General features: G+C 38.8%; 3 protein-coding genes across 3 annotated transcripts; 1 reads left to right on the top strand and 2 right to left on the bottom strand.

Moving 5' to 3' along the window:
* Positions 1-33170: 33170 nt before the first annotated feature.
* On the bottom strand, positions 33171-33827 carry LOC112026316 (uncharacterized). Its single transcript, XM_024058997.1, has one exon. The coding sequence runs from the start codon at positions 33825-33827 to the stop codon at positions 33171-33173; it is 657 nt and encodes a 218-aa protein (XP_023914765.1).
* A 1677-nt stretch (positions 33828-35504) lies between these two features.
* On the bottom strand, positions 35505-37748 carry LOC112026305 (uncharacterized). The gene is made up of 2 exons (XM_024058987.2): positions 36551-37748; positions 35505-36412 (listed from the first exon to the last, which is right to left on the bottom strand). The coding sequence occupies exons 1-2, from the start codon at positions 37746-37748 to the stop codon at positions 35505-35507; spliced, it is 2106 nt and encodes a 701-aa protein (XP_023914755.2).
* A 10066-nt stretch (positions 37749-47814) lies between these two features.
* On the top strand, positions 47815-48803 carry LOC136066385 (uncharacterized). The gene is made up of 2 exons (XM_065770632.1): positions 47815-48258; positions 48342-48803. Exons 1-2 carry the CDS (start codon positions 47815-47817, stop codon positions 48801-48803), a joined length of 906 nt encoding a protein of 301 aa, XP_065626704.1.
* Positions 48804-60933: the final 12130 nt, after the last annotated feature.

The raw sequence follows: 60933 nt of genomic DNA, 5'->3' as shown, positions 1-60933 counted from the left end.
GAATTCAAGAAAGAAGTAGTCCGTGGATTCGGAGCCTGCGCGTGGTCGTGTCAGGAAGTTCTACTGGTGGGTAGCATTAGGAAGTCGAGCGGGGAGCTTGTAGTCTTTTTGTACGAACTTCAATTCTTTCATAGTGAATTCAGGTTAGCCTTGAGGATCGGTGGGTCAAATCCTCCCCAGGTTTTTACCGTGTGGTTTCCTGGGTGATCATATCTTGTGTTATTTATTTTCCGCTGCATTATATCTTGATATGATTGTTTGGATTGTTTTAACCTAGAATTGCTTAATTTGACTAAGTAACAACTTGGCTAATTAATCTAGGCTACGCAATCTGTGTGTGTTAAGGGGTCTAAAAACCGTTCAAAAAGAAATCATATATTCTCCACATATTCTCCCCCTTTTTGTCATGATTGAAAAAGGGTACAAGAAACTAGAAAACTTCACCCGAGAAACATAAAGATGATCAAAGGGGCACAAAGAAATCCATATAAATCCATGAATGTAATGAAACAAAATGCTATGGATGACAAGATAAAAGAAAGATACTAAACATGTGAAAGACAAATCTCTCAACAAAAAAAAAATATTAAACACATAGATCCCAAAAACACACACACACACACACTAAACAAGTCTAACCAATTTTATATTTCAAAAACAAGTCAAGATAGTTTAGTGAGCATACATTAGCACATGTAAAACCTTGTGATGGCCAAATCACATTGTACCTGCACATGTATCAAAAGTAGCAAAGAATATTGCGTGTTATGTGTGAGAAACATCGCAAGATTGCGTATGTGTATACATGTTATGACAATTTGAGATATAAGAAAATCACTTTAACTCACATCCAATCATAACTGTTTGATGGGGACTATCACCTTTGAGGTACATCCTATAACTCCTACATCTCCTAGAATACACGCTTGCAATCATATTTAAAGCATTTTTTTTTATTTTATCTTTTTGCTTTTTATTTTTATTTTTTTGCATATATTCTTTTATTTAGCATATCATGCATGGGCATATAAGAGAGAAAAAAGAAATACCCAAGATGTTAAGCATTTGACACTGCACTTTTGCTATGCTGAAGCATACGGGTGTCTTTGATACTGCACTTTTCCTATGCCGAAGCATACAGATGTCATATTATGATTGGCAGACAATAGTGATTAGATGGTTATTTATGCCTTTCTCTTAGGATTTTCTAGTCCCACTTGTCAAAAAAGAGTGATACGAGTGTTAAGTTCAAGAGATGACTTAATCTTACTCATAAAAAACAAGAGCCATAAATCTCATTTACTTAGTTCTGCATAGAGATGCTCATCTAAGTTACAAAAGATACAAAGTTTAGAAAACTTTGTTTCAATGGCCATCCAAGGTACACAAGTACCAATGTACACAAACACACTATTTTTGTATTTTTCTGATTTTTTTTTCTTTTTATTTTGAAAAATAAACAAAATAAAGACTAAACAACCAAACAAAAATAGACAAACAACATGAAAGCAAAAAGAAGAATACAAATGCATGAAGGCATGATAGAATGGTGTAGATGCATGAAAGCATGATTTCAAAAACAGATAAAAAATCAAGCAAAGAGAGTCCTACTTTAGATAGAAAGAATTAAAGCAGAGGACAAACAAAAAAAGACAATTAAATCTTAGGCTTCTTTCTCACCCACATAGCACGAGTCTTTGGCCATGAAGATGAAAATGCACGTGTCCTAGTATGTTTACTAAAGGACATAGAAGAATTAAGATTCTCCTGAAATTGAGTTAAAAAGTTTAAGATTTTTAATAACTCTTCAAACAAAGGTGTAGTTCCTTGAGAGGAAACCTATGACCGTTTGGACAATTGCTTATGAGGATACAACTTAAAGCAATTAGGACGAATGTGTCCGAAGCACCACAATGGTGACAAACATGAGGTCTAAAAAAGGATTTAGATTTCATACCTTTATTACCTTTCTCAGATTGGAGCACAAAGACAGTCCTTGTTCCAGAAGCCGTGGAAAAGGAGGGGCTGGAGGAAACAACATATCCTAAGCCAGTCTTATCAGAACTAGGCTTTTGAGCACTCAATATCTCATCAAGCTTTGTACTAGAAATCCTCTCTATTTAACCTCAAGATTCTTGACTTTTTCTTTTAATGAGGTGTTCTCCACAATAAGAGTCTCAACTAACCTTGTAGTCTCATCTTGTTTGACTAACAGATTAGTTTTTTCAGTTTTTACCTCATTAAGCTCTTTTCTACGAAGATAAGAAGTCTTTTCAAATTTTATGAATTCAATGCATAGTTTATCATAGGATTCTTGAAGGGTCATCTTCTTGGATACTTCATCATCAGAAGAATCCTCATTGTCACTAGCACTCTCCACAATCACCTTATTAGTTGTGGCAGCAAAGGCCATAACATGACTACATTCACCCCACATACTCATCAGAAGAGTCATCCTCAATATCACTCCAAGTAGCAATCAACCCTTTCTCTTTTGGCTTCTCGGTCTTTTCCTTTATAAGGTAATTTGGACACTCTATCTTCATATGACCAAAACCTTTGCACTCATGGCATTGAATAAGGGGTTTCTCATTCTTGCCATTCCTAGAGGATTTAGGTTTCCTAGGAGGTTTGCCTTTATCCTTTTTCCTAAACTGAAGAAGCTTGATAATCTCATCAGTTATGAAGGTTAGATCCTCATCCTCATCTTCACTTTCATCTTCATCTTTAGAGTCCTTAATCTCTTCCTCTATACCCTTAAGAGCCAAGTTTTTGCTCTTTCCACCTTTTCCCATTGAGCCTAATCCTATCTCATAGGTTTGAAGGTTCCCTACAAGCTCAGTTAAAGGAATTTAATTAATGTCCTTTGCTTCTTCAATGGCAGTGATCTTGGCATGGAATCTTTCAGGTAAAGACCTAAGGATTTTCCTAACAATTTTGGATTTTGCAATACATTCTCCAAGGTTGAAGGCAGAATTCACAATATCCTTGAGTTTAGCATAGAACTCATCAAAGGTCTCATCCTCCTCCATCATTATTTCTTTAAAACTACTAGTGAGTTTTTGAAACTTCACAGTCTTTACTGCCTTGGTACCTTCATAAGTGGTCTCAAGAATGGTCCATGCTTCCTTGGCAACTTTCGTGGATGATATTTTCTTGAATTCCTTATTGGTCACCCCACAAAACAAAGTGTTAGGTTCTAAGGTCTTAGGATTTTATGTATTTAGAACTCTAATTTGTAATGTTGGTAAACCATGATCAAAACATTGTATTTAGTCTTATTTAGACTTGCTCAAAGTTGGTTTAATATTGTAAAGTTGGAATCGAGTGGCTGCAGAAGTATTTGGGACTCTCGGCCTGGCTCGATCGATCGAAGAATAGACTCGATCGATCGAAAGTCGCATAGGTTGAATTTTCTGCAGAATTTCCAACTCAGCCCTACTTCATTAAATGTTTAGGGTTTTATGTTTTTACCCTTGGTATATAAATAAAACCCTAGCCACGTTTTTGAAGGTTGTCCATATTGTATTGTTGCTCATATATTGCTGTTTTGTGTGAATCTCGTGTGAGATCTTTGAGGAGCTTTCCTTTACACAAAACTTAGGGTTTTCATGGTGGAGATGATTTCAACATCTTGAAGATCATTACTGTTGCAACCATTGGAACTTAAAAGAAAAGCAAGCGGGGAGCTTGTAGCTGATTAAAGAATTCAAGAAAGAAGTAGTCCGTGGATTCGGAGCCTGCGCGTGGTCGTGTCAGGAAGTTCTACTGGTGGGTAGCATTAGGAAGTCGAGCGGGGAGCTTGTAGTCCTTTTGTACGAACTTCAATTCTTTCATAGTGAATTCAGGTTAGCCTTGAGGATCGGTGGGTCAAATCCTCCCCAGGTTTTTACCGTGTGGTTTCCTGGGTGATCATATCTTGTGTTATTTATTTTCCGCTGCATTATATTTTGATATGATTGTTTGGATTGTTTTAACCTAGAATTGCTTAATTTGACTAAGTAACAACTTGGCTAATTAATCTAGGCTACGCAATCTGTGTGTTTAAGGGGTCTAAATTCCCATCAAGTGGTATCAGAGCGTGGTAGCTCTTTTTGTTTGAGATTTTTAATCTCTGAGCTGATCCTTGACCCCTGTTGTCATGGAGCATGGACACTCTCTGTTTGTTCCTCCTCATTTTGATGGGAACAACTATGCCTATTGGAAAGTAAGGATGAAAGCATTCCTGAAATCCATTGATGAAAGGGTTTGGAATTCCGTTGAATACGGATGGGAGAAGCCCGCTACTCCTGTGAGTGAGTGGCAAACTTCTGAAAAAGAAGCAGCAAGCTTCAATAGCAAAGCTATGAATGCTATCTTTAATGCTGTTTCTATGGAGGAATTTAAGAGAATCTCTAATGTTGAGGTTGCTCATACTGCTTGGAAAATCCTCCAAACTGTGCATGAAGGCACAAAGGCAGTTAAGATAAACAAACTGCAGCAATTAACTTCTAGGTTTGAAAACATTAGGATGTCTGATGATGAATCCTTTGATGAATTTTATGCCAAACTGAATGATATTGTTAATTCTGCTTTTAATTTGGGTGAAATCTATGATCAACCTAAGATTGTTAGGAAGATTCTTAGATCTTTAACTGAAGACTTTAGACCCAAAGTGACTGCCATAACTGAAAGCAAGGATGTGGACTCCATCCCTGTTGATGAGCTTGTAGGATCTCTTCAATCCTATGAGTCTGACCTACCTAAAGTGAACAAATCCAAATCAATGGCTCTTAAGTCAGTTGATGATGTTGATGGTGGTGGATTTGATGATGAGCTCTCTGCTACAGAGATTGCCTATCTTGCCAAAAACTTTAAGAACTTTCTTAGGAATACAAATAGAAAGGCAAGAGGTACTTACACTGCTGAACCTAGAAATTTTAGGAAGAATGATCCCACTAAGGTTAACAATTTTGAAAAACCTAGAGAAAATTCTGGTCAATCTTCTAATAACTCTTTGGGTCCTCAGTGTTTTGGCTGTCAAGGGTATGGTCATGTGAAGTCTGAATGTCCTACATTCTTAAGGACTAAGGGTAAAGCTATGGCTGTAACCCTTAGTGATAATGAGGTTTCTGATGATGAGTCCGGTGGTGACGAGGATGGAAACTTCATTGCTTTCACGGCTACTGCTATAGTCAATGAAGGCATATCTGCTGAAGAGAACCCTTCTGATGGGGAACTCTCTGAAGATGCAGATCTTCAAGAGGCCTATAACAAACTTTGCAAAATTGCTGCAAAGGATGCTATGAAAGTTGATCTTGGCCTAAAGAAAATTGATTCTCTTGAGCTTGAAAAGAGAAATTTGCTTGTTAAACTGTTTGATGCAAATGAACTTTTGAATAATGTTAAATCTGAGAATATGCTTTTGCTTGATAAAGTTAGAACTTTGGAACATGATTTATCTGTTGCTAGATCTGCTAGTTCTAAACTTGATCACATGCTGAATGTTCAAAAGTATCCTTCTGATAAAACTGGGTTAGGATATGTTGAAAGCATCTTTGATACTGGACCACATTCCACTACTTTTGTTCCTTCTTCTTCTTCTGGACCTTCTGTGAGTGAGGTTGTGAGTGATACTGTCAAACCACCTGTGAGTGAGGTAGTTAAACCTGTAGAAGTTTCACCACCTAAGAAGACTAGGGTAGACTTAAGAGAATCTAAACCTAAGGAGCCTACCAAATCTAAGGACAAGATGCATGGTAAACCTGCTTGGGTTTGTCATTATTGTGGTAAGTCTGGACATATTCGTCCTAACTGTTACAAGCTTCAAGCTGATAAGAGAGCAAATAAACCAAAAGTGCCTGTGCCTCAAGCACAAGATCCTATGGCATTAATTGGTGAATTGGTAAAGGTGTTAAACCTTTATTCCAATCATGGAGTTGGGAATCACTCAAATGTGAATAAGAACTCCAATGCTCATGGTGCATCTAAAAAGTTTTGGATGCAAAAGACTCGAAATAATTGAGTCTTTCTGACATGGTCCTTGTGCTTCATTGCTCTATTCTTTTGTGACCATTGTTCTTTGTTTTTTTTTTTTTTTTTGTTCTAGGACTTGCATTGCATTACATTCATGCATTTCATTCTAGGATTTATTTGTTTTCCTTTAAATTAAATAAAAAAAAAAAAAAAAAAGGAGGAAGCAAAATTTATGTTGAACATAATGTTCTTGATTTTTGAAAAACAAGGTTGGTCAATTTATTTACACATAACATGTCTTATGTACCTTGTTTAGCTTGGATGAGCTTACTTTATTGCACTTTACTAGTTTGAGCTTTGTAGTGCATGTTGTGTGGGAAAGATGTTTATGGTGTTTATCACTTTGTCTTAATCTTGAAGTCACATGTTATTTGACTGTCGGACTTGATCCTTTTGAGAAAGGCATAAATAACCATCTCACCACTGTTCACTAGCCAATCATGAACACCTTAGTGCATATCATAAGATTCTGTGCTCGAGAAAGTGTAGCACATGCACAAAAAGAACATAAGGTGTAGCCTCAAAATAAATTAAAACTGGTGTGTACTATTAGGCTTGATGCCAATTCACTTAATTCAAACCGGTGTGTACTATTAGGCTGAATGCCATCTCATGCAAATAAGAGGCAAAAATACAAGAAACTTACATGATTGCAAGCTTTTGTTCTAGGAGATGTGGGAGTTATAGGATGTAACTCTTTAGGTGATAGTCTCTTTTGAATTCTATGTGATGAATTTTGTAGACTTTGTGATTGATTGCTATTCACATATCACCTCACATGTATCTCAAGTTTTTGCTAGTATCACACACGACACAAGTTACTCTTTGTTAAACACTGTACATGCTAGTGTGTGTTTTTGGTCTGACCAACCAAGTTTGAAAATATCTTGAGATTTATGCACAACATATTTGTTGCTTGAGAAAATATAATGGGAGGTTGATTGCAATTTGTTTAAGAATATTGGGTTCAAAATTTTGGGTTTTTGAAAAAGCATTCCATCTCATACTCATGCATTTTGTTTCTTCAATTTAATGCTTTGAGGAGTTATTTTCAAAATTCGGCTTGTGTCTTTCAAAAACTGTGATTTTTCCAAAATTTAGTGAGCCTCTGCCCATTTCGATCGATCCAACCTATTTTTCGATCAATCGAAAAAGTGCTCTCATTTGTCTTAAAATGACTGTGCTTTTCGATCGATCGAATGTAATTTTCGATCGATCGAATATCGTGGAAAAGCTTTTTAAAAGTTCAGTTCTGACTTTTTCAAAGGTTCTATTCAAACCTTTTTCAAACTTTTTCTCTCTCTCCGCGTTGGCAAGACTCCACAGTTCAGATTTTTGTCGTTTTCCTCCGTTGTTTTTGCAAAATCTCTCTTTCCTCAAGCCGGTAAGACTCTTTTGCCCTTCCTTTTGATGTTATTTTCATTATTTCATGCATAAATCCATGCATTTAAGGGTAATTTTCGGACTTTATTCTTTGTGGATTTTCGGTTGATTCAAACCTTATTTTATGAAATTGATCATTGGGTTTTTGTGGGGACACATTATATTAATGATCCTTGGTGGTTAATTTGATCAATTTTGTGTTTTGTGAAAAATTGAAAATTCTAGGGTTTGTTCTTGATCCGAATTGGGGCTTTTGTTAAATTGGATAGAATTTGATGAAATTGGCTTGTTGTGTTGGTGTAATTAAGCATTATAATCTATGTGCTGTGTTTTGTAATGCTTAATTCATCAATTTGTTGCAAAATTTTCAAGTGGTTTTTCAAATTTTGGGATTTTTGATAGAAATTCCTTGTTCAAGCCAATTTTGTCCAATTACTCTCAATTAAACTTAATTTGTCACTGCATTTAGATCATGCATCACAACATGTTATTGTTCATGCATCATATAGATTTTTGTTCTATATTATTTATTGTGCTAATTTGCAGTCTGCCCTTGGTTTTGTTTTCTCTTGTTTCTTTGTGTTTTTCTCTGTGTGTCTCTGTCCTTTCCTTAGCACTATGCCTAGGAAAACTAGAGCCCGTAGGAGTGTTCCCTCACCTTCTCCTTCACCCCCTCCATCCTTTGATAGTGAGCGGTTTCCGAGTGAGGAAAACCAAGAGATTTTTGAGAAACTGACCGTTAAGAGAAAGATTTGGGCTGAGCGTTCTGTGCTTTTAGATGAGCTTGATCCTGCCATTAGGGCAAATTTTGAGCGTCGGGGTTGGTTACCCTTGGTGGATATTTCTGATCCTCCTCCACCTTCTGCCTTGATTAGAGAGTTCTATTCGAACATCTCTATCCGCGTCTATGATTCCAACACTCTAGTTAAGAGTTGGATACGAGGCGTAGAGTACACCATTACTCCTCGGGTAGTGGCTGATGCTCTAGGGGTACCTTTGGTCCAGCATCCTGTCTATCCTTATGATGAGTCTCCCGAGATTAGCGATGTTTTGTCATACGTCACTGGTACTACTGTCCAGTGGGGTTCTGATCCTCGGATCACTTCTGCTGAGCTCTCTGGGTTGCACTATCTGTTCTTTCGGATAGCTTGTCATTCGATCTGGCCTATTTCCCATGTTCACACCATTCCTCTTGAGAGGTGTGTATTTCTGTACGCTCTTGTTACTGATGCTCCTATTAGTTTTCCCCATCTTTTTCTTCGTTCTTTGAACGAAGTTTATAGGAGTTCATCTACTGCTCATGCTCTTGTTCATCCTATTTTCATTCATAGGATTCTTCTCTATCTTGGTCTTAGTGACTTTCCTTCCTCTGAGCCCGTCCATGTGATAGGTCCTTTAGGTGCGTCTTTTCTTAGACAGAGGGCCGCTCATCTTCGAGCTGGTTCTAAACACCCTAGATCTGAGCCCTCTAGTAGCGCACCTCCTCCTTCTTCTTCTTCTGCAAGTCTTGCAGGTGAGGATATTCCTGTTCCAGTTGGTGATGATGCTGCTGCTGATGATGTTCCTTCACCTCCTTCGGCCGACTTTGATGTTCGTCGTACTTTGGAGACTGTCATGACTGTTCAGCAGGCTCATGGTCAGATTTTGGTGGACTTGCTGGATGAGATGCGTGCTCTCCGAGCTGATCTTGCGCGTCTTCATTCACCCTCACCACCTCCTTTTGATGGCGACTTGTGATTGCCCTTTGGCATTCCGTCACAAAAAGGGGGAGTGGAGTTTTGACTTGTAGTAGAGTTTTTGTTGTTAGGGGGAGATTTTTTTTTTTTTTATTAGAGGAGCTTGTGGAGTTTTTAGATTGTATCTATGTGCTTCACTTTGTATATCATTTTTGGGGATATTCATGTTAGGGGGAGTAACATTGATTGATATACATGATATTTTTTATTGATTCTTGTTGCTTTATGATTCACTGCGTATTGATTTATATTTATGACTTGTTCATTTTTATATGTCTTTATTTTGTGTTGTGTGGATCTTACAAGAATGTTATACCTGTTGTTTTACTCTTTACTGTCACACATGCGTTTATGCGTTTGTTGAGTATTTCAGGATTATACAGGTTGATTCAACTAAGCTGCTGTCTACACTTGCAACTATGGATAGTAGTTAGGCTGAATTGAATTTTATGAGCATTATCTTTGTAAAGGGCTTTTTATTTGTAAAACTTTGAGCTGTTAATTAGGGTTTTGTCACGGATTGCCAAAGGGGGAGTTTGTTAGGTTCTAAGGTCTTAGGATTTTATGTATTTAGAACTCTAATTTGTAATGTTGGCAAACCATGATCAAAACATTGTATTTAGTCTTATTTAGACTTGCTCAAAGTTGGTTTAATATTGTAAAGTTGGAATCGAGTGGCTGCAGAAGTACTTGGGACTTTCGGCCTGGCTCGATCGATCGAAGAATAGACTCGATCGATCGAAAATCGCACAGGTTGAATTTTCTGCAGAATTTCCAACTCAGCCCTACTTCATTAAACGTTTAGGGTTTTATGTTTTTACCCTAGGTATATAAATAAAACCCTAGCCACGTTTTTGAAGGTTGTCCATATTGTATTGTTGCTCATACATTGCTGTTTTGTGTGAATCTCGTGTGAGATCTTTGAGGAGCTTTCCTTTACACAAAACTTAGGGTTTTCATGGTGGAGATTATTTCAACATCTTGAAGATCATTACTGTTGCAACCATTGGAACTTAAAAGAAAAGCAAGCGGGGAGCTTGTAGCTGATTGAGGAATTCAAGAAAGAAGTAGTCCGTGGATTCGGAGCCTGCGCGTGGTCGTGTCAGGAAGTTCTACTGGTGGGTAGCATTAGGAAGTCGAGCGGGGAGCTTGTAGTCCTTTTGTATGAACTTCAATTCTTTCATAGTGAATTCAGGTTAGCCTTGAGGATCGGTGGGTCAAATCCTCCCCAGGTTTTTACCGTGTGGTTTCCTGGGTGATCATATCTTGTGTTATTTATTTTCCGCTGCATTATTATTCTTGATATGATCGTTGGATTGTTTTAACCTAGGTTTGCTTAATTTGACTAAGTAACAACTTGGCTAATTAATCTAGGCTACGCAATCTGTGTGTTTAAGGGGTCTAAAATTCCATCACAAAGCATTCAAGGCCCTACTGTTGAAATTTGCCGCTATAATTATTGCATCATCCCAATCCACTAACGCTTCCTTTGGCTTAATCCAGCCAACTTCAACAGCTTGCCATACCTGTTCACCAAGAGCCTGCAAAAAAAATTTTCATATGAACTTTCTAGTACGCATAATTAGTTCCATCAAATAAAGGAGGAATCAAAAGAGAATGTCAATGATCCATGAGAACGGGGGTCAAGGATCACACTTAGGAAATTAATCCAATCAGAGTGAACCCGCTTTGATACCACTTGTTGGGAAATTTGGACCCCAGTTGATAGAATTAACAAGCTTTAAATCCAAGTTGTTAATTACATTTATTATGAATAAAACTTGTTAAAACAAACAAACATTAATATCATGTCGAAATCATATGCAGTGGAAAAGTAAATAAGACAAGATATGATGACGCAGGAAAACCAATGAAACAAACTAGTTTCACAGTAAAAAACCTAGGGGGAAACCTTCCCGAAAAGTAATCAACTATAGTAAAGAGAAGTTTCAGATCTAGTACAAAACCTTTGTCCCTAGACTCTACAATCCCCGTAGATGAACTCACATCAGAAACCTTCTACTGCTTCTAAACTTCTGAACTCTTCAATATATGAACGCCACCCTTTGATGATGCACGAATCTCAGTACGTGACTAACCAATTGCGCGGATCCCAGTACACAACTTAATTCACCAACTAGAAGAAGATTGTTGGCTACAAAGTTCTTTACTTCATCAACAATGAAGATCAAGAAGCACTTGGTTACAAAACCCTAAGGCGCAAAGACGCAGTAGCTTCTTTCAGAGAGAATAAGGCATTGGTTACATTTTGCATATGTTCTCCTTGTATTCTCTTATGTGACGACCTCTAAAATAAGTCTTATATAGGTCTAGGGTTGTGAGAAAAGAAACCCTACACAGATACAAAAGCCTGGCCCAAAAATCAGATTTGAAAAGTTTGATTTCTCGTAACCTCGATCAATCGGGAGGTGTCGAGGAGGTGTTGAGCTTTAAACGTCGATAGATAGCTAGGTGTCGTAGAGGTGTTGAGAAGCTGTCAAGGGGACAGGAGCTTTCTCGATCGATCCACCAACTGTCGAGAAGGTGTCGAGATTGCGATAACAATCAACTGAAGAGCTCGATGGATAAGCAGCTGTCGAGAGGTGTTAAGCAGGTGTCGAGCTATCTGTCCGCAGGTGTCGAGCTATCTGTCTGCAGGTCTCAAGCTATCTGTCCAGCTTTATTGAACACCTTTTCTTCACTTATTTCTTGGTCCAATCTTCATGGCTTTAATACTAGACTTGAATAACATGTTTCTTGAAGTATTAAACACATCTTAGATCTATCCAATTACAAGTAAAGTGAGTTTTGTCAAAGGATTAGCCAACTACATAAAAGAATGACATATGTTCTTAACAAGTGAACCACATATGTCCTAACAAAAAAAAAGGGGGCTGGGCTCATGTAATGAAGAAAAGAGAAAAAGAAAGAAGAAAATGGTGGGAGGTCCAAAGAATTGGGATCCAAAGACCCATGGAAGAACAGACTTTAAAATACATGAAGCAAGGGAAAGGCCCAGCTGCCCAGGATCAATAAACCAAAAGGAGCCCAATAAGAAGAGTTGGGCCAAGATCCCCGAAGTCACCAGAGTCCGTGGATCCCTGGGACGCACAAAGTAAGATTGAAGCAGGTTCAAAAGAAGGATAAAAGACAAAGAGCATGCAGGTCTCATGCACCCAAACATGCAGTGGGATCAGAAAGTACGAAGCAAAATGCAGGAGTTGTGCCTCAAGGAACCAACAATGAGAAAACCATAAAAAAAAGAGGTAACTGGAAGGAGCTTTCAACCCAGCAGTAAAAGATTCCAACTATTTAGGGAAAATGACGAGGATGGATTGCAACCAAAAGCTGGAAAGGTGGAAGAAAGGGCCAAATAGCTGAAGATTAGCGAACGGAGGGGACCTTGAAATGGAAAACCAGCTAGGGGCTTTTCGCTTGGTCGCACCAAAAGCAAGAAGTTACGAGAAAAAAAAGGAAACGACTAGCCCCTGAGCAAACTGGCACAGCATGAACTCTGAGGGGTATAAGGGAGAAATCACTGGTACCCCGAAACCCTAGAGCTGCGCTATAAAAGGAGGGGGGGAATCCATGCTGAGGGGCATTCAGATTTCGATTCATTGATTTTTTAGTCAGGCATTCATCGCCATTTTTCTGGATTTCTAGAAAAGACATAGAGCCATAAAAAGAACTGTGTAAAGTTTAAGAAAAACAGAGGAACTGCTCTCGGTATCCCAGAGACAGCTACTATAGCACATACTCAGATTCAAAAAATTCAAACTTTGCAAGTCTTGGAAGCTTGAATAGCTATCAAAGTCTGTAATTTTTGAACTTAGTTGAACCTTGTATCATGTCTTAGTGAGCACTGTAATCATAACTAAAGAAAATTAATAAAATGTCTCTCATTGATTCGAGGATCCCAAACCTTTTTTTTACTGTATCTTTATTGCTGTGCATTTCCTTGCTGTTTAAACTGTCATTCAATATAGATATTTTCGCTTGTTAGTTTAATTGTGTTATAGGAAGCTTGCTTTGTGCACCACTTGGTTCTTAAACAGCCCTTTAGCTACGGTGAACTAAGCCTAGTCCACCAAGAACAATTATTTAGCCCAGGATCTTTGGGCCACTGTGTTAAAAAAAAAAAGGCACTCCCACAAGTACTTTATTCATTCCTTCTGTTATAAAAAAAATCGAACCATTGAAATTTAAATAATGAAAACGTCACTATTTATTTAAATTTGATTCCTTTTTAGCTATTCTATGCTTTTGGAGAGAGAGAGAGAGAGAGAGAGAGAGAACCAATCTTGAATTATCATAATTGAATTCTTGAAACTTAGCAATGGGTATTCTTTGAAATATTTTCCTAAAATTTCATTATCTTATAGGAAAACTTTTTCCTCTATCTTCTATTTTGTTACATGTTAATAATTTTTTTTATTTTGAATTATGAATAAAAGAAAAATAAAAATTTATAAAATCAATACCAAAAAGAAATTCGTCCACCATACTTTGTGGTAAAACAGTGATAAATCGTGTTTATTTTTTTAATTAGATGACCCCCTTAGGTTATCTAAAGAACTCACATGACTTAAATGAATATATAAAATGACAGTAGAAAGTGCAAGAGAATAAAAGAGAGAGAGAGAGAGAGAGAGAGAGAGAGAGAGAGAGAGAGAGAGAGAGATCCTTGAGTACTACAACTTAGCTTTTAGTTCTTTATTCATTCCTCTTGATTAAAGCAATATAGAATCCTTGAAATTGAAGTAACGAAAACTTCTCTGTTCATTTGATTTTTATTCCTTTAAGTTCTTTGTGTACTTTCATCAAAAGCAAGATAAAGGATATCAATGTTGAATTCTTGAAACTCAGCAAGTGGTATTCTTTGAAATATTTCCCTATGTTTTCAGTAATATTATTGAAAAGGGTGTGAATTCCTCATGCAAAGAAAAAAAAAAGGGTAGGATCCCATGATAACAAGAAATATGATGGAATGCGATATTGTTGGTTGTCCTTTCGATCACCTAGTTTGATTTACTTCATAAATTTTTAATCTATATATAACTTATTGTAAGGACCAAAAAATCTTCCGGCCCAAGCCCAGTTAAAATAGTGAGTTGTACAGTTTAACCTTGGTCCAAATTAATAAAATTTGTAAGAGAGGAAAATAAACAACAAGAGAGGGTCCTACCTGAGGATGAAAATAAGGAAGAAATAGCTAATGTTATAGAATAGATGAGCAAATATCTCCATACAAGTCTACCTGAGGAGGCCAATGTTATATAGAAAGTTGCACTGTTCACTCTTTTCTCTCTTACAAAAAAAAAAAAAAAAAAAAAAAGTTGATACTCGTGTCTAGATGCCCTTTCTTTGGAAATCATATTTTTATTATATATTCCCCATTCCTTCGCATCCTGACCTTCCATCTTTACCTACCAGATTGCTTTTTGTGACACTTGTCCCTTTAAACATCTGAAGAAGGTGGTAGATGGAGTTTGGTCAGCTGTGAATTACACCGTTCGGGTCACTTCTTCATCAATGCAACTGATAAATCTGTTGCCCACCATTTAATGTGGAGGCAATAGGCTACTCCCAATTGGAAACTTCCCCAACTCTCACTGATTCTCTCTCTTCAAACCATTCTTCCCACCTGGATCACCTTAGAGTCCTTCGTCTGATCCCCTCCTCTTCTCGAGTGAATTTCTTCTTCAGGCACGTGATACCCCCATATCAGTACTATGACTCATCAGTCCCGTCCTCGGTCCTCAGGCACCCACACTTATATTTCTACCAAAAAAAAAAAAAAAATCCAATATCCAAATATTCATAATTATTTATCACAAATCCTATCAAAAATTGATCTTGATTTCTAACAAAATAGCTAAGATTAGTAACACACTTTGGGCTTGACACCAAAAATTTTACTCCACCCATTTGGATTTATGCATTGTTGCAAGGTGGTATGATCAAAACAAGGAATATTATAAATTTTTTTATTATAAGTGTTAATACCATATTTTGTTGACTGTAAATTTCGATTGAAGTTTTAGCCTTGAATTAAAGGATTGCATGATTTAATGGTTAAGCCTTATTTTTTGTTGATTTTTATCAGTTCGATTGAGCTTAAATTGAAATATGTTGATACCATTTTCGTGACACATTTTTTTTACAAGCCTGATTCAACTAAGCCTGACTTTCTTGTGGGCTCAAATCATGTATTACATTATATTTTTTTTTTTTAAGCATGACCCAAGCCCATGCAGCATATAGGAGAAATTGAGGAAGTGTGGTTTGGAGGGTATGAGTCGGTTCCTTTCGGACCTTTTGCATGAGCCCAGCATATGTGTGCTACCAAGTGGGCAAGGGACACTGGTAGCACCTCAAGCTCATGGAGGAGATTTTGTACCTGAAATTTCCATCCCAAAACATCTTTTATTCTCTAACTGATTGTAGCCCAAAGTTTCTGCCCTAACCCATTTTTGCTTTTAAAACATAGTTGGCTCTATTGCCAACTCCAACTATTGGCCCTCATTTAGGTGAGCATTCCAATAATCTAAAATGGCGAACAAGAGGCAGCTAATTTGAGTAAACTCCTTTATTTCCAAAATTATGTAAAAAAAAAAAAAAAAAAAAAACAAAGTCATTTCCTAAGCATAAAGCAAACTACACAAAATCATGAAAATAGCACTTATGAGGTGCAAAGCCTCCCTCTCTGCCTAAAAACTAGTCATTAGCAATGGCTCAAATTCAATATAAAACTCTCCCTTCAGCTCAAAACAAAGGGGATCAGGTTTCACTTGGAGAGGAACACCTCGAGCTCAATACAAGAGTCTTTATTCAGCTAAAAAAAACCAAGAGCTACGTTTTCCCCCACAAAGCTAAAACTTGAGACCAAAAGCCCATTCAGCCAGCTAACATTTTCACAATTCTAAAGGGGGTGAAAACATCGGTACAGGGGAACCTTCCCTCTCTTTTTGACAACCTTTCTTAATTTCCTCTTCTCGCTGACTGTGGGTCGAAGTTTCGAACCTATGCACTTTTTTTTTTTTTTTTTTTTCATTTTCTTGTATTTCAGTTATGGCATTTTGATTTCTCTCTTGTTAAAGCACCATTAGCCTTTTCTTCATTATACATTTGGAATTTCGGGCTTGATTCTCTAAAATAAACATTTTTAAAAAACCCAAAGGGAGATTTAGGCTAATCTTGCATTTTTGTTCCTTACCGCAAAAACATCCCCGATATTTTGGTAACTCCACTGGGGACTCAAGCAGCTAAAACAAGAGAAGTCATGTATCCGAATATGTGAAACCAGCAAAAAGATGGTGTTTCTCACACTAACCTGTTGCTCCAAGAGAAACCGTATGATGCTTTGCTGCGCAAGAAGAGCATGGTGAAGTTAAGCTGAAAAAATTTCTATCCTTAGCTCATTGAGTTGCTAGAGATGCTCCAAATCATGTGATGAAATCGCTTTAACCTTCGGAAGCCATCCAAGAAGTGAAGGATGGAGGGAGAATCAACTTTCTTATTCAAGAGAAAAGTTTTCTTCCACTCATCTATATTATTTTTTTAGCTATCATTCTTATGGATGAATCATCCCACATCTCTTACTTTATATAATATTTGTGAACACTTTTGCTATACCTTGAAAATGCAAAAATGGTGAGCCGCAAATCCAACCGCGAAAGCAAGAAGCTCTGGCCAATAATCAATAAAGCAAAGCTCTAAACATCAATTTCAACCCAATAACCCCCAATGACAATGCTAAAAGCTCATTGTCAACATCGCCTTAGCATGTCTCCTTTATGTTGCCAGGGTTAGTGCTGAGCATATGGGGGCTGTCGCAGGTGATTGACTCATTTTAGGATGAGTATGGTTGATGCTATTTACAACCCTTCGCAACTAAATATTTTTTGCGTCACCACTAAATAAAGTCTTCGCCAAATTTCTAAAGGCCATAGTTAAGCCCACCACAAGTCACTAGATATTCCACACACCGAGGCTTCAAGTAGCAACATTCCATAAACCAAGTCTTGAAGTCATACGAGTGATATACTATTGTCAAGGCACGCTTAAGCTAAGACTCTCAAGCTTTCTCTTTGCTAATTCATCTTTTTTATATATTGCTTAAACTATTTCAATCCTTCAAAATTTTAATCAAAATATTTTCTATAAGTCATTTGTGCTAATGCTTAGACATGACTATTGTTTACTAATATAAATGATAATTACACTAGGGGACAAAACAAAAACCTTCTCGGAGCATCCGACTAAGAAGGAAAGTCGGACTCAATTCCCTCTCACCGAAGCCGTGACAAGCTCATGCATGGTAAGCCATTACAAGCTCACACATCCAAAATCATGGTTGATCCATGCACGCCAAGCCATGGCATGTTCATATATCTCAAGTCGTGACAAACGCATGCATTCCAAGCCATGCCAACGCCTTAATCATTCTTGAATTCAAGATTATTCTTGAAGAGGGAAGCATCCATGTCGCCATCCTCAAGAAAATTGCTCTTGGCATGCACCTTTAAAAAATGCTTCGCTGAAGCTTGCTTTAAACATTGATGTCAAATAGCCAAAAAATCACATGCTAACGTTAGAAATTGTTGTGCTAGGGATGCAACAACACTATATCAATGTCTCAAATGCTTAGCCCATCATTGTCCCAAAGTTAGAAGCCAGGCAAGCAAAGTATGGGGCCACTATCTGTGGTCCAATGTATCTTTGACAAAAAGGCTAATCAAAGCGTGGGAGAAAAACTACTGTGTTGGGAATGAAACAACCCTATATCGACACCTCCGATGCTTAGTCTATCGTCGTCCCAAAATTAGAAGCCAAGTTAGTAAAGTATGGAGTTGCTATCTATGGCATGACATATCTTCAACAAAGAGGAATAATGTTCTACCCTCTATATAGCAAAGGGGATAACCCTCATTTTCAAGAATTATCTTTGAGGAATATGAAGAGTACTAAGGGAGGCCACCAACAACTCTTGGTGATGGGATACCATTAGTTTGATGCAACCAAATTCGCTAAAAGTTGTTGCACTTCCAAGCGCACTCCAACCTCATACACACATATCCTGTAAGCCTTCAAGACATGAGTGTCTTAAAGCGTTCCATACTTGGGGGCTTGATCTCATCAGACCCATTCATCCACCTTGAACGGGTACATTCGGATCTTAGCCACCCCTAAGTAATTCACTAAGTAGGTGGAAGCAATTCCATTCAAGAAAAACAATGGGAATGGCCATAGCCAAACTCATCAAGAAGCATCTTATTTGTCGCTTTGACATCTCACTCATAAGCAACAACAATACATCTCCCTCATACTAATTATTGAAGGCAAGCCCTATGAAACATTAGAAAGCTGACAAACTATCATATTATCCAAGCATGGTGAGACCCCCACATGCGAAGGTGCAATGCCTTCAATAAGGTAGAGAAAGCCAATGCTTTCTCCCAATGGTAGAACTTGAGAATGAGTGAAAAAACCTATAAATTACTCTTATGGAAAAACCTCTACATGTGAGGGTGAAAATACTCTCAATAAGGTAGGGAAAGTCAAGCACATACTCTCTCAATGGTAGGTCCTACCAAATGGCTAGGAAGCCAATGAGATGTTTTATTATTGCAATACCCCTACTTACGAGGGCATAGCTAAACCCTCAACAAGGTAGGAAAGCCAATGTGTCCTCAAAGGTAAGCCCTACTGAATGATTAGGAAGCCAGCGAGATATCATATTATTTATATGTATCAAGATCCCTACTTGCGAGGCTGTAAGGCCCTCAACTAGGTAATGAAAGCCAACATTTTCTTAACGGCAAGCCTTACAAAGTGGTAGGGAAGCCAATATAATATCTTAAATTCGAGCACAGTGATCCACTACATGCGAGGACATAGCCAGCCCCAAAAGGATGAGAAAGCTGATGCATAAACCTTGTAATGCAACAAGGAAGCCAATGAACTACTACCTCATTGCCATTCGCTATATGCAAGGATAAGACTCCTCAAGAAAAATAGCAAACTTGTCATTCTGTAAGTTGTTGTATCCAAGAATGTGATATCCTTAAAATATGACAGCAATACAAGCTTTATTCAAGCCACTGTCTGTGAGAATGCAATCAACCTCAATAAAACGGTGACAAACAAGTGCATCATGTCCTACAATGTGTGTAAATGTAGCTCACATGTGGGGACTTCTTGAAATTAATGAAGCATCAACCTATACATGTTAAGTATAAGTCAACTACCAAGCGGCAAACTAAGTTTCAAAATATATGGGCTGCTGTCTATGAAACCAAATCTGCTAGTCGAAAGAGCACTGAAAAATTGGTACAAAGATAGCAAGATGTGCGCTTAGCCAAAACCTGTCAGCGAAGGCATGGCAACTAAGCAACATGTCTACTAACTTGCCCAAGCAAAGGCAAAGCCATATTCACAAGCTATCCAATCAATCACAAGTCATTCATAAGAGACTACTGCTTATAATCTATCAAAATTATGCTACTTAATCATAAGTTGCACATGACCTTTACAAGCAAGCTCTCCTCAATATACTCAAATGCGCACAGCCATACACGGGCTGTTTTCACAACAAAAACATGCTTATAGCTTATCGAAGAAAGGTACAAACTCATTCTTAAGGTACAAAATACAAATTGTTCATATCCTTGAGGTATAAATCATTCTTTTCATTCCAAAATTCAAAATTACATGTTGAGACATTATATATGTGTTTCTTTGTACAAAATACAAATTGTATCTACTAACCATGACAGCACAAGCTCAAAGTTTCAACAAATACCAGTACATAGAAGCTACTTTATGCATAAATGGGTTATCCAGAAAAGCTTAATACAAATAAAAGTGTTTTCATGGCAACAACCCCCATTGCACATTATAACCATCTCAAATTCTCAAAGATTCCAACAAATACAAAAGGAAAACAAGCAAAAAAGAAAGGGGGAGACTTAAAGAAGATCAAGACTTGCAACAATATCTAAAGCCTTCACATTCAGAAAACTTGCTTGCGATTTCTCCTTATGAATTTATTGCTACAAATTTCTATCTTTTCCCAACAATTCGGTTGCCAAGATATGCAAGTTGAACTTTCAAGCCTCACTTGAACCACGTATCGACAATGCAACAAAGGTAGTAGAGAATAAACTCTACAATTGACTCATCTTCAATCAAGTTCCTGGTGGCACTCCTTCATTCAAACAGACACTCCTCGACCAAGGAAACAATGCAAGTTATGTGTACATATGTTATCATAGATGCTCCCTTGCCAAAGAAATTGCAGTTTCATTCTTAAACAAATGGAGCTGTTGTCTACTTAAAATGTTGAGTTTGCCGACAGTTCCATAGACTGGATAGTGGCTGCAACAGGGAATCACCAACTTTGGCTCCACTAACTCATACTAATAATCAAGCTATGCAATACATGGCTTACTCTCAATGGTATTAATTCTTAGTATTTCACAATGATTAAGTAGTTATGCAAACAACTCAATAACTAATTCATTGGCATTATCGGGGGGCTAAAGGCTTAACCACTATGTGTCTTTGCAATATACATTCAAGTTTCAATCCTACACTATTTCAAGCTAGATGAATCAAGAAGCGACTACCACTCAGTGACTCCGCTCTCACTTGCGTTCATTGCAAGAACACAATATAGGGGGTTGCCAACCAATGTAGCGGCTATGTCTCATCTTTATACTATATCGACAAGTAATATCTTCGTCACATTTCATCTTAAATGCATTGTACCAGCATGGCCTATGATATTGCTTATTGCTTGTGGTTACAGCTTCATCGAATCTAATCTTGGCAAATACAATCTCACCAAGTTGACCAAACAATCTCACCAAATTGACCAAACAATCAAGCGACTTAAATATTGAAGCATCCCCAATGTGATCCAATTTGTATAGAGGTTCAAGATAGCCTCTCATTCATCATCATCTTCTCCTATGAACCTAAGTCAAATTTATAGTCAAGTATACTGCTCCTACTTCCAACACTAATGCCAACTCAATATCAGGCGTAGTCGCACTACAAATTGATTTCCATGCCCTGTGACTATCAGAATAAACGGGGAGTCAACTTTGATGTGAAATTCGTCTTCAATTACAGCAACTAATTAACCTCATGGGTCTTTATATGACAGTGGGTCTGTGATTAACCAAAGAATATCCATCCTACACAATCAACAACATAATTTATTCAGCACATAGCCAAGTATATTTGAGAGATCAACAAAAACAAATTGCATCTGGCTATATCAAGCTTGCAATGGAGAATGGATTCAACACCTAGTCGCCGCATATGGCATCATTCTCTAACAACGAAAACCTCGCCCCTCAATGAAGAATGTGTTCTTTTCTCTTCGCCATCAACATTACTTAGCAGAAATCGGTACAAACAAGTTTGGTGGCCATGGGAGCTGCTGCAAAATGCCTACACACAGTGCCATAAAAAAAAAAATAGGGTTTTGAAAAAGGCTACTTTCCACAAAGACAAAATATCAACAAGCTTTCAAGTGGCAACACCCGCGCGGCCTATATATTAGCCACATCACAAGTATGAAATACATCATTCTCCTACAACAAAACCTTACTCATTAGTGATGAAGATTCTTTTATCTTTGTCAATGGCACCACTTCACCACCATTGGTACCAAAGAATTTTCAAATGGAACCCTCTTGCTCTCCACCAATAGAGATCTTCATTTTGCCACCATCATCTGACTTCCCTTGGGTTTTAGCAACTACGGGTGGAGGATTGAGTGGGTGCCACAAGATTTGAAGATGCATGAAGGATTTAAAAAAAAAAAAAAAAAAAAAAACTCTGCTTCCTCTACCTCCACACAAAAAAAGGTTTATGTATTCTCTACATCTAGGAGGAATTCTCCCTTCTATTTCCAAAAGACGGATGTGGCATTAGAAAATAGAAAAGAAATTAAGACAGAAGAGAGCAAAGTGATGTGAGAAGCCATCGAAAAAAAAAAAAAAAAAAAAAAAAACAAACAAACAAACAAAAAACTTTATTTTATTTTATTTTTAAACACCTCATGGATAGACACAAAATTATAATTTTTCTTATTGATTTATCTGTACATCTCTATCAATTTTTAGATAAATAAAAAAAACTTAGTTGTTGTTATCTTTTGTTTAAATTACATATGATTCTTAATTAAATCGTGCATCGCACATGCATAATACGAGTGTTCATGAAAAGCAAGCTATGACATTTATTTAAGTGCTATTGTAAGGACATGGGCTAGTATTGGCCGAGTGATGTTCTCTGGTGGAACCCTTAAACATCAAGTGCCTAGGTCCACGACTGCTGAAATTATTACAAGTAGGCTTATTTGACCCAATATTTTTCCACAAAAGGCCCTAACAATCCACGATACTTTAACCTATAGGCTTCTTCAAGCTACATCATCTCAACAATAAATAAAGTGTTTGGGTAAACTAATTCCCAAACCGGCAACATCTTCGAGTAATAGAAAACATTAACTACTCACACGCATGCTGCGAGTGCCATGTGTGCTCGGGGGAGGGAGGTAATGTTGATATCTATTTTTGCGACACATTTTTTTACAAGCCCGATTCAACCAAACCCGACTTTCTTGTGGGCTCAATTTATGTATTATATTATTTTTTTATTCTTTTAAGCATGGCCCAAGCTCATGCAACATATTGGGGAAATTGAGGAAGTGTGATGTGGAGGATATGGATTGATTCCTTTCAGACCTTTTGCACAAGCCTAGCACATGCGTGTTACCAAGTGGGCAAGGGACACTGGTAGCACCTCAGGCTTATGGAGAAGGTCTTGTATCTGAAATTTCCATCCCAAGACAGCTTTTATTCTCTAGCTAACTATGGCCCAAAACAAACTACACCAAATCATGGAAATAACACTTAGGTGGTCAAAAGCCTCTCTCTCTCTCTGCCCAAAAACCAGTCATTAGCAACACCACAAATTCAATATAAAACTCTCCCCTCAACTTAAAACAAAGGGGATCAGGTTTTACTCAGAGAGGAACACCATAAGCTTAATACAAGAGTCTTTCTTCAGCTAAAAAAATCAAGAGCTACGTTTTCCCCTACAAACTTGAAACTTGAGACTAAAAGCCTATTCAGTCAGCTAACATTCTCATAATTCTGAAGTTTAGAGGTGGAAATATGGGTACAGGGGCATCTTCTCCCTTTTCCTCACAACCTTTCTTAATTTCTTCTTCTTGCTGACTATGGGTCGAAGTTTCAGGCCTGTGTACTTTTTCTGCATTTTCTTGTGTTTCAGTTATCACATTTTGATTTCTCTCTTGTTAAAACACCATTAGCCTTTTGTTTATTATACATTTGTAATTTTGGGCTTAACTCTCCAAAAATAGACATTTCTAAAGAACCCAAGGGGAGATTTGGGCTAATCTTGCATTTTTGGCCCTTGTTGCAAAAATGTCCTCAACAAAATCTAACCATGTGATTAGAATAATTTTGAAGTTACATTTAAAACCATGAAATTTCGTGTAGTGTGATTGGTCGTAGGCAAAAATCATACTTGGTTTGAATGAGATATCACTGGTCAAATGAATTACCCATGTTGCATTTTAATTGTGGAAAAAGATTGTAGGAAAAGTATATAATTTTCTATTGAATGCGTACTAAAATTTAGTGTGATTTCCATGAAAAATTAGTTCTAAATATACTATTTGGATCTCTTTATTTGAGCATTCCATCAATTTTTGAGCTTCAAATTAATTAAGGAATTTAACTAATTTTTATAAATTGTGTGTCATGTTTTGATTTGGGTCCAACTACTTTGTCATATTTGGCCTTTTTATTAGGTCATACGTGTGGTTGACTTAAAAATCAAGTTCAGTGCACTCCATTCCATGTTTTATTCCAATGCACAGGTGATTTAAGATACGTCCCAATTACTAAAATATTCCCAATGCTAGTGTGACACATAACACATCACATCCCTTTCCACACACCCCAAACCCTAGGTACCCTATACATTCATCTTTTTTTAGGAGAGAGATCAACAATCTGCCCCATTGGGAGGCAACAACAGTCAGCCGCCGGCCTTTGGAGAAACAAAACCCACAATCCTAGGCCTAGGAATCCCACCAACCCCATTTCCCATGGTCTAGACCTATTTTTTCCTCTGGGATTTTCTTACACTATGTTTGGTTATAGTTAGGGAAAGGGAAAAGAAAGGAAAAGAGGAAGGGAAGGGAAAGAGGAAGAAAAGAGAAGAGAAGTATTTCCACTTGATGTAATTGAATAAAGTAAAGATAGGAAAGAAGAAAATGTGAGAGTCATGTTTTTTTTTTTTTTTTGTTTGATTTGCAAAGGGAAAATAAAGGAAAAATGTATATTTTTACCTTTGTGCCCTTGTTAATAATAAGAAAAATATTAGAACACTTGTAATTTTTTAAAGGACAAAACTTAGGTACAGTACTTTAGGTACTGTTTCTTAGGTTTCCCTCTTAAAATTCAGCCACTTAGCTACTTAATTAAAAAATATACTTCCATCTCATGAGAAAAAATCCATATTACAAAATCTTAAAAGGAGAAACTAAGGAACAGTATCTAAGTACTGCACTCAAGTCTTGCTCTTTTTTAAAAATATTAAGAACATATTTGTCATTTTATAATATAATGCTTTACTTTCCTCTGATTTATGACCAAATTGGCTAGCGCTAAAATAGTGGGCCTCACAAAAATGTCATTATTCCAACTTATTCACTTTTCTTTTATCTTGTTGTACAACCAAACCTAAGATATGATATTCCTTCTTTAATTTTCACTTTTTTCCTCATGTGATCTAATCAATAAATTAGCCTTTGCCAACATTACACCAGTCCCTCCTCCATCAAAAACCCTAGAGAACATAAAAAAGTTCGTCCTTTCTACACCAACCCCTAAACCCCCATACAACCTCACTGCAAACCTTCAAAATAGAAGCCTAAAAATCCCTCCTTTTTTACATAAAACATGACTCTCTCTCTCCCCGCTTTAACCAGACTCTCTTCCTATCTCTCTCTTAGCCACCCATTGCCACCATAGAGTAACCCAATGCACCACCCACCACCAGTATAGAATACTCAAACAAAAGCCACCCACTGCCACCCCAAACCCTCGATCAACCAAACAGACCCAGTAGCACCACCCCAAACTTGATTAACCAAATAGACCTACCACCAAACAAACCCACAGATGAAATAGACCCACATACGCCAATTCAAACCCACAAACTTAATAGGCCCACCACTAATTTAACTCCAGCAACCGATTCAAACCCAAGACGAAACAGACCCATTACCACCAAAACAAACCCGCAGACGAAACAGACCCACAGACGTGAGTCCTACCACCGAAACAAACCCACAACCGAGACCCACCACCGATACAGACTCTCCACCACCGAAATAGACCCATAAACAAAACCTACCATCGAAATGCCACCTATCAATACCCAACTCCACCATCAAAACACCACCATAGATGAGAAGAGATAGATTATAGAGAAATAAAGAGAACAGAAAGAAAAGCTGAGGGAACGGCGAAGAGAGAAATAGAGAGAGAAAAGGGATGGACGATGAAGAGAGACATAAAAGAGAGAACAGGGAGAGTCAGAGGAGAGAGAGTGAAGTGAGAGATAAAATAACATTATTTATTTTTACAACTTGTTGGAAAATTTAGACCCCGGTTGATAAAATTAACAAGTTTTAAACTCTAGTTGTTAATTAGATTAATTATGAATAAACCTTGTTAATAACAAACAAACATCAATATCATGTCAAAATCATGCAGCGGAAAAATAAAAGAAGACAAGATATGATGACCCAGGAAAACCAATGAAACAAACTTGTTTCACAGTAAAAAACTTGGGGGGAAACCTTCCCGAAAAGCAATCCACTATAGTAAAGAAAAGTTTCAGATCTAGTACAAAACCTTTGTCCCTAGACTCTACAATCCCCGTAGATGAACTCACAGCAGAAACCTTCTACTGCTTCAGAACCTCTGAACTCTTCAATATATGAACGCCACCCTTTGATGTTGCACGGATCCCAGTACATGACTAACTCCTTTGCACGAATCCTAGTATGTGACTCACTCACCAACTTGAGGAAGAAGAATGTTGGCTGCAAAGTTCTTCACTTTATCAACAATGAAGATCAAGAAGCACTTGGTTACAAAACCTTAAGGCGCAAAGACGAAGTAGCTTCTTTCAGAGAGAATAAGGCATTAATCACCTTTCGCATATGTTCTCCTTATATTTTTTTTCATGTGATGGCCTCTAAAATAAGCCTTATATAGGTCTAGGGTTGTGAGAAAAGAAACCCTACTCAAATACGTAAGCCTGGCCCAAAAACAGAAATCTGAAGTCCCGTAACCTCGACAGATAGCAGCTATCAAAGAGGTGTCGAGCAGGTGTCGAGATTTAATGAATTCTGACAGATAGCAGCTATCAAGGAGGTGTCGAGGGGACAGAAACTTTCTTGATCAATCGAATAGCTATCAAGATTGTGATAAGAATCAGCTGAAGAGCTCGATAGATAGCCAGGTGTCAAGGAGGTGTCGAGCAGCTATCGAGCTTTAAAATTCAGCACTTTCTCACTTGATTCTTGGACAGACTTGTATGGCTTTAACACTTGAACTTGAAACAAGGTTTCTTGAAGTATTAAACATATCCTAGATCTACCCAAATACAAGTAAAGTGCGTTTTGTCAAAGGATTAGCCAACTACACAAAATAGTGACATATGTTCTTAACAAGTGAACCACATATGTCCTAACAATCTCCCCATTTGGCAATCCGTGACAAAATCACAACAAACAAATGAACATATGAGAGAAGTCATAAATCACTCAACTCATATTCACTTGTTGAATACAATAAAATCTATCCTAGCACAAACTCTTGAAAAACTTTGCAAGAAAAGAGTTCATAGCATGGAAGACTTTGACAACCTGTATTTCTGAAACACTTAAACAAAACTCATCAAGGTATCTTAGTGTGAAATAGAAATAATAGATTGCATACAAGTATAAGAAACATGTGTATAAAGATAGAAAAGAAACAACACATGTAAATGTAGGTGAAAGAAACATACATTAGCATATAAAGAAAATAAGCACAATGTATGTAAACAATAGTCACAAGACCCAAGGTACAAGAAGAAGAAAGTAAACACCCCCCTTATCAAGATGAAACATATCTCCCCCTTACAAAGGAATGTATTTCTCCCCCTGACTTGTAGAATCTTAAATAGAAACCACAAAGTCTCCACAATTTCTCTCCCTTTTTGTCATGATTGACAAAGGGTACAAGAAGCTAGAAAGTTTCACCCGAGAGACATAAAGATGATCAAAGATGATCAAGGGGGCACAAAGAATCCATATAAATACATGAATGTAATGAAACAAGATGCTATGTGTGGGGGCCTTTTTTACTATGTTGGGCTGGGCTACCCCTTTGTGAATGTAGGCCCAAGTGTTCTGGGTTGTAGGAGTCGAGACCGAGCCAACTGGAACTCAACGTGGCCGGTTTGTGCGCGAACTATGCCTCATCTGCCAGGAGAGTGCTTACTGTAGACTAAGCTGTTCCAGAGAAAAGCTTACGACAGGCAGAGCTGTTTCAGAGAAAAAAAAGCTTGCGGCAGGCAGATACAATTGATAAAACAAAATCACGTATTCTGGAATGGCCAGATAGTTCTTTTAATGAGAAATGACTGAACTACAATAACATTAACAATCTTTGACAAATAAATAGTAAGGGCAAATGGTAATAAAGATTTAATCGATAGCTTATGTAAATAAATTCAGTTCGGTCCGCAAGAGTAAGGCCAAAGAGGAAGAACGCCTCTTCTCAATGCAATTAACCTCCGAGGAAAGAAAACGGGATTCCTGTCGTGGAAGTTAATGGGTTTGAGGGAGGTGGACCCGAATGGACAATTCCCAAAATAATTATAGAAGAGAACAGGGATTCGAGAGGGAGAGAAAAGAAGAGGCCTATCGGTGCATGCCACTATCACTTGCTCTTTTTTTCTCTCTTTCTTTCTTTCTTTTCTAGTCTTTTCTTAGTAATTTCCACAATGGTCGTTTTTTAGTGTTATGCTCCTCTGTTCTTCTAAGTAAGTTACAGAGTATTTTCTTTAAGTTGTGTTGTATTGCTTTTGTGCTTGTTGTTTTTTTTTTTTTTGTACGCAGCAGAGGCCTCCTTCTTATAGTGCCTGTTGTGACCGAACTTTTACTATTCTACCCCCTAACCGTCTTTGTCTGGTCTGGGCGCACTCGTAGACCCTCACTGCTCTATTTGTGAGTCCCTCTGTCACAGACACAGATAACGTTTTGTCTTTTAGTCCGCCGCGGCACCTTGTCCTGCCGCGGTGATGTTTCTCTCTCTCTATCTCTCATGACATGCACCTATTGGTTCCCACTCAACCTTGCCTCTTTTGGGTGGTATGCCATCCCAACAGGACATATCCCCCAAAAGAGCTTGAGCAGGAACCTCAAAACAGGTCCCCCCCTTCTCCCCACCTCCAAACCATGCCCTCTTACCTCTGACCCATGACCCCACCATGTCCTGTATTGGCTGGGTACAGGCCGGTGGTGCCTGGGCCTTGCGCGTGGTTTATGTCTGAAGTCTGCCTGCTGTTCATGCATCTGCTGCGTACTGGACATTTTACTTGCATTGCCCGTCGTCCGTTCTCGGCTTTTCCCAAGCTGTTACTCTGATTTCCCACCCCATAGGATCTGGACTTTACCGAGTACTGGGCTTTGTGTTCTCTTCAGCCCAATTCTTTAATTTCCTTAACTTCCCACCGTGTTACGTGGCCTTTCCTGCCGCGGTGATTTTGTTCCTGCTAGGCCTCTTTTCAGGCCTGCCGTTCCTTTCTTTCCCCCAGTAGCTTAATATGGTCACTGGTGTTCTTGCTCGTGGGCTCCAATGTCCCTCTCTTTTCACTTGGGCTTATCTGGCCCATTTACTTCCTTTGGACTTCCTCAGTCCATTTACTAACTTTGCATCCCATGGGCATTTACTAACTCAATTGGGCTTCCTCGGCCTAATTTCCTCATTCTCATCTTTGGGGTTCATGGGCTTGCCATTATCCCCTACTTTCTTTGTTTTCATCACTTTGGGCCTGCCGCGGCCCATTCTCACTTTTTCATACCACATACTGCCCATGGGTGGTGTTTTCTCTCTTTTTGGGCCTTTTAGGCCCACTTACTCCTTCAAGACCCGTTTATTTATATTTAAGGGCCTATGATCCATTCTTTCTGCTGCCTGAGCCTAATGGTCTTTTTCTTAGCTTGCTGCTCGTCCGCTGCCCATTTTTATGGGTTGGGCTACCTTCTGCCTATTTCAAGAAATGACCCTCAACATTTAGCCCCCTGAACATATGGAGCGTGCCTGCGATCCGTATGTGAATAGAAGACCCTTCTGTCCCCTTTCTTTGTTTCCCTTCTTTCTTTTCCTTCGCAGGCTTTTTAAAACTGTGGGTCCCTTCATATATACACATATATTTCTTTTCCTGTCGTGAACAGTGGTGACTCTTCGATTTTCCCAGAATGGCAGTTATCCAAAAAACATAACTGCTGCTTCATTAATTTCATTCTTCTTTCGATGGCTGACCCGTCGCCTTCCTTCAGACCGGTATTAATGACTCAGGTATTTAAGAAGAGAGTCTCTTCGAAAATTAAACACCAATACCTCCTTTTCCAAAACATCATGTCCGTCCCTCTTCCTTTACCGTCTTCTCTTCTTCGCGCACCTATACCCCTTTTACTCCGTTCGAACCATCGCACAATGGCGCCGGTGAAAAGTTAGAGTTCTTCCCGCCACAAAGGGAAAGAGAAGGTTCTTGATCCTCCCGCCAGACAAGAAGTGGGCGAGGAAGCCATGTACTCCGAGTCCGATCATTCTGACGAAGAAGACGCGTCGCGCGACCCAGACAATGAGGTCACCCCTTTGATCGATCCTTGGTATAACGCCTATCCACATTTCCCCGAATTTCCTAGCGATTACGTGTCGCCGCCGCCAGGCCGTGTGTGGATCACCATGTGTAAACGGAACCCCAATATCTCTTGGGCTCTAGTGTTTTCTTCTATTTCCGATTTGGTCATCCATCAGGGGGGTGCTCTTCCTGTACCGATTCATTTCGAGTTTGGGTCAGGCACGGCCTTGGGTTGGAAGGAGTGGGTTGACCGAGAACTATCCGATACGGCCTTTATGGGTTTGCTACAGCGGGCCTGCGTTTTGAAGGCCATTGTATTATCCCGGAGTCTTTCCAATTTTCGAGACCTTTATAACCTTCGTCACTTGGTCCGCTGGTGGTGCGCCACCACCCATACATTCCTCTTCTCCTGCGGCGAATTGACCGTGACTCTTGAAGATGTGGCCAACCAACTACTCCTGCCGATCCTAGGTGACACGGATCCTGCCACTATAGAGCTTTCTTCAGAGGAAGAAGCCATTGAGGCTGAGTTGAGGAAGAGGATGGCCGGGAATGCCAAACTATCATACTGGGTTAGTTCTTCCTCTAAGTTTTCTGCCGCCGCTCATCGTGCGGCCTTAGTCGCTTTTTGGCTTTGCAAGTTTGTTTTTGGTTCGCACCCCTATTACGCCGTCAAGCCTTTGTTTTTTTGCTTGGCTATCAAAATAGCCGCTGGAGTGATCCTGCCGCTGGCCCCCATGTTCTTGGGGCATTTGTATGTTCAACTGGACATCCTGCGGAGTGACGAGAGTTAGGCGGGCTCCTGCCACATTGTTACTTCCTCTGTTCACAATACCATCCTGCAGCAATTGTTATTCGAGTGCAGTGCCCAATACTTAGCGAAATGTAGGCCTGTTCGTTTCACGAAGGAGAAGTACCAAGCATGTCCGCAAGTGATCACCGACTTCTGCGGCAGGTTTGAATCTGATTTCCCTTTGGCTTTTCGTTGGTTTGGTCTGAAGCCCCTCGGTCACTTGGTTATTGAGTCTTTTGATAGTGGTGTTGACTTTTCTTGGAGAGCTTATAAAAACTTAGGTAATGGTTATACATGTGTTGATTCTGCCATGGGTCCATTTACTGATATGTTGGGACCACTACCCCTTTGGCTGGTTTTGATGAGATGGGGATCACTTATCTGGCGGCTACCAATGTTGGATGGCTACCATACTTGGCTGATGAGGGCGTCAGATTTGTTCACTACCCTGCCAACCGGGTGAGGAGGCAGTTTGGGTTGGACCAGGACATCCATGATGACCTTTCCTACCTCAGGGAGTGCCCTACTTCAGTTCAGCCTTTCCTGCAGCAAACTGCTTTTGACTTTTGGAGACAGCGCTTTAGCACGGTTATTGTTCCTGGCTCGTCGAGAGAGGGCCTTTGCACTCCTGCCATGCATGGATATTGGCAGGCAGTGATGACCTCATTTGGGCAGGAGTTGGTAGGTAGTCGTGGCTTTTCCCTTATCCCTCCTGAAGGGCTGAGCATGCTTGTCTCTCCCAACCCTCGGTTGCTTCTGCCTTCCAAATCAGTGTTAGCTTATGCCAGAAAACAGAGCCGTTCTGCCCTCTTTGAGTGGGACGATAGGCAAAAAGGGTGTTGTTGGCTCACGGGTGATTTTTCCCCTGGTTGGGAGAAGAAAGTTAAAGTAACCAATATTCCTGCGGCAACCAAGAAGACTCCTGCCAAGCACAAATCCGCAATCAAGCCCAAGTCTGCTGCGCAGCCAGCCACAGGTGCTCCCCTTTCTAGCAGGACACAGGGCAGCAAGAGGAAAACAACTCCCTATCCTATGTCTGCCACCGAGCGAAGAGTATGTTTTGTTAGGAAAATTTTTCATTATCTCCTGCGTTTTGGCTTTAACTGCTTAACCCATGTCGTGACTACTGTTTTCTTTGCAGTCTAAGTATAAGGAGGATGCGTCAGCCGCTCATCCTATCGAGCTTGAAGAGCCTATCTTTGAGGTAATTTCCATTATCTTCCTCCCTCTCTTTTTTTTTCTTTTGCACATATTTCACCTGCCACGTGTTCTTCATTTGTCTTGATCAGCCGTAGGTCCTTTTATTCCTTTCCACGTGTATATATATGCATTTCCCCTTTCTTTTGTCTTCCAGGGTCAGCCCAAGCCCCTTTCCATCTATCATCCCACGGCCGAGGAGATGTCTGCTTCCATGGGCACACTCGTGGCATGTTCTTTTGATAGGGCTGGTGAAGCTTTTCAGACGCCCACCACTCCTGCTGCTGTGCATGGGATTCCTGCGGAGTTTCCTAGCCCTCCCACCGGATCGGTACCTAGAGAAGAGGGTACTCACACTGAAGGGGTTTGAGAATCCACTCCATCTCTGGCCGAGATGCCCATTTAGTAAAATATTCCGTAGCCACCAATATCCATATATATCCTCGTGACGGTGGGTTAACCAGTTCTACCAAATCAAGCCCCCAAGTGTGGAAGGGCCATGGGGTTACCATGCTGTGCAAATTCTGCAGATGGGTGTGAATTAAGTTGGCTTGCACTTGGCAACTGTGGCACTTCTTTACAAATTCTGTCGTATCCTTCTTCATGGCAGGCCAGTAGTAGCCCATTTGCAGCAGGCACCTGTAAAGTCTTTTCTTCCCCTGGTGTTCCTCGCATTCTCCTGAGTGCACTTCTTTCACCATTTTTTTTGCTTCTTCAGGACCCAGGCACCTTAAGGGGTCCCCATCATACCCCTTTTTAAAGAGGACCATATTGTGCATGAAGTAGCGTGTTGCCAACCTCTTGAGTTTATATTTCTCTCTATGCTTCTGCGGCAGGATGCCTTCTGTCAGGAACTGGATAAATGGGCTTCTCCAGTCTCCGCAAGTGGACACAACATAACTTTCTTCTCTGTCTGCCGCAAGTTGGCAAGCCCCACACTGAGTTTGGGCTTGATCCGCATCTTTGCCCATGTTTGGCCAATAAAAGCCTACCCTTTGGAGTCTGCGGTAAAGGCTGGCCTCTCCGCAGGATCCGCAAGTCTTGTCGTGTACTTCTTTCAACTTTCTCTAGGCCTCCTCTGGTCTCACACATCTGGCCAAGACCCTACCCGGCATCCTGCGGTACAATTCCCCCTTCACTAGTGCGTAGTCTTTTAGCACCTTTAGTCTTGCGGCATCATCCTCATTCATCAAGGCTTTCTTTATGGGAATCCACCAGTCTTCATCGCACCGTTCCTCTTGGAATTTCTCCCTCAACGTATCAATTATCGATTCTCTCCTTTTGCTGACCTCTACCCTAATACCATCTCCTTCGAACATTATCTGAGAGCCTAGCGCGGCTAACGCGTTCGCAAATTGATTTTCATTCCTGGGAGCATGCTTTATTTCAAAAGTTGAGAATTTTTCCTCCATTTTCTGGGCCATTGCTCTGTACGGGGCTAGGCTAGGCTCTTTCAAGGAGAAGCTCTCGTTGGCCTGGCAGACCACCAAATTCGAATCGCCTAATACCTTCAATTGTTTGACTCCCATTTCGAGAGCCGTGGCCAGCCCGGTTAGATAGGCTTCGTATTCTGCAGTGTTGTTTGAACAGGGGAATTCCAGTTTGAACGGTAGTGCCACTGCTTTTTCTTCTTCATGGTACAAAACTACCCCCACCCCTCCAGATTGGGCTGTAGAAGACCCATCGAATTTCATTACCCATTGCTCTCTGACTTCGTCTGCCATGGCTACGTCCCTCGGAACCTCATCATCCAGTGGGAAGTCTTCCTCGCCTAGAAATTATGCCAATAAGTCCGCTATGGCCTGGCTTTTTACTACCCTGGGTGTCCCCATTCTTAAATCATATTGCGACAATTGTAGCAACCATTGGGATATCCTGCCAGAGAGGATCGGTTGCTGCAGCAAAGCTTTGATGGCATGGGATTTGGTCATTAGCCATACTTCGTAGGCCAAGAAATAATGGCGCAACCTCTGTGAAGCATATACAATGGCTAAGCATGCCCTCTCTGCCCTTGGGTAACGAGTTTCTGCATCTTTCAAGGCGCGGCTGATATAGTATACTGGCTACTCAGTGCCATCTTCGTCCTCTTGGGCGATCAACACACCAATGGCATGCGAATTGTTAGCCAAGTAGAGCAACAGTGGCTTCTTGTGAATTAGGGCTTGCACTGTGGGGAGGTTCATTATGATCTGCTGTAGCCTTTTGAAGGCTGCCTGCTGCAATTCCCCCCACTCGAAATCCTGCCCTTTTCTAAGCAGCTTGGTGAAAGCAGAGGTGATTGATGCCAACCTGGGGATAAATCTTCAGATGTACGAGACTTTCCCCAAGAAGCTCTTTAATTCCTTTACCGTACTTGGAGGTTTCATGGTCACAATGGCCGTAGCTTTGGTTAGGTCCACATCTATTCTCCTGCTATGAACTAAGAAGCTTAGGAACTTCCCAGAGGACACTCCGAATGCGCATTTGAAAGGGTTCATTCTCAGTTTGAAGGCTCTACACCTCTCGAATACTCTCCTCAACACTTGGAAGTGTTCTTCTCTTTTCCTTGACTTTACTACTATGTCGTCTATGTAATCCTCCAGCTCACGATGCATCATGTAGTGAAATATGGCCGTCATTGCTCTCTGATAAGTGGCACCTGCATTTTTCAACCCGAAGGGCATTACAGTGTAATAAAAATTGCCAATGGGTGTTCTGAAAGTGGTTTTCTCTGCATCTTTTGGCACCATCCTAATTTGGTTATACCCAATGAAACCATCCATAAACGAAAACATGGCACTGCCTGCCGCAGAATCTATCAGTAAGTCCATGTTTGGCAAAGGAAACTCATCCTTTGGACAAGCCTTGTTGAGATTTCTGAAATCTACACAACACATTATCTGGCCATTCTTCTTCTTCACGAGCACGTTGTTGGACAGCCATCGGGGGTGTTGGATAAGTTTGATGAATCCTGCGGTAAGCAATTTCTGCACTTCTTGGATTATTTGCCCTTCTATTTCCATGTGGAATGTCCTGGCAGGCTGGGCTATTGGCCTGGCCTCTAGGTTTACATTCAACGTGTGTGCAACTAGCCCAGGGTCTAACCCCGGCATTTCATTGTATTCCCATGCGAAGGCGTCCTTGAATTCTTTCAAGAGCAACATTAGCTCTGTTTTTTCCTTCTTTGTCAGGCTTGCACTAATTAAGATAGGTCTTGGTCTCTGTGAAACAGATCCCAAGTCAACCTCTTCCATTTCTTCTTCTGCCGCAACCTGTGCTTCTTTTTCTGTCGCAACTTTCTCATTCTCTTTTTCACTACTTTCTTCTTCTGACTTTTCTTGAACCATGCAACACCCCAAGTCCTCGTGCTGCTGTTCATGGGTGGGGCCCTTTTGCATTTCACTCGTGGGCCCCGCGCCCTTTCATAACTTATACACAATCCTGCCGTTAGGACCTCGGATCCTGACGCAGTGAGGTGTATCCTCTGAGTCCGTGGTTGGCGCTTCCTTCCTCTTCCTTTTTCTGGCTAGTAACTCCTTTAGGTCAGGCTCTGGATCATCCTGGATGTCTCTCCATTTAGGCACAAAGGTACCTTGTGGCCTTGACACTGAATTTTCCTCGGATGGCGCCCATTGATCGTAGAAAATGGTTTTTACTAAGTGAGCTTCTGCTTGCTTAAATGGTGAGTGATTCGCTGCTATGCATACCATCCTGCCGTTCATCCGTCCTTTCACACATTGGTGGTAGGTGGATGGAACTAATCTGTGTTTATGTAACCATGGTCGTCCCAAGAGCACGTGGTATGATACTTCCATTTTTACCACATGGAACCGAGCTAGAGAAGCTATGGGTCCCACTTTTAACCACAACTGGATATGGCCTGCGGTGTACTCTCCTCTTCCACCGAATCTTGTCACTTCCATTGGACACCCTTGGATCTTTCTATCTGAAATCCCCGTAACTTGCAGAATGCTCAACGGGATGAGGTTTACGGAAGCGCCCGTGTCTATTAAGGCTCTCTTTATGGGGATATGATTTATGGATGCCGCAAGATAGAGAGGTCTCCTGTGGTCTAGATACCCCACTTCCATATCTTCATCACTGAAGGTGATTTCGGTTGACTCCTGCAAAAGAGCCCTGTTATCTTGGACTTCTGCTGATAAACATTCCACCCCTGCCCCGGAGGCAATGCTTACTAGAGCCTCGATAGCTACTTTTCTTTCTTTTGTTGTGAGGCCTAGCTGATCAAATAAGTTTTTGAATTTGGAGCTCTGCTGTAAAGTAGTAATCGCTACGGCAGGCAGGGCCGGATTCTCTCCTTCGTCATCCCCTGGATCCGCACAGATCACTACTGCTGCTAAACCTTTCCCTTTGTGATTCGGGAGTGGGTTTCTTTGGACCTCCTGCTAGGACAGTTCTAAAGTTCCTTCCTTTATCCTGCGGTGCACTAGTTTGCGGAGTGACTAACATTCTGCGGTGGCATGTTGGACATAGTTATGTAAACGACAAAAACGCAGGTCCCTCCTTTCTTCCTCGGTGGGCTCCCTAGCAACCTGGTTAGGTTTGAAAACACCATCCGCTATCCATTTGTCTAGCAGTACGTCTAGCTCCTTCGCGGTGCATGGTATTGGCGGGGGAGTATCGTATTCTTTCCCGTCGGTCTTCCTCCTTCGCTCACTGGTGGATATCGCGATGGCCTGCGGGGCACTTCTTTTGTTCGTGCTTGGCTTTAAGGACTGGGCAGTTTTTCTTGCCTTTTGTAACAGCTGCGCGAACTGGGAGATTTCAAGGTTTTCTAGGACTGCCCTGTATTCCCTAATCATATTCGTCATGCACATCTCCACCAGCGTCTTTTCCTCACAATGGTCATAGCAGTCGAGTGCTATGTCCCTAAATCTCTTGATGTACTCCATCAAGTCTTCACCATTCCTTTGTTTAGTCGCTTGCATTGTTGCAAGTGTCACCGTTTCTTCTCCGTGAAAGTACTTGGTACAAAATACATCCACCATATCATCCCATGTTGGGATCGATCCTGGCTTTAAGCCAATGTACCAGGTATAAGCCCGGTCACACAATGACTTAAAAAATTCTCGAAGACACAAGTCCTCGTCTGCGGCATAAGGGCCAAGCGTATCAATGAACTTGCTTACGTGCTCAACAGCACTTCCCTTCTTGCCGTCATATTGTGTGAATACTTGTGGTTCATACCTCTCGGGGTATGGTTTACTGAGCACCCTTAGCGGGTATGGGGGTCTACGTGTGTAGAATCTCTCCTTTGGCCCTCTGGCTCTCCCTTGCTCCAGGAGAGTTGCTACTTCTGCCATAGTAATAAAATGTTGATCCGAATTCTGTGGGACACCACCTACTAGTGTCTCTTCTGCCCCATGTTCTGGATCATGCTGGTTTCTTTTTTCTTTTATTCTATCCGTCTTTAGTTGACGAATTTCTTCCATCATTTGCTGTTGTGAGTGCTGTAAGGCCTGCAATACTTCAATGAAGGTGTTGGCATTGTCTGTGGGGATCCTCGGAGGAGGTTGGGGTCCAGCCCCTATCTCGTTAGCACCTTCTGCCTGATTAGGCTGTAGTTGGTAGGGCGTTGTAGGCCTAGACTCTGCTTGTGAAGGTACAGCACTCATGTTGCACGTAGTTCTGGACTTTGGAGGCATTTGTTTGTGAGGGCTCTTATCCCTGAACTATTTCTCAACTCCCCAGTGGAGTCGCCAATTCAATGTGGGGGCCTTTTTTGCTATGTTGGGCTGGGCTGCCCCTTTGTGAATGTAGGCCCAAGTGTTCTGGGTTGTAGGAGTCGAGACCGGGCCAACTGGAACTCAACTTGGCCGGTTTGTGTGCGACCTATGCCTCGTCTGCCAGGAGAGTGCTTATCGCAGACTGAGCTATTCCAGAGAAAAGCTTACGACAGGCAGAGCTGTTTCAGAGAAAAAAAAGCTTGCGGCAGGCAGATACAATTGATAAAACAAAATCACGTATTCTGGAATGACCAAATAGTTCTTTTAATGAGAAATGACCGAACTACAATAACATTAACAATCTTTGACAAATAAATAGTAAGGGTAAATGGTAATAAAGATTTAATCGACAGCTTATGTAAATAAATTCAGTTCGGTCCGCAAGAGTAAGGCCAAAGAGGAAGAACGCCTCTTCTCAACGCAATTAACCTCCGAGGAAAGAAAACGGGATTCTTACCGCGAAAGTTAATGGGTTTGAGGGAGACGGACCCGAATGGACAATTCCCAAAATAATTATAGAAGAGATTAGGGATTCGAAAGGGAGAGAAGGGAAGGGGCCTATCGGTGCATGCCACTATCACTTGCTCTTTTTTTCTCTCTTTATTTCTTTTTTTTCTAGTCTTTTCTTAGTAATTTCCACAATGGTCATTTTTTAGTGTTATGCTCCTCTGTTCTTCTAAGTAAGTTACAGAGTATTTTTTTTAAGTTGTGTTGTATTACTCTTGTACTTGTTATATTTTTTTTTTTGTACGCGGCAGAGGCCTCCTTCTTATAGTGCCTGCCTTGACCGAACTTTTACTATTCTACCCCTTAACCATCTTTGTCTGGTCTGGGCGCACTCGCAGACCCTCACTGCTCTGTCTGCGAGTCCCTCTGTCGCAGACATAGACAACGTTTTGTCTATTAGTCCGCCGCGGCACCTTGTCCTGCCGCGGTAATGTTTCTCTCTCTCTATCCCTCATGGCATGCACCTATTGGTTCCCACTTAGCCTTGCCTCTTTTAGGTGGTATGCCATCCCAGCAGGACGTATCCCCCAAAAGAGCTTGAGTAGGAACCTCAACACAGGTCACCCCCCTTCTTCCCACCTCCAAACCATGCCCTCTTACCTCTGACCCATGACCCCACCATGTCCTGTATTGGCTGGATACAGGCTGGTGGTGCCTGGGCCTTGCGCGTGGTTTATGTCTGAAGTCTGCCTACTGTTCATGCATCTACTGCGTATTGGACATTTTGCTTGCATTGCCCGTCGTTCGTTCTTGGCTTTTCCCAAGCTGTTACTCTGATTTCCCACCCCATAGGGTCTGGACTTTACCGAGTACTGTGATGGTAATTAAAGATGAGTGCAGCGGGAAATAAGTTTTAAACGGATCTACTTCATTCGATATTGATAACACGTACTAAGTAAATTTCAGAATTTGAGAACAAGAGATCGTACCTTGAAGCGGTGAATTTCAAAAACGAAGATTGAAGCACTTGGGACTACTTTTAATCTTCACTCCAATTCCACTAATGCCCAAGATGTGTGGTCTCTCATTTGATAACAAAGGGATGACTAGTGAGTGACAAAAACTCTTATACACACCACTTCACAATGGTGTTTCTTACCTATGAAATTCTGAACGTTTTTCCCTTTGTATCTAACCAATTTATCTAATTGGGTTGCCTTTTAGGCCTTCCCAATTGGGCTTAAGTGTGTGGCTTGGAGTGGGACCAAAAGGGACCAATAAGACACTAGCTCCAATGGGCCTTGGGCTTTTCTGTCAACTCTTGACAAGTTCAAAGTTACCATTAATTATATTTAATACCACTATATAAATATAGTTGCACTCTAGGTCTTATCTATAAATTATATCCCAAGACTTTATTATACATGCAACCCCTTCATAAAATATTCGTAGTAATACAAAGTCATTAATGTAGACTACCACTTTGTAAATTACTACATCTTAATCCTTGAGTACCCAGTTTAATCCTTTAATGTTATTCATTATATATTTATGAAATCCAATTCCACAAATATATACTTTAGTCTTACTAAAGTGGTTAGGCCTAACTCTCTGAATAAAAAACTCATTAAACTTATCTCAAGGGAATACTTTATATCTCCGTTAAGAGACTATGAATTCCATCTTGAGAATATATGTTCCATTAACACTAAATGTGGTTGCCCAATATACTGAGGTTTTGACCGTTACTTTAGATCTCACTTTTGATATATCAAAGCAACCTACACCTTATGATCAGGTCCATTATTCTCTCAGGATTAAGAGTTCATGCAAATGTAAGTTATGAGATTTATTATTCATTTGACAGTCTTTAGGAGAATAATAAATCTCACAGTGGTCCAGTTCAATATGTCTTAACTCTTAAAACATATTAACACATTAATTAGAAGTCTCCACTTCCATGATCAAGACAAATCATCGTAGTTGATATGTTATAGTCTTCGTAGATGAAATGCCCAATTTCATCACCGACTACGAACTATAATTCTGAGTTTACAAAGAACTTGTGATTTATATTTTCTGTGACTCTTCACATAAATCACATACTATGCATCTCATGGACTATGTGATAATGTCCGAATATTCATGTTACCATTATTTCAGATAATAATAAAACAAATTTATTAAACATAATATTAAGTCATACATAGCATCATATAATAGAATTTAAGGGCACTAATCCTAACAATCTCCTACTTGCCCTAAAGACTATTGTGCACTAATCTAACTCCCATTCTCTCCAAGTGTGACTCGAAAGTCCTTTGAGGCAAAGCTTTAGTAAATGGATCTGCTAGATTATTTGCACTTTCAATCTTTGCTACCACCACATCTCCACGAGCAACAATATCTAGAATGATATGGTACTTCCTCTCAATGTGCTTTCGTTTCTTGTGATTCCTTGGATCTTTAGATTATGCAACTGCTCCACTATTGTCACAAAACAATGTGATTGGAACTTGCTCCATTCTTATTACACCAAGGTTAGAAAGGAACTTCTTGAGCCATACAGCTTCCTTTGCTGCTTCACAAGCAGCAACATATTCTGCCTCCATGGTGGAGTCTACAATACAAGATTGCTTAATACTCTGCCAACTAATGGCTCTACCTCCCAAGGTGAAAACACATCCTGAAGTGGATTTTTTGAAATCTAGATCAGATTGAAAATCTGAATTTGTATAGCCAATAGGTATCAAATCCTCACTTCGGTAAACAAGCATATAATCTCTCGTTCTCCGTAGATACTTGAGAATATGCTTTACAGCTTGCCAATGTTTTGGTCTTGGATTTGATTGATATCGACTGACCATGCCAACTGAATAACAGATATCTGGTCTAATACAAAGCATGGCATACATGAGACTTCCCACTGCAGAAGCATAAGGAACTTGTCTCATCATATTTTCTTCCTCTTGAGTCTTAGGCCTTTGGTCATCAGACAGAAGAACTCCATGTCTGAAAGGAAGCAATCCTTTCTTGGAGTTTTGCATGCTAAACCGTTCTAGAACCTTATCTATATATCCAGCTTGTGATAAGCCTAACATTTTATTCTTGCGATCTCGTCAAAGCTTGATCCCTAGAATAAAGTTAGCCTCACCCAAGTCCTTCATATCAATTGGCTTGACAACCAAACCTTTACCGATGACATTACCCCTACATCATTTCCAATAAGTAGAATATCATCAACATAAAGCACTAGGAATATTACTACTTTATCTTGATGTCTTTTGTACACACATGGTTCATCAAGATTTTGTTCAAAACCAAATGTCTTGATTGCTTGATCAAATCTGATGTTCCATGACCTAGATGCTTGCTTAAGTCCATAAATGGATCTTTGCAACTTGCATACCATATGCTCTTGGTTCTTTGCTATGAAACCTTCCGGTTGCATCATATAGATTTCCTCTTCAAGATTGCCATTAAGAAATGCAATCTTGACATCCATTTGCCAAATCTCATAATCATAATGAGCAGCAATGGATAAGAGAATTCTGATAGATTTAAGCATTGCTACTGGAGAAAAGGTTTCATCATAATCAATACCTTCTTTTTGTGTATACCCTTTCGCCACTAGCCTTGCTTTAAAGGTTTCAACTTTTCCATCTATCCCTTTCTTCCTCTTGTAAACCCATTTGCAACTAACATGTTTAATGTCGTTAGGTGCCTCTACAAGATTCCAAACTTGATTGGAATACATGAAATCTAATTCAGATTTCATAGCTTGGACCCAATGATGTGCATCTATATCATTCATTACTTCATCATATGTGTAGGGATCCGATTCAACCTCTTCAGAGATAGCTTCATAAGTTTCTCCCAAACCTATGAATCTTATAGGAGGCCGAACAATTCTCCCACTACGACGAGGCACCTGAGTACTAGACATGTCATGAGTAGTATCTTGTGGTGTATCTAATACAACCACATCATCCCTAGTTTCATCTATTGGTTGTTCATTTACAGGTTCATTCATTTCAGCCAACAACTCTACTTCTAGGAGTAAAATTATTCATATAGTCATTTTCCAAGAATTTAGCATTTGTACTAACAAAAACTTTGTTATCTTTACGACTATAGAATAAATAACCCCTAGTTTCTTTTGGATAACCTACAAGCAAACACACTTCAGATTTTGATTCCAATTTATTAGGCTTCCCTTTTAACACGTGTGCAGGACAACCCCAAATGTGGAGATATTTCATACTAGGCTTACGCCCACTCCACAATTCCATGGGTGTTTTGGGAACAGATTTTGATGGAACTAAATTCAAAAGTTGTATTGCTGTATTTAAGGCATAACCCCAAAAAGAAATCGGTAAAGTTGAGTAACTCATCATGGACCTAACCATTTCTAAAAGAGTCATATTCCTTCTTTCTGCTACACCATTCTGTTGAGGAGTTCCAGGTGCAACCAATTGGGATACAATCCCATTTTGAGTTAAGTAATCCTTGAAAACCCCAAGAAGGTATTCACCACCACGGTCAGATCGAATGGTTTTTATGCGTTTACCCAATTGATTCTCTACTTCAGCCCTAAACTCTTTAAACTTTTCAAAGGCTTCGGACTTCCGTCTCATTAGGTACACATAACCATACCTTGAGTAATCATCAGTAAAAGTGATGAAATACTCATAACCTCCTTTTGCTTGGATTGACATAGGACCACATACATCAGAATGCACTAGCTCTAGCAAATCTTGAGCTCTTCTAACTTTTACATTAAAAGGTCATTTGGTCATTTTACCTTCCAAACAAGATTCACAAACTGAAAATTCATCAAAGTCCATGGGCTCTAAGAGTCCATCTTTGATTAGTCTTTGAATCTTATTTGAATTAATATGACCCAAACGCAAGTGCCAAAGATATGCATCACTAGTAGAAGGAAACTTTCTCTTTAATGATTTTACATGAGAGTTATTATCTAATTCAGAATTATATAATTCATGCTTATCAGGAGTTAAAATATAAAGACCATCCACAATATTGCCAGAACAGATAAACACTTCATCCTTTTTTATTACAACATTGTCTTTTAAGATAACACAATATCTATGTTTACCTAAGTAAGTAGCAGAAATTAAATTCCTACGAACATTAGGTACATACAAACAATCTTCTAATATTAAAACTCTAGATTCAAAGCATAAATTACAAACACCAACAGCTACAACTGGAATCTTGCTCCCATCAGCCAAAGTAAGAAACAACTCCCCTTCTTTAAGCTTTCTGGTCTCTTGGAACCCCTGCAGGGAATTGCAGATATGATTAGTACAACCTGAATCCACACACCAGGAATCCGTGGGATTCTGTACAAAACATATTTCAAGAAGGAATGTATTATTCATACCTTTATTCTTGGCAGCCTTGAATACTGGACAATTCCTCTTCCAATGTCCTTTCTCACCATAATGGAAACACTTTCCTTTGATCTTCTTTCCTTTATCAGCAACCCCTAAGGCAATTTGTTTACCCTCTTGCTTAGTGAAGTCCTTCTTCTTCTTCTTCTTACCCATGCCTTTCGACTTAGGTTGAGAAGTAGAAGCTTCACCAACATTGGCTTCAACATGGGAAGTACCAAGAATGCCTTCTGCCGCTACCAATTCATTCATTAATTCAGACAAGGTATAAATCTTTTTATTCATATTATAGTTTAGTTTGAATTCCTTGAATGATTCTGGTAGCGACTGGAGTATCATATCCACTTGGGATTCTCCATCTATATCGGCACCTAAAACTTCAATGTATTCAGATTAGAGATCATTGTAAGACAATGCTCCCTCACTGACGTACCTTCAGCCATTTTGGTATTATAAATTTGCCTCATGGTCTCTTGCCTTGCAGAACGGCCTTGCTCACCAAACATCTCCTTCAGACTTAGCATGATGTCTGAAGCTAGTTCTACATCCTGCATTTAATGCTGTAGAACATTTGAACTACATGCTAGGATGTAGCACTTGGCCATCTCATTAGATTTCTGCCAACGATCATATCGTTGTTTTTCCTCAGAATGAGCATCTAATGAAGGAAAGCTAGGACATGGTTTAGTAAGAACATACTTATGCTCTTCAGCAGTAAGAACTATGTCCAAGTTTCTTTTCCAGTTAACATAGTTGGATCCAGTCAGTTTGTTTTGATTAAGAATAGTTACAAGTGGGCTAAATGATGCCATGTTCAGTAAATTGGACATTATCTATTTAGCATATAAACATATAGTATGGAACCTTAATAAAACCATAATATAATATATGTAACGACAACCCAATCCCGCAATTAATATTCCTCGGAAGCGAGGTCATACCAATCACTATGATTAGGCGAGAAACATTCTCATTATTAATGCTATCATGGTAACTCTTACCAAACAAAAATAATTTGTCGTTTTCCCTTCAGCCTCTAAGTAATAATGACATAGCTCCGAAGGGAGGTTAACATTACACTTAGTCTAATGTACACCATTGCCTAGAATCAATGTGAATCACCAAGTAACTCCACGGAAGCGTGGTCGTTCTCAATGTAAAACACATTTGATCTACCTTTAAGAATTTTAACCTGTAGTACCATGAATCAATCACCCTCCGAAGGGAGCAAGGCATATACGCCAAGGCGAGGTGCTTAATCACACTACTTTAAACCGACAATGGAGGCCGTGAGATGCAACCCTTGTATCTCTCTCCCACTAGATATTTTAAAGAAAAGGTTTTTAATTACAAAACATGCATAATCTAATTACACATAGTCTTAGTACTTTTACATGTGAAAACACTTAGAAAAAATTCTGATTTTATTTCTTTCGATCGATCGAATGTGCCCCTCGATTGATCGAAAAAATTAAAAAATTCGAACTTGATCCTCTGACTCTTTCGATTGATACTCGATTGCCTCTCGATCGATCGAAAAATAAATTCGATCGATCGAATAACAATCGAAAATCAATTGTTCTAAAAGGTCTGATCACTGTCTCATTCGATCGATCGAAAGTGATTTTCGATCGATCGAAAATCGCGAAACTCAAATTTCCAAAATTTTTCCTAAGGCAGTTTTCTTCGTTTTTCATGAACAAACAACTTTCAAACGAACATGATGGACAAAGAATGATGTCAAAACTGAAAATCATTGATGTTAAAGTCTTAAAGATCAATTTAACATACTTAAATTCAAATTTAAACAACATCATAACATCAATTTCAGTTTTCATCAAATCATAGTTTCAATAACATGCAGAAAATTAAGAAACATAATCTTCTAACAAAATGAAACTATCATCTCTAATTCTAAAACTCACAAAACATGTTAAACAATACGAAATTGAAGACCGCTCTGATACCATTTGATGGAAATAAAAGATGAGTGCAGCGGAAAATAAGTTTTAAACGGATCTACTTCATTCGATATTGATAACACATACTAAGTAAATTTCAGAATTTGAGAACAAGAGATCGTACCTTGAAGCGGTGAATTTCAAAAACGAAGATTGAAGCACTTGGGACTACTTTTAATCTTCACTCCAATTCCACTAACGCCCAAGATGTGTGGTCTCTCAATTGGTAACAAAAGGGATGACTAGTGAGTGACAAAAACTCACATACACACCATTTCACAATGGTGTTTCTTACCCTCTGAAAAATCTGAACATTTTTCCCTTTGTATCTAACCAATTTATCTAATTGGGCTGGCCTTTTGGGCCTTACCAATTGGGCTTAAGTGTGTGGCTTGGAGTGGGACCAAAAGGGACCAATAAGACACTAGCTCCAATGGGCCTTGGGCTTTTCTGTCAACTCTTGACAAGTCCAAAGTTACCATTAACTATATTTAATACCACTATATAAATATAGTTGCACTCTAGGTCTTATCTATAAATTATATCCCAAGACTTTATTATACATGCAACCCCTTCATAAAATATTCGTAGTAATACAAAGTCATTAATGTAGACTGCCACTTTGTAAATTACTACATCTTAATCCTTGAGTACCCGGTTTAATCCTTTAATGTTATTCATTATATATTTATGAAATCCAATTCCATAAATATATACTTTAGTCTTACTAAAGTGGTTAGGCCTAACTCTTTGAATAACAAACTCATTAAACTTATCTCAAGGGAATACTTTATATCTCCGTTAAGAGACTATGAATTCCATCTTGAGAATACATGTTCCATCAACACTAAATGTGGCTGCCCAACATACTGAGGTTTTGACCATAACTGTAGATCTCACTCCTGATATATCAAAGCAACCTACACCTCATGATCAGGTTCATTATTCTCTCAGGATTAAGAGTTCATGCAAATACAAGTCGTGAGATTTATTATTCATTTGACAGTCTTTAGGAGAATAATAAATCTCACAGCGGTCCAGTTCAATATGTCTTAACTCTTAAAACATATTAACACATCAACCAGAAGTCACCACTTCCATGATCAAGACAAATCATCATGATTGATATGTTATAGTCTTCGCAGATGAAATGCCCAATTTCATCACCAACTACGAACTATAATTCTGAGTTTACAAAGAACTTGTGATTTATATCTTCTGTGACTTTTCACATAAATCACATACTATGCATCTCATGGACTATATGATAATGTCCGAATATTCATGTTGCCATTATTTCAGATAATAATAAAACAAACTCATTAAACACAATATTAAGTCATACATAATGTCATACACAATGTCAAACTTAATATCATACATAGCATCATACAATAGGATTTAAGGGCACTAATCCTAACACCTAAGCCCTCCAAGCTTCTTACTCTAATGAGGTTGCACCGAACCTTTGTCTTCTTTAGCTTACCGGATTCGGTTATAACCCATAACATCAACCAATATCCATTGGTCCCTTCTTAACTGCTTTCCAAGTACCAAAAAGCCTTCTCACAGATATGAGTATAGTGAGAAAATGATTTGGGTAATGAACCTCTCAAGGATGTAACAATAGAGAGGGTGAGAGTAGAGGAATTTGAAGAGTCATTGTGTAAAGATTATGGATGAGTCAATCTTGTTTTTCTCTAGGGTTTCTCTCTCAAAATTCTCTCTAGAAGCTCTCTACATTTCGCGGGTATAAGGGGTATTTATACTGGGGTGAGAATGAAATGCGAAGAGTCAGTTTTTCCAAAATATAGTGGACTGGCAACTTAATTGAATGGCCAGTTTGGACTTTTTGTCCTATAGTGCTCTAGCTGGCGTGACTGTTCAGCTTCTCTGCATGCTCCACACATGTGCTACTATTAGCGACTTTCAAGCCGCGAGCAAGCCGTGAGATCCAGTCGCGAGCCACTTGCTAAGTGCACAAACTTGAGCTCTTTGTCACACTCTTCCATACACTGCCCTTACATGATTCCTACCTTTCTAAACGTTAAATTACAAGCAAATTTAGCATGGAATAAAGCCAACAGAATGGTTGATTAAATTCAACCTTACAAGAAGGAGGTAGGATTCCTGGCAAAGAACTTTCGAAAATTTTTGAAGATGAAAAAAAATGGGAAGAATTATCAATCCCCTCAAGGCATTGTGTGTTATGAATGCAATGGTCATGGACATCTTAAGAAGGAGTGTCCCAACTATCTAAGAGGGAAGGGCAAGGTGTACGCCACTACTCTTAGTGATTCTGATTCCTCTAATTCAGATTCAGATGAAAACTGTGATGGAAAGGGAAACTTCTCTGCTTTCATGACCATTGCTCATATGGAATCTTTAGATGATTTAAGTGTGCTAGTGGAAGAGCTTGGTGAGCACACTGAATTGGAGTCAATTGGGATAGTTGAAGAATCTAATGCTGAAGAAGATGAAAGTGCAGTAGGATTTCAAGAAAACTATAATTCCCTCCTCGAGAAGTCAGGAGAATATACAAGGGTGGCCAAGGTAGCCGTTAAAAAGATGAAGAAGGCAGATAAGGACTGTAGAAGTCTCCTAGTGTGATACAAGGAGGCCAAATGTGAATGGAGACGTTGAATGGAGAGCTGATCAAAGCCTACTCAAAGATGAAATTCCTTTAGCTTGAGGTGGTTCAAGCCAATGCCAAAGCAGAGCGTGTTTCCTCCAAGAAGCTTGATGAAGTACTTGCTCATCAAAAACCTTCTTCTGACAAAAGCAGATTCGGATATACTGGAGAGAGTAGTTTAGCTGTTTTTGTCTCCAAGGAAGTAAAGTTTGTAAAAGCCAAAGAATTGATGGTAGCTACCATAAAGGCTGAGAAAGTAAAGCCGGAAAAGAAGAGGAATGTGATTGACCAACGAGTGTTGAATAAGCCTCGTAACCAATCAGTGGTCAAGTCTAAAGCCGAAGGGAAATCACTTCCAAAATCACAAAGAGGTCTAAGAACAAACCATTTCTGCCATCACTGTGGACTTCAAGGACACACTAGACCAAATTGTCATAAGCTAAGGGTATTGAAGAATGCAAGTGATCAGAGGTCAAGAGGACCAAGAAATGACAAAAGGAATTGGGTTGTTGAGTAATCAAGAGGTTGAGATGGTGATTTTGAAGTGATGGATGTTATGAAAATGATTGATGCATTCACCACCTATTTGGCAAGCTTCTCCAGAAAGTTTGAAGGCCACAACACTCGTACCCAATCCTATAAGGATATCACTCCAAATGCACGTGACGTGCGGGTGAAGAAGAGTACTCATGTATAAGCATTACAACATGTCCATGCATTAATATTTCCAATGTTTGGGGCATATGTTCATGCATCATGACATGCATAATTCAATTTGTGTCAATTGCTTCTGGTTAAAAGCATATTTTTTTTGGTTTGTACCTATTTGTGTTGATCTTACTTTCTTTGGTTTGTTCTTGAGTGTGTTCAAAAATTCAAAAACTCATAAAAATTGAAAAATCTTCAAAAAGTTTGATTGCTTGTGTTGTGTACATCATATGTGAATTTGGCCTAGTACCTTCGTACTAATGGCATAGTGCATTTACGAGCTTAGCTTTTTATGTATGCACATATATCTATGTGGGAGAAATCTTAAAACTATGTGTGATTGTTGTAAATAGATCTTCAAGCTTGTCATAAATGGTTAGTCAATAGTCTTAATAGTCTTGATACTTGCATAGAGTTGTGCCTATATATCTTCCTATTTTTATTTTTATATTTTTGCAATAAAGCTCACTAAATGTAAATCTCCAAATGAAAAGAGATATTAAGCTGCAAAAGCCTATCGCACATACTAGTATTTAACTAGGAAAAAGGGAAAGCGACTTTTGTATTGAAATGTATCGTGCTCAAAAAGCCAAATGTTAACTCTCAATGTTTAAATATCAAAAATTTCAAGCACCGATCTAAAAAAGAGATGTATTATCCAAAAAGAATCAAATGTTATGATTTATACAAAAGTCAAATGAAAAGCTTCTATGTCTTGTAATCATTCTCTTGTGGGATGTCATATATGCTCATTTCTATAATTGAGATAGTCCACTTGACTAAGTACTAGTTGTGTATGACTTGATTGAATTGATCATTGAAACTTCACTCTAGTCTAAGGACTATTCCACATTTGATACTCACCCACAACACATAAGACTTTGATTCAATTAATGCTTATCTCATTTGTGTGATTGTACATATTCAAATATGATGTGTATGGTCATGTAATTGCTGATCAAACCCAAAAATATTTTTGAGTATTTTATATGTTTTTGAAAGTGTTTTTATACTTTCATGCTTTTAGTTTTTGTTCAATATGCATTTTTGTGTTTTTCTTCAAAAACTGGTTCAGAGGCTATTTCGCGAGAAGCTCGTGACTTAGAGCTTCCAGTGAAATGTGCTTAAGGGAAATTAAAAAGTCACATTTTCATACAGAATATCTCACTACTGCCTCGTGAGTATTTTGCAACTAAAACTTTCTTGCAAAATGGTTTTTAGGCAAAAATTTGAAAATTTTCAATTTCATACAGAGGCTATCGCGATTGTCTCGCGACTGTTTCGTGACTAAAGGCTTCTCACGAAAGCTTCAGTGTGTCTCGCGACTAATCTCGTGACTGCCTAACCCGCAAAAAACATGTGTTTTCAATTTTATAAGGCAGATGTGACAGTTTTTCAAATACTCTCTCATTTCCCTCACACTGCCTCTCTCGAACCCCCTCCAACCCAAATCTTATTTTCACTCAAACCTCATCATTTTCAAGCAAAAATCTCTACAAAATCACTTCAAGGTATATTTTCCTAAACATTGTTTTCATTTTTGTCTTAAATTTTGCAGATTTTAGCTTAGGGTTTTAAAAATTGGGGATTTTTGAAAACTGGGTTGGGATTCTTATTTTTGTGAAAAAATTTTCAAAACTTTGATTGGGCTAAGTCCCATTTGGTTTGTGTGTGTGTTGGCCCCATGTGGCATTCTTAGCATGTAAATTCATCTTGTTCATGCATTGTTCATCGATGTAGTGCACTGTTGCATCTTAGGTGTTTGACAAAATGTCCATGTGACACTTTTGTGTTGTAGTGGACTCAGATGAGTTCCATCTCTTGGGTTACTCTTGATTGAACATGTTTAACATGTTTTGGTCAATGGATGTTTATTTTTCACACTGTTCCCATTTTGTGCCTTACAATGCCATGCCATGCCATGCATCCTTTAGGCACACCCCATGCACCTCGTGCTGCACTCATATGCATAAACACATGCACACATATGCACAGTCACTTAAAGTCATGCATTGTGTTTTTGTTTACATGTTCTATTAGTCAGAGCATTGCTGTTTTGAGTTGAGTATGCTCTGTTTTTAAGTGTTTTACTTATGTTTTGGACTAACTTGGATCTAATCAAGTTTTGTGGTCTATTCTTTTTGTTTTGCATTTGTTTCTTTGTTGTGTGTTCATTTGTGTAGATGCATCGTCGTTCTTCTTACGGTAAAGACCCTGTAATTGATCTTACATCATCACTAGTGTCAAAAAGGACACGACACTCGTCTAAAGTCTCAAACAGTGATAGATTCAAGACTCCCTTGGATTCTCAGACCTTCTCCAACATTTTTCAGGACACCCCCATTTTGGTAGAATGTATTGTCCAATTTGACACCTTGGGATCTACATTTATCCCTAGGATTTTTGCAGACAAGGATTGGATTGAATTATTCAAAAACTTCAAGGATCCGATTAATGAATTGGTTAAGGAGTTTTACTCAAATGCAAGATTCACTAGAGTAGAACTACAATGTTAGGTTCGAGGAAAGGAGTTCATCATCACTTCGGACTACCATGCAAAGCTTCTTCGTATCACTTGACCTGCAAATGTGGACAACTCTCCATATGACGACAGACTTCCTGCAGTGACAGATATTCTTCATATTCTTGGAGATGAACATAAAGTCTCAACAAAAGGTACATCCATTGGAACAGCAAAGTTCAAACCTGAATTAAAGACTCTCACCTTCATCATGTTCTTCAATCTATATCCACTGTCCAACATGGGATTCATCAATCTTGGACATGCATAGTTCTTATGTGATCTCATCACAGGAACTCCGATTGACATTTATGCTCATATCTTCCAAACTATAGGATAAACAGCAGCACGATCAGCAGTAAAAATGTGTCTTCTGTTCTGCAGTCTTCTCATGAAAATCATGTTGCATGAAGGAGTTCGTCCACCAAAAGACGGAAAGATCTTAGTTCGTCATCGCCCAATTTCTATATCCTCTCTTGAAAAGAGCAAAAGTCATTCTTCTGCTAAGCAGCAAAAGAAAAATTTGTCCACACCACCAAAAGGTGAATCTGTTCAACATGTCACTCACTTTGGTCATGGATTAGCTACTCACACTACCCCTGGGCATACCGAGACTACATCTTCTCACATTCCTGAGCCTACGACTGTTAGTACTCAGCCAAGTCAATCTAGCTCTCACACCAACCGGTTCACTATTTTGGTTGAAGGTTTGCATGAGTGTGTGTCAAGACTTGCAAATGTCATCTACTCCATAAACAACCAGGTTCAAATGCACCTTACTGCCATTGAGACACAGTTAGATAAGATTCAACAAAAGTTAGAGGAGAGACTTTAGCTATTTGTGCCAAAAAGGGGGAGAGCGTACTCCTTGTATAGAATGTACAGATTGGACGACAGCATACAGTAAAGGGGAGAGCATCACAAAAAGGGAAGTGTGCATAGTGAAAGAGGGAGTTTTTATGAGCTCAAAAGGAAAAGAAAAAGCTGACACACAACTTTATAACTCTTGTTTAGTTGTCTTTATTGCTTTCTTTTAAAGCTTTAAAACTTTAATACTTTGTTTTTAATTTCAATTTATATTCAACATTTGTGATAATCTTAATGCTTTGTAGCATTTTTTTTGTACTTTTAAGATATTGCTAATATGTCTTAAGTACCTCACTCTTGTACCTTTCGTAGGATTTTGTATCCTAGATGCAAATACTTCACGTATTTTGCATTGGTTGAGTGTTGGACATGCAATTGATCCTTGGGATTGTTCTTAATTGCATTGCGTGTCCGGATGAGCATTTACTAGCTAAATGTTCATTGTAGTCATTCTTTAATGACTATTCCTATTTGATCAATATATGTTTACATGTTTATAGTGTTGACAAACTTGATCGCACTTTACTTGCTCATGTACATACCATGTATTCAACTTATCATAAGCTTAATGGAAGTTTTATTTGTGTGCAAGTGTTTTAGGTTACATGAAAGCTCGAAAATGTGTTGAAAACACAAAAGCTGTTTAGACCCCCAAAATAGAATTATGGCTAGATTGCTTTTACTCTAACTTATCTAAGTACGAAAAAGTGTAAACACAATCGTATAAGCAAGACAACTACTCTAATCCATAATTAAAGCAACACAATAATAAAAAATGAAATGAACAAGAGTAGGGAAGAGAGAATGCAAACAAAAATAACACCAAGACGTGTTATCGAAGAGGAAACTGAAGAACTCAACAAAAAACCTCTCCACCGCCTTCTAAGCGGAAATCGATCCACTAAACAATCAGTTGGGATACATGGGTGAGCAAGAGACCCTCTAAGCCTAATCTACCCTCTGTACCTAAGCCCTCCAAGCTCCTACTCTAACAAGACTTCTCGGAACCGTGTCTTGTCTATCTCTCCGAATCCCACAACAATCTCCATATTGCATCTGCCATCCTCGGCTTCTTCCAATGCTTCCCAGCAGCTCCAAAACACTCTGAATAGGTGTGGGTTATGTTTGGGTACAAATTTCCTCTCAAGATATGACAATGAGAGTAGGATAGAGAAGAGGCTACAATGATTTCTCACTAAGGATGAGTAGCTTTCTCTCAAAAAGATGGGTGTGTGTGTTGTAGAAAATCTATCTAGGGTTTTTCTCTCTGAATGGCCTCTCAAACATTTGTGGGTAATGAGGGAATATATAGTATGGGTGAAGGGTAAGAAAGTCACACTTGAAAAACCTCTAGGTAAAAAGTTTCACGACTATCTCGCGGGAAGGCCTTACTCGCAAGACACTCGTGAGAACGACAGCCTGGCACGACTCTTCAACTTCCAGTCATGTGCTTCTCATATGGCTCTTTCGCGGATTAGATTCCTGCGAGCTTCTCACGAAATCCACGGATTCTTCATTTTAGATTGAGTCTTCATCAACTTCATACTAAACCCAATACAATAAAATCCCACAAAATACAAGGAATAAAATTAAAGCAATTACAACACTTTTTGTCATTGAATAAAGCCAACATAAAACATAGTTGTAAATCACAACTTTACAATCTCCCCCTTTGGCTATTCCATGACAAAACACCCTATAACAGACTCTAGACTTAAACGTGAGTTTGGGAACAGACTCTAGACTCATAACACTCTAGACTCACACCTAAATCTAGAAGCTGTGATGCACTTGGAACAAGATACCTGTAACTTGAAACACTTACACAAAACGCATTAGACCCTCAAGGTAAATCAAGTGATAAAAGGACAAATATAATGTAACAAGAAAATTGCGATCAAATAAACATGTTGTAAAACATATGAGACCCTCAAGGTAAATCAAGTGATAAAAGGACAAATATAATGTAACAAGAAAATTGCGATCAAGAAAGCATGTTGTAAAACATATGAGCAACTTGATCAAACACAAAACAGTCATATGGAAATGACCACGATCATATAGCAAAGCAAATGATCATCCAAACATGCAACCAATAAAGCACAATAGCATAAGGATAAAAGCATGTCCAACACATAAGCACGATGCAATGAGAGTAATAAAGCATATCAAAGCACCATAAAGCAACAAGAAAAAAAAAACATAAAGTAAATCAAGGTTTTCTCAAAAACAATGTCTTCTCCCCCTATGGCTTTCTCCCCCTACGAATGTGCACAAGGCAGAATTTCTCCCTCTAAGAGTGTGCACATGAGTCATATAGAAATAACGAAACTCTCCCCCTTTTTGTCACGAATAGAAAAACTAATCAAGAGGAAGGAGAGAAAGAAAAGAAGATATAAACAAGGGTAAAAGATGATGCATGAGGGGTGCAAGATGTATGAGAAAATGAAGCTCAAACGCAAAATAAAACATCTTTAAAAAATGCTACAAAGCATAAAGAACATGACATGCTAAGGATGATGAAACATGATATAAACCTAGGCATGACAAAGACAAAAGAACATGTTATATGTGCTTAAAAGTATAAAAAGACTTAACTAGCATGAGTGAATGTAAGAACATGTCAAGTGTTCAAGTGTGTGCAGCAAAGGTGCATATAGTGTGCATGTGAGATGCATGACCAATGCATGAATAAGCACTCATGGGGCAAAGTGTATAAAACACATAACCAATGACTAAAAAACATGAATAATTATGGTGATTCCCAAAGTTTGGTACTCATCAGAGTCCAAAACAATGAGAAAATGCCATTTGGGCATTTTATCAAACACTTAGAGTGCACACACTACACGTGTATGATAAACAATGCAAGAACATATGAAAAACTTGCCTAAATACATGTTATTTTTGCCACAAGAGGCTAAAATCCAAAGCAAATCATCATTTAAAACAAAGCCCAACTAAAAAGATTGACAAAAATTAAGTTTTCCAATTCCCATTTAAGAAAATCCCAACTATGAACATAAAACCCCCAAAAACATAATTTAAGGATCAAAATAATTGAAAAGAGTTAAAGATTACCTTAGAGATGTTAATGAAATGAAAAACAATTGATTTTAGTTGGGTTTTGATGTAAAAACACTAAAATAGGGGTTTGGGAGAGGATGGGAGACGTTTAAAACAAAAGTCCCACGAAATACCCTTTAAAAAGCTGATCTAAAAATTTTCGCAGGAAGCTTACTCGCAAAGTTACTTGCGAAATTTCGCTGGTATCTCATTGGTAAGCCTTTCTCGCGAAACAGTCACGAAACTCTCTGTCTAAAGCTGAAAAGCTTGAGAATTTGACCATTTAACTCCCAGTTGAGCCTATACATGAAATAGATCACGAAACACTCAGAAAACATGTTTTTCTCACAAAAACATTTTAAAAACTTTGAAAAACATAGATGATACAAATCACTTCCAAAAGTAGACAAAAAGAACAAAAATCTTTTTGGTTTGAACTGCATATGGTTGAGCACACACACATCACATTTGAACATGTACAAACACACAAATGAAATAGGCATTCATTGAGCATTAAACTTGTGTGTTGTGGGTGATTATCAAGTGTGAAATAGTCTTTAGACTAGAGTGAAGTTTCAATGATCAATTCAATCAAGTCATACATAACTGGTACTAAATCAAGTGGTCTATCTCAATTATAGAAATGAACATATATGACCTCCCACAAATTGATTACAAATCTTAGAAGCTTTTCATTTGGCTTCTACCTAAATCATAACATTTGATCCATTTTGGATAAAACATCTCTCTTTGAGATCGGTGCTTGATATTTTTGATATTTTAACATTGAGAATTAGCCTTTGGCTTTTTGAGCACCACACATTTCAATACAAAAGTCGCTTTCCCTTTTTCCTAATCAAATACTAGTATGTGCAACAGACTTTTGCAACTCAATATCTCTTTTCATTTGGAGATTTACATTTGGCGAGCTCTTTTGCAAAAACATAAAATTAAAGTGGGAAGAGATATAGGCATAAGTCTATGCAAGTATCAAGACCATCAAGACAATTGACCAATCATTCATAACAAGCTTGAAGATCTATTTACAACAATCACACATAGTTTTCAAGATTTCATCCACACAGATATATGTGCATATAAAAATAAGCTAAGCTCGTAAATGCACTACGCCATTAGTATGAAGGTACTAGGTCAAACTCACATATAATATATGCTCAAATATATACGATCAAACTTTTTAAATTTTTTACTTTTTACGTGGTTTTGGATTTTTACACACTCAAAACAGAGACATAAAAGTAAGATAAAAAACAAAACAATGCATATAAAGAGGTGCATGATGCACAAATTCATGACAATGAAGCACCTAATGCATGAAGGGTCCTACAAAGATCGAAAGAATTAGATCAAGGACCGAAAGAGTAAAAACTCAACTATAAGAACCCTTCCTCATCCAAACGGAATGATTGTTTGGAATGAGTGTCTCATGAGAAGTGAGACGAGGATTGGAAGAATGAGAACCGGAGATACACATAGACAAGGAGTTAAAAGCATTAAACACTTTCTTTAACAACATGTTATTTTCATTCAAATCCGGTTTACCCTTTTTAGCATAACTTCCAAGAAGCTCAAGTTTCTCTTTTCTTTTGATTCTTTTAAAAGCTTGAAACTTAGAGCAATGAGGTCTAAGATGACCAAAGGCACCACAATGGTGACAAACAATGTGTTTAGGTCCATTAGGCTTTTTGGAAATGGATCTAGCAACTTGGTTTTATTCTCTCTTCAACTTCTAACATTGAGGTCTTATATGACCACTCACACCACAATGGTGGCAAGTTGGAACAAACTTAGATCCATCCAAAGTCTTAGATTGTGACCTAAACAGAGGCTTAGGCTTAAGAGCCTTTCTCTCCACTTTTTGGTTTCTTTTGTATGATTTGTCTTTAGAGGTAAAACTCACATTAGGCACAAAATCGGACACCATAACATGATTGCAACATATATTATCTTCCTTTTTAGCAACAGGTTTAACAATCAAACACTTGGCATGCATCTTAAGAGATTCATTTTCACATTTTAGCTTATCAACAAGTTTGTTAGACAAAACAAGTTTAGCATCCAAGTCCATATTTAAACATTCAAACTCTTTCATCTTTTCAAGAAAATTTTCAGTAAGTTTCTTATATTTTTCAACCAATTTATTGGATTCATTAAGCTTAGCAATCAAATCATCCTTTTTACAAATGAACTTGCCCAAATTCTTTTGATACTTCTTAGTTTCTTTCTTCAAGAGTTTGTCAACAACACTCATAGATTCAAGTAACATATCATCACAATTATGAGGATTAACATATCATCACAAGTTACATATCATCGTTTGATGCCATCTCACATAAATAAAATTGGTGTGTACTATTAGGCTTGTTGCCATCTCACATAAAAAAAAATTGAGGCAAAAATACAAGAAACTTACATGATTGCAAGCTTTTGTTCTAGGAGATGTGGGAGTTATATGATGTAACTCTTTAGGTGATAGTCTCCTTTAAATTTTATGTGATGGATTGTGTAGACTTTGTGATTGATTGCTATTCACATATCACCTCACATGTTTCTCAAAGTTTTTGCTAGTTGCACACACTACACAAGTTACTCTTTGCTAAACTTTGTACATGTTATTATGTGTGTTTTTGGTCTGACCAACCAAGTCTGAAAATACTTTGAGAATTATGCAAAACATTTTTTTTTTGCTTGAGAATTTAAAAAGAGAATGGCTGAAATTTTCTTTGGAGAAACTGGGATTAAAATTGGGTTTTTGAAAAATCATTCCATCTCATACTCATGCATTTTGTTTTCATTATTTAATGCTTTGAGGAGTTGTTTTTCAAAACTGAGGTTTGTGTTTTTCAAAACTGTGATTTTTCTCAAAATTTTTGTGAGCCTCTGCCCAATTCGATCGATCCATTCTGATTTTTGATTGATCGAAAATGTGCTTTAATTTGTTTAAAAATGACTGTCTCATTCGATCGATCGAATGTATTTTTCGATCAATCGAAAGTCGCGAATCAGGTTTTTTAAAACACTATTCTTGACTTTTTCAGACACTTTTTCAAAAGTTTTTCAAAGTCTTTTCTCTCTCTCCGACTTGGCAAGCTCAACTGTTCAAATTTTGGTCATTTTCCTCCGGATTTTTTGCAAGAATTCTCTTTCCTCAAGCCGGTATGTCTATCTTACCCTTTCTTTTTGGGATTGTTGTTGATTTAAGCCCAATTTTGTGTAATTGATCAATGGGTTTTTGTGGGGACACACTATAAACATGTTGTTAATTGTTTAATTTGATCAATTTTGGGTTTTGTGTGAAATTGAAAATTCTAGGGTTTATAATTGATCCGAATTGGGGATTTTTGTTCAATTGGGTTTAATTGATGAAATTGGCTTGTTGTTTTGATGAAATTGGTTCTTCTAATCTGTTTTCAACAATGTGTGATGATCAATTCATCAATTTGTTTCAAAATTATCAAGTGGTTTTTCAAATTTTTTTGGGTTTTTGTTAGAAACTCTATGTTCGAGCCAATTTTGTGAAATTGAACCTAATTCGAACTATGTTTACTGCATTAGTTCATGCATCACAACATTGTTATTGTTCATGAATCATATAGATTTTTTATATGTTTTTACTGTGCTAACTTGCAGTCTGCCCTTGGTTTTGTTTTATTCTGGTCTTTTGGTTTTCTCTTTATGTCTCTGTCCTTTCCTTAGCATCATGCCTAGGAAGACTAGAGCCCATAGGACTATTCCCTCCTCTTTTCCATCCCCTCCTTCTTTTGACAGTGAGAAGTTTTCGAGTGAGAAAAACCAAGAGATTTTTGAGAAGCTAAACCTTAAGAGAAAGATTTGGGCTGAGCGTTCTGTTCTCTTAGATGAACTTGATCCTGCCATTAGGGAAAACTTTGAGCGTCGGGGCTGGTTACCCTTGGTGGATATTTCTGATCCTCCTCCACCTTCTGCCTTGATTAGAGAGTTCTTTTCGAACATCTCTATCCGCATTTATGATTCCAACACTTTGGTAAAGAGTTGGATACGAGGCATAGAGTACACCATTACTCCCCGGGTAGTGGTTGATGCTCTAAGGGTACCTTTGGTCCAAAATCCTGTCTATCCTTATGATGAGTCTCCCGAATTGAGTGATGTCTTGTCTTAGATCACTGGGACTTCTGTCCAGTGGGGTTCTGATCCTGGGATCACTTCTGCTGAGCTCTCCGGGTTGCACTATCTGTTCTTTAGGATTGCCTGTCATTCTATCTGGCCCATTTCTCATGTTCACACCATTCCTCTTGAAAGGTGTGTATTTTTGTACGCCCTGGTTACTGATGCTCCTATTAGTTTTCCTCATCTCTTTCTTCGTTCTTTGAATGATGTTTATAGGAGTTCATCTACTACTCATGCTCTTGTACATCCTATTTTCATTCATAGGATTTTGCTTTATCTTGATCTTAGTGGCTTTCCTTCCTCTGAGCCCGTTCATGTGATAGCTCCCATAGGTGCCTCTTTTCTTAGACAGAGGGCCGCTCATCTTCGAGTTGGTTCTAAACACCCTAGGTCTGAGCCTTCTGGTAGCGCACCTCCTCCTTCTTCTTCTACAGGTCTTTCTGGTGAGGATGTTCCTGATCCAGTTGGTGATGGTGCTGCTGCTGCTAATGTTCCTCCACCTCCTTCGACCGACTTTGATGTTCGTCGTACTCTGGGGACTATCATGACCGTTCAGGCCGCTCATGGTCAGATTTTTGTGGACTTGCTAGATGAGATTTGTGCTCTGCGAGCCGACTTTGCGCGTCTTCATTCACCCTCATCACCTCCTTTTGATGACGACTTGTGATTGCCCTTTGGCATTCCGTCACAAAAAAGGGGGAGTGGAGTTTTTTACTTATAGAGGAGTTTTTGTAGCTAGGGGGAGTTTTTTGCTTTTTTTTTTTGTTTTTGAGGAGCTTGTGGAGTTTTTAGATTGTATCTAGGTGCTTCTCTTTGTATATCATTTTTGGGGATATTCATGTTAGGGGGAGTAATATTGATTGATATACATGTTATATTCATTGATTCTTGTTGCTGTGTGATTCACTGCTTATTAATTTATATTTATGAATTGTTCATTCATATATGTCTTTATTTTGTGTTGTGTGAGTCTTACAAGAATGTTATACCTATTGTTTTACTCTTTTCTGTCACACATGCGTTTATGCGTTTGTTGAGTATTTCAGGAATATACATGTTGATTCAACAAAGCTGCTATCTACACTTGCAACCGATGGATAGTAGTTAGGGTTGAATTTGAGTTTATGAGCATTATTTTTGTAAAGGGCTTTTTACTTGTAAACTTTGAGCTTTTAATTAGGATTTTGTCACGGATTGCCAAAAGGGGAGTTTGTTAGGTTCTAAAGGTTTAGGAATTTATGTATTTAGAACTCTAATTTGTAATATTGGCAAACCATGATCAAAACAATATGTTTAGTCTTGTTAAAGTGTGCTCAAA

The sequence above is a fragment of the Quercus suber genome, unplaced genomic scaffold, assembly GCF_002906115.3.
Source record: "Quercus suber isolate HL8 unplaced genomic scaffold, Cork oak 2.0 scaffold_33, whole genome shotgun sequence".
Lineage (NCBI taxonomy): Eukaryota > Viridiplantae > Streptophyta > Magnoliopsida > Fagales > Fagaceae > Quercus > Quercus suber.
This window is presented reverse-complemented; position numbering and strand designations above follow the sequence as displayed.

What these genes read in the sequence shown, in the direction of transcription:
- LOC112026316 (XM_024058997.1), bottom strand. Translation starts at nt 33,827, where the DNA reads ATGGCAGACGAAGTCAGAGAGCAATGGGTAATGAAATTCGATGGGTCT.
- LOC112026305 (XM_024058987.2), bottom strand. Translation starts at nt 37,748, where the DNA reads ATGCCTCCAAAGTCCAGAACTACGTGCAACATGAGTGCTGTACCTTCA. An exon ending in CCAACATGCCACCGCAGAAT is followed by an intron (nt 36,413 to 36,550) that starts GTTAGTCACTCC and finishes GTGCGGATCCAG; the next exon opens with GGGATGACGAAGGAGAGAAT.
- LOC136066385 (XM_065770632.1), top strand. Translation starts at nt 47,815, where the DNA reads ATGAAAAAAAATGGGAAGAATTATCAATCCCCTCAAGGCATTGTGTGT. An exon ending in AGGACTGTAGAAGTCTCCTA is followed by an intron (nt 48,259 to 48,341) that starts GTGTGATACAAG and finishes AAATTCCTTTAG; the next exon opens with CTTGAGGTGGTTCAAGCCAA.